This window comes from Vipera berus, assembly GCF_964194415.1.
Source record: "Vipera berus genome assembly, chromosome: 1".
Taxonomy (NCBI): domain Eukaryota; kingdom Metazoa; phylum Chordata; class Lepidosauria; order Squamata; family Viperidae; genus Vipera; species Vipera berus.
In genome coordinates this window covers 95,274,319-95,346,407 of record NC_138202.1, presented here as the reverse complement: position 1 = coordinate 95,346,407, position 72,089 = coordinate 95,274,319, and the positions used below count along the sequence as shown (strand labels likewise).

Here is a 72,089-nt window from a genome sequence, read left to right as displayed (position 1 = left end):
TAGAGCAGCAAGTTCCACAAAGCGGGTTTCCCCGTTGGCCTCCTTCCGCCCAACCAGAGGAGGAGGAGGAGGAGGAGGAGGAGGAGAATCGGCGGCGCGAGCACCGGGCCAGAAGGACGCTCTGCAGCGAGGACACGGGAGGAGAAAGAGGGAGGGGCGGAGGGGGTTGCTTGGGTTCAGTAGCCCACGGGAGGGGGGGAGGTAAACATTAGTAGTGGGTGAACGAGAAAGCCCTCTTTGGGGGCAGAGGGGGTTGTGAAAGGGACCGGAATCCATAAAACGCCAGGGCAGCAAGCCTGCGCCCAAATCAGATTAAGAAAGGTCGCGATTGTATTTAAATGGCCAGTTATTAATGCAAACTCCTTAGGAAACAGAAGCAAAAGATCAGCGTGGAGAAGGGGGTTCCTAAACTTTTTGCCTCCACACCTCCTGTTACAGTGGTGTAATCTTTTTTTTTAAATTCCATTTATATCCCGCCCTTCTCCGAAGACTCAGGGCGGCTTACAAGCTTAGCAGTAGCCTTCATTCTATGTATATGCCTGCTTATTAGGGCTTTCACACACACCCCCCAAGCGGCATTATTACAAAGTCAGCTTAATTGCCCCCAACAATCTGGGTCCTCATTTTACCTACCTCGGAAGGATGGAAGGCTGAGTCAACCTTGAGCCTGGTGGGATGCGAACCTGCACTAATTGCAGGCAGCTGGTGTTACTTAAGGAGGCATCAGCCCACTGCTCCACCAAGGCTCTTTTAAATCTTAAAGTCCACACTCCTCTAAAATCCAAACCTTCAAAATGAACATTGGACTAATGCGGTGGAACGTAGGTAAAGATGGATTTATCGGAATAATGTGATTATTATCTATTTTATATAATCGCAGAAGGGATATGATAATGTGGTAACAGAGGGATAGAATCAAGATCACGTGAAGTATTAGTACCCTTTATAAAGCCTGAGTAAGACCACACTTAGAATACTGCATCCCAGTATCGTACAAAAGAAGTAGAGACTCTGGAAAGAGTTGCAGCAATTGGGAATGTCTAGTCTAGTGAAAAGAAGGACTAGGGGAGACATGATAGCAGTGTGCCACGAAGAAGAGAGGGTCAACCTATTTTGAAAAAAAGCACCAGAAGGCAAGACAAGACACAATGGATAGAAACTAACCAAAGAGAGAAGCAACCTAGAACTAAGGAGAAATTTCCCAACAGTGAGAACAATTAATCAGTGGAACAGCTTGCCTTCAAAAGTTGTGGGTGCTCCATCACTGGAGGCTGGACAGCCACTTGTCTGGAATGGTATAGGCCAGGGTCTCCTGCTTGAGCAGAGAGTTGGACTAGAGGACCTCCAAGGTCCCTTTCAATTCTGTTATTCTGATTGAAAGGTTCTTCAGTCCTCTGCCTTCCCCTCACAGTTGGAAAACCCTGTTTTACTAAGAACCTCAAATGCAGCTCAAGGGGTACATTTGAGCTAGAGGACCATCACCCAAACATGATTGTCTAGTAATTTTTGACTATGCCTCATTTGGCAGAGCATTCTGGAAAGGACCAATGCAGGAGCACCATAAAATTTGGACACACGCAGAGGAAGAGAAATCAATATTCAAGGCTGCCGGACTTGGAATCGAGTCCTGCTGATCTTGTAGGAATGGATTTTGAATAACATTAAATCACAATTCCAGTCATTTACTTTTAGAAGTGTTTGGGGAAATAAATGGTGAGAGCTTTGTCTCCTAACAAGATATCTAAACATCCCACAAACATTCAGATTTCCCCATCTGATTCAACTGTAGGGGGCACCAGTTGACATGGAGACATTGAATGAGGATATCATTTCATTTTCAGGATGGCAGACATTGTTTTTTTTTAAAGAAAAGCAGCAAACATAGCACCTGAAAGAAAAGACTAACTTATTATGTACATCACAGTTCACTGAATCAAATGCATAGCACAGTGATCCAGAGATGTTCTGAGAGAAGGAAAGGGGGTGGATGTAAATAAGAGGGGGGAAAAAACCAAGGTTGCTTTAGAAATGACAAACATACGTCTGATAAAGAGAATGTGTTCATGTAACCCAGTTAACCAGGTCAAGTAAATGCCTAATGGCAGCCTATGCATAACCCATTAAACATGATTAACTTTACCCTTGAATATGCCTTTCTAATGAGTTAGTACATTGCACAAACCCAATCCCTTTATTTTGTGGTTCAGTGTATTGTGCAAACCAAATTATAGATTATTTGAATAACCTGCTCAATTTATTTATGTATTAACTCAATTTACATGACTATCCACCTGGGGCAGATAACAGAAAATAAAAACAAGATTCAAAACATCCAAGAAAAACAATAAATAACAAATTTGAGGACCCAACCCCCCATAATTAAGATATGGGCTGAACCACATGCCCGTATCCTTCTCCAAACAAAATAGCAGAGCTTGTCTTCTCTATTTTCTTTGAAATTGGGAGAAAAAAAATTGTATTGGAGATGAAGTGCTAATAGAAAGGACAAATTTGGGGAGGAAAAAAAACACCTAGTGATGGATGGCTAGTGATGGGGGAGGGGGAAGGACGGGGCATCTGGGCCTCCCAACATTCCCCACAGATCTCTGCTTATACTCACTAAGAGTCAGTTGAATTCACTTCGAAGCTCATCCGCAGACTGTCCAGGCTGATCTCACAAGGCTTTCCCCATCAGCACCTTATCAAGATCCAAATGTCCCTCCCCCACTCCCACAACATATGTCCTATCCCAATGATACTGTCTTCATCTTATGTATTTTTATTTACTGATTTTATATCTTGCCTTTATTATTTTTACAAATAACTCAATAGTTAACTCAAATATCTGTTTTTCCCCACAGCAACAACCTGGTGGGGTGGAGTGACTGGGCCAAAGTCACCCAGCTGGCTTTCATGGCTAATGTTGGACTTGAACCAACTTTATAGCCTAGTGTCTTAAATACTAGACCAAACTGGTTCTTGTCACTCTATGCTTGAAATGTATTTGAATCATTCTCAGCCATAACAGCATCCAAGAAATGTTTTCCCCTTGTTCTGACACAATCCGAAGACACCTATTACTTTGAAGGGGGCTAGGTGTCTGCAGAGGGAGGCTAAAAAAAGAATTGAAATGACAGAGCCCCAACATGTTTTTATGTAACCAGAGCCCCAACATGTTTTTATGTACATGGGCAAAGGTCCACTACCATGGTTGTGAGTTTTGACACACACTCTCACACACAGTGGGCACCTCTGAATTGCAGTGATATCCAAAGGAGGCAGGATAGAATTTCATACTACTTTTTTTTGTCCTGATTCAATAATGGGTGGAGAGCATTTCAATTCAGTAATAAGGTGGAACATACTACTTTTTTAAAGTGGAATAAGGTAGAATAACATGGAACACGCTATTTTTAAAGTGGAACCACTAATGATGACATAATAGGCTGCATCTGAGATCAATTGACTTCTATGGGGCCAGGAAAGGACATTCCTGTCATAAGTGCAGGATGGCACTCTGGTTAAACACATTGGGGTGGATATGTCCTGAATTTGCAGCCCTATACATCATTTCTCTCTCATTTTGGCACCCTCCAGATGGGTTAGTAGGAGGCTCATGGACTATCAGGTTCATTATCATGACTGTGACTGGCGGGAATAGATGGCACTAGTTAGTGAAAGTAGCCCTACACACAGGTTTAGGTGGGGGAAATCAGTCGGAGTTACTTATGAGTAGCTCCGCAAATAATTCTGGGTCTGGGTCTTTGGGCACCTCCGAGCTCTCCCAGCGCGATGGGCATGAATTCAGCTCCCTCCTATATTTAATTGGTCAACATCTAGGGGACTGGCAGAGTGGTGGAGTCCAATTGCATTCCTGCCCTGGGATCCCATAATACATACTTGGGCGCTGGCTGAGGCCAAAGGGAGGCCACTGGGGCTATTTATTACTTTGTTAAGTTCCAGCCCTAAGGAGTTCATGAATCTTGACAGATAACTCGCCTCTTGTCTGTTTTTACAGTTGCACATTGCCGCTGAGGTTACAGAGGAAGCGGGAAGCGACGGGCTCAAAGTTCTTTTAATTCCCTGGCGAGGATGAGCTAACAAGAGCCCCGGCTGTTCCCCACACACACACACCCCACCATCAAAAAAAACCCCACACTTTCTCCGCTTAGATGTTGATGACAACATGCCAAAGTTTAAAAAAAAAAGGAGTTGGAGGGCAGAGGGAACCCCCCTCTCCTTTCCAGCGCGTTCCTTTTGATCTCCCGATAATGTACACAGATCAGCTCGAGTGCTGATGTCAGTTTATCAAACTTTCCTTTTACGCGGCGGCTTCCTGCCTTCGCCAAACTCAGCCAGGGACGTTCGTTTCCACACACACACACACACACACCCCACTCTTCTGCCAGAGAGGATCGCTCTCCTTTTTCTGCCTCAGAGGTTTATGTTAGAGAGGGCACCGCGTGTCGCGTCTGGCCATGTTCATTCAGACGTACTACAGACCCTGGCGAGGAGCTTCGGTGCGTGGCTTCTGCGCGCTCGCTCGCTCGCTCGCTCGGGCGTTTTAGGCAAGACTCGTTTTCCACCGCGCTGGTAGGCAGCCAACTAGAAGTAGGTGCGAAGACTGTTCCCCCTAAAAATTCATTTTTAGAGCAATGAGGCAAAACATACCCAAACCCGAGTTTTTTGTGACTTGCGAAAGGATGGAAAGGCTATGTTGGGTCTTTTCTCTGTTCTCAGCAGGTGGTTTGGATTTCGGGTGAAACTAGCAAAGGTAGAAGATGGGTGGGGGTGGGGGTGGGGTGGGGGGAATTAGACACCTGGTTTGGGGTATCCCGGCGTAAGGAGTTCCAGAGATCTGGTGCTTTGTTGATTAGTATAGGACAGGGGTAGGCAACCTCGGCTCTTTTATGACTCATGGACTTCAACTCCCAGAATTCCTGAGCCAGCCAAGCTGGCTCAGGAATTCTGGGAGTTGAAGTCCATGAGTCATAAAAGAGCCGAGGTTGCCTACCCCTGGTATAGGATAATCCCAACAGTCTGCAATGTGCACCTCGGGCCTACACTTTCTTTTCTATCCTGCATTGCATTTGGAAGTTAAATCCTGTACCTGCACCCAGGTCGCGGTTCCACCGTATCTCTGCTTGACGAAGAGATCTGTGCCACCAGTAGGTCTGCACATATGTATTTATTTATGTATTTGGTAAGGATTAGGCGAGAATGGGGTGGCAAGATATAAAACAATGCTGGTAGGAAGAGCTTCTTTGTTTCTCTCTCTCTCTCTCTCTCTCTCTCTCTCTCTCTCTCTCTCTCTCTCTCTCTCTCTCTCTCTCTCTCTCTCTCTCTCTCTCTCTCTCCCCCCCTTCCTGGCCTTCGGGTCGAGGAAAAGGAAAAGGCCGAGCTGCTTAAACGTTGCTTTTCGCTGCAAAGCAGTTCTGGGAAATCGGGGGAGGGAAGGAGAGAGAGGCAATAATTTATTTAGGTTAGCTTGGCCTGGTCTGACCATTCTCTTCCCGGAAGTTTCTGCCGCCCGGCCTCATCCCGCCCACCACCGCTGGCCCCGTTGCTCCTGCCGCTGCCCAGGCGGGCCGTTTCGGAACTGTCCCCTAGTTCCCTCCAAGCTCGCTTGGGTGACAGTTCGCGTCTGGGAACTGGGGGAAGCGGGGCGGGGAGGGGGGGGGAAAGGTGAAGTGGGGGGAGAGAAAGGCTGGTTGCCGGTGATTGATTTCCTTTCGTTCAGCTCCTGCCTGTGGCTGGTTCGCAGCTTTGTTTCTCCTGCTGCTGGCACTTTAAATAATCAAACTCTGAACGGAGTGAGAGGAGACAGATCTTCCGCTTCCTTCAGAGATTCGGCAGTGAGGAATAAAGGATCTGAAGAGAAGGCTGAATCTCTTTCTTTCTGTATGCATATCTCTCTCTCTCTCTCTCTCTCTCTCTCTCTCCCCCTCCCCCTCCCTCCCTCCCTCCCTCCCTCCCTCCTCACTCCGTAGGATTAGATGGAAAGGGGATTTCGCGGCCTCAGACCAGCTGACCATCAGGGTCCTCAACTCGCCTAGCTAGAGAGTGCGGAGAAGAGTTCCAATCGGCCCAGCACCTTCTTGCTTCCGCTCCCATTGTAATGGGTGCTGCTCAGATTGGTGAGGTTCAAAGAACGGCCGATTTGCTCGTTGGCCTTTCAAGTGGCCTTCTCAAACAAAGGGCGAATTACACGCGCGAATAAGCCATAGGTTTATCCAGTGCTTTTTTTGTAAAGGAAAAAGGTGCCGGAACTCACACATGTCATACAACCCGCCTTGTCTACCCTACAAGGTACCATCCAAAAAAGGTGCCGGAACTCCGTTCTGAGCGTTCTATGAGAAAAAAAGCCCTGGGTTTATCATGATGTTAACACTTCCCTACCTTTTGGCGGGAACGGGCGACTGTTCCCGTGGCTATCGTTCCTAATGCGAAAGGTTTTTTCCCCCCCTTTCTTTTTTATTAACATTTCCTTGACACTGTGAAGGTGGGAGAAAAATTGAAGATCGCAAGCACTTGAACTGCTATTGGTGTTGGGATTTTAATTTACCCGCTCGTTTCTGGAATCTTATTTTCCTAACCCAACTGGTGATCAGTTTGGAGGAGCAGAAGCGGAGTCGTAATTTCACATTTCCGAGGAAACTACTCTGTTAGGCGTGACCCACGACGGAGCCCCACAAGTCATCCCAATTATTTCCTTCCACTGAGTTCTGGTCGACAGAACTACCGTGTACAGTTGGTTGTTTGTGTACCCTGCTGCTTCTTAGGGTCGAGGAAAGAATGATTCCCTTTTGAAAAAACAGAAAAGGAGAATTACTATTTTCAAAAATAATAAATTGTTGTCCCGTTTATAAGACAGAGGAGGGGGGCAACAGGAAACGTTAACACGGGGTTAAAAGCAACAAGGGCTACAGCTGAACCTTGTTATGATCAGGGCTTTTTTTTCTCAAAGACTGCTCAGAACGGAGATCTGGCACCTTTTTTGAATGGAACCTTGTAGGGTAGGCAAGGCGGGTTTGTATGACATGTGTGAGTTTTTATTTTATTTTATTTTATTTTAATTCCATTTATATCCCCGCCCTTCTCCGAAGACTCAGGGCGGCTTACAAGCTTAGCAGTAGCCTTCATTCTATGTATATGCCTGCTTATTAGGGCTTTCACACACCCCCCCCCAGCGGCATTATTACAAAGTCAGCTTAATTGCCCCCAACAATCTGGGTCCTCATTTTACCTACCTCGGAAGGATGGAAGGCTGAGTCAACCTTGAGCCTGATGGGACGCGAACCTGCACTAATTGCAGGCAGCTGGTGTTACTTAAGGAGGCATTAGCCCACTGCTTCACCAAGGCTCCTTTTTCTTTTACAAAAAAAGCCCTGGTTATGATCATGGGTAAATTTGAGATACAGACCATCTTGAAAATGTGGATGGACAAACTACATTACAGGAATTCTTAACCTTTCCAAATTATCTATATAAAAAAAAGTCTTTTAATGATGACAGTCGAACAAAATTTAAGACTTTTGAAAAATCTTTCCAACTGGAAAGTTAAAAGAAAGTTAAACGTTCTCTGAACATAAGTCAGTTGTTAGGGCCAGCACTCACAGTAGGCAGAGAGAAATACTGTAACTAATAAGGGGTCAATGCAGGCCATCTCCAGATGGGGTAACCGTGCTGACAGCTTGCCCTTCAGATGGAGTGAAGGGTGTTTTCCTAACACCAGCCTCGAAATAAACCACCGCTAAGTGACAGAGCAGTGGGGGTATTTTTCTTTATGGGAAAAAAGGGGTATGAGTCTTTTCCTTCTCCAAAAGTACAACAGTGTTTTGGGACACCCCTGTCAGCTGGAACACCTTACCCAAATTGCTCACTTCCCTAAATGTAAATGGATTGCCATAATCAACTGGATCGCCTGTTCAACGTGATCATGTTTGGAAATATTTCATTCTGGACTAGAATGGGCAGTGAAAGGATCTACACCTTTTTTTTTAAAAAAAAACCACATACCAGCTAAATAGATAAGAATTTTAAGCACATGGGTAAAGTAAGCTGTTGTTATTTTATTGTTCTGATCTGAATGAAATGTCTGAAACAAAATCTGCTCAAAAATCAACTGTCAGAAATTAGATGTCTCTTATTATTTCCAAACTACCCATACAGTTTTATAGGATCAGAGCCAGGTATGCATTTATCATTGTTATTACTATTAGATTTGCATATAGAATTGGCAATAGGAATATTCTCTACCATTGCTTTCGATTTATCTATTCAAATGTACCAATTCCTTTCAAAATTAATGTCGCTACTGGGATGAACATTATGTCCAAAGGAAATCTTAAGAAGGGCAAAATAGGGTTTTTAAAAATCCCATTTTGCAATACTAATAACTGCTTACTTCATTTTTCTGAATGACGTAGACTTCACTGGCTACTTTGTTTTATTTTAGCAATCTTTCTCAATACTGCTGAGATTGGAAATGAATTTACTACATTGCATCAACTAAAGGTGTCTCATTTACTCTTCATTTTAAAAAGAAAACATCAACGTCTACACTCAGACTGAAATTTTAGAGGTTGCCCTTTACATGTACCAAGTAACCCTGCTCCCCTTGGGAGCCCTGCGTTAACTAGGCTCTTTAATACTTGCTGAAAAAATTCCAAGTGACATTGGAAGAGTGATTTGCAACGTTTTGCTTCCTCTCCTGTAACATACACCAGCAAGTTTATTGCACTAAATTTCATCTGTTAAGAGCTGTCATCAGAGCCAGATGTCAAGAACATCCCAGGCTGCCATCTTGAGGCTGTGGGAGCATGTAACTCCATCGGCCTCGGATCAGACTTCACTGGTCCAACTTTTAGGACCAGGATGTAGTTTGACAATCTTGGATTCTGAACTGGCAGAGGGAGGAGGCTTTTTAAATATAAGCCCTCCAAGTAAGCCAAACTTGCTCTGTTGGGTGGTGATGCTTCAGTTCATTTGGCTGAGTGATGCTCAGGACTTGGGCCATAAAGTAGGATCCAGATGGACAAGTGCCATTGTGTATGCCCAGTCAAAACTAAAAGCTAAGAAAGTCAACAGATCTTACTCCCAGGTAAATTGGTGGTTGCAATCTAACTATTTAGAGTAAAATTTGCCCCCCCCCAGGGTTCACTGAGAAGAAAATCCAGAGTTGTCCCAAGGCATTAGCACTTTGGAGAGAAGGTGGGGGGACCCAGACGTTCATTGGTTACACAGGTCAGTTTAATGCAGATATATATATGAGCTTAGGGAAATAGAAAAAGCTCGCGGTGAGATTCAACTATGTGTTTATCTTATTTCCCAAGGCACTGATTAAAAACAATCCCCAGTGCAGTCTGATGCCTCTCTCTCTCTCTCTCTCTCTCTCTCTCTCTCTCTCTCTCTCTATATATATATATATATATATATATATATATATATATATATATATATATATATATATATATATATATATATATATATATATATATATATATATATATATATATATATATATATATATATATATATATATATATATATATATATATATATATATATATATATATATATATATATATATATATATATATATATATATATATATATATATATAAATTTGTTTGTTTGTCTATTTATTTATTTAAAGGAAGCGTCATAGAAGGGCCACCGTTAAACCCTTTTTTCGGCTTGCCCTGTTGCAGCTCCGCCGTCCGTTAAAAAGCGCAGAGCAACAGCTCACAAGCCATATATAAACGATCTTGTAAGGAAGACTGAACAGGCATCCGGTTCTGTGGCCCCTTCATCCTTTATTTCTCCCCCAGGTTCCAGGTATTCCTCGGGGTGTCTCCGAATCCCACTCTTCGGCAGAAGGGGCGGTGGGACTTCCTCCGCAGCCCCTTTTCCATACCCGCCTTTGAAAGCTCAGGCGAATCCAAACGGACGAAAGGCAGAGGAATCGCGCGCATTTCCCCTATCGCGGGCTTTAGAAGTAGGCTCACACGGTTCTTAAGATTGATAAGGCCATCGGATGGATGGGAAGGCGCTCTCTTTCTACCGAAGGGTTCGCCCAGAACTACACAATGGTTAAGATGGGCTGTAAAAAGAAGTCACGAAGGAGCGTCGTGCAAGGATTAAACTGCTGCGGGAAGTTAGGGTTCAGTCCAAAGCTCAGCCGCGGAAGGCTGGTGGGCAGCTCTGAGTCAGCCAGTCACTCTCTCTCATCCCAATCCCCCTTTAAAATCTGACGAAGAAGCGGGCAATTTAAGGGAGCAACAGGTTAATTCTCAAGAAAGCCTTCGTGGAATGGCGGCTGCTGCAAGGCTCACTTGCTTTTTGCTGCCACAGATCAACACGGCGGGTCGTCTGAAAATATATTTCTGCAACCTGAAGATCGTCCCGCAAGCACTTGCACCTGGGGTTAGTAAAGTTTAGGGATTCACCCGTCTGTGCCTGCTCGTTGGATTCCACTGAAACGCCCCTGGCAACAGGGAAGCCCGGTGAACAGTTGCCAGCTGCGCCTGCAGCATCTGCTGCGAGCTAGTCTCCCATTCGCCCAATCTCATTGGCTTCCTATCAAGTGGCAGGAAAGTCACTCTTTTTTTCAAACGCCCGGTGCTCGGGAAGGTGATTCCTGGGGAGTTAAATCGGGACCTTTTTACCGGAAAATGGCTGACGGAGGTTTTCGGAGGGATGCAGAAATAACAAAAAGTGCATTTCACAGGATGTGGAAGAACGCGTGAAATGTGTCCCGAGATAGCTGAGACTTTGAGGGAAAGTTGCGAAGTTTCAGGTGGACGTTTCAAGTTTAGGAATACCTGAGATTAGGGACCGTCTTTCCAGGATCTGCGCACAAGATTAACCCTTGAGCGGATCCGGGATGGTTATGGGCAGAATTGCCTGCGGTGGAAAGCAGTTCAAGGCTAAATGCTGGAAACGGAAGAGGACGGAATAAAGTTTCCCATCGCCTTCCATTCGTTCAGCCCAGCTGTTCGGGGCAGCGAGTTTACCGTGTGTTGGCAGGGAGTGTGGAGCGCCCACGAGGGAAAACTCCTGAACTGTATTAAACTCTGCTGGAAAGCCCCGATTATCCCTTTCTTTGGAATTTGACCTATTTTAGCAGAGTCGGGCGGCGAATTCAGCCTGAAGGAAGGAATTGGTTCCATAAAAAAAAAAGTTCCTTTAAAAAGTCTCTTTCCATCTTTCCTGTGAAAAAGGCTTCAGATCACCTCCCCCTCCCTCCCCGCCTCGGGTTGGCCAACTAACGGTTCTCCCCCTGTCCATTTACCTAGATGCTGACCACCAACCTGGGTAGCTTTAGACAATTCATGGCTGCTAAGGTAACTGACGGCTAAGAGGTAGTTTATGAGTTGCCTCCCTTACCGAAGAGTATGTTACCATACCATAAACAACAGCTGTCAACAATGCTGACTAGTAGCCAACTCTAAAAACTCTCTGCTTCTGTAGGCCTGCAGCAGAGGGCAGCATCGCCGTTCAAAGGCTAGGTAAGGTCGGACCTGGTTAGTCCGCGGATGGGAGACCACCAGGAGTTCTTATAGTTAAAAGACTAGACCGGAAAATAAATGAATAAATAATAAGCAACAAAAATCTAGAAAAGAAAAAAGGACAAATCGCTTTTCTGCTGTCGCCAAGCAAACCTTGTGAATGTTTTTCCCTATAGTCACCAGGAATCAAGCTTGATTCCAGACGGAATAGCACCCCGCTTTTTGCAGAAAAAGCCAAACCAGATTGGTTTTGCTGGTCCTATCACTCCTGATGTAGTCTAGGCAGTTTGTTAGAGCCTTTTGATTTGAAATGGTATAATAGGGTTTCCTGCCTGAGCAGGGGGTTGGGCTAGATGACCTCCAAGATCCCTTCCAACATAATAATAATAATAATAATAATAATAATAATAATAATAATAATAATAATAATAATAATAATAATAATAATAATAATAATAATAATAATAATAATAATCCTTAGTTCTAACTGGTTCCAGAACTAACCTGCCACGTCCCCGTTATTGGAGAGAGGGTCGCTGCGCTCAGGGGCGCGGGGCAAAAAGATTTCGGGGTCAGCTCAATCGCTTGGCAGAAGGTGAGCCAACTTAGCTCCTTTTTTTTAACCAGCAAAGCCTTCACCAACCAACTCGGAACTCGTCCAACCGGGCGGCTGAGTTGAAAGATTTCACGAGGACCCGGGTGCTTGTTTCGAGGTGGTGCAGCGAAGTTCGGGAAGCAGTCCTGCCGGCTGGCCGATGGGCACCTTGTGGCACACTTGAGAAAGTATTTGGAGGGAAGGTTAACCTTTGCCTCCTTGTTTAAATCGGGCGAAGACCCAACATTTCGAGTGGTCCCTGACCAAAGTTAGGCTACCCATCTCCATCTTCTGTAAGCGGAGGAGAGGGCTACCCATCTCCTCCACACAGAAGCCCCTTTTCAGAAGAATTCCTTCCCCGTTCCCTGTGGCGCAGTTTTCACCCCTCCCGCTTTAACAGACCCGGACTTCTGAAGACCAGGCAGCACCAGAAGGCAAGAGGAGAAAGAAGAGGATGGAAACGAATCAAGGAGAGAAGCAACCTGGAACGAAGGACAAACTTCCTAACAGTGGGGACAACCGACCAGCGGCACCGCTGGCTTTCGGCACTTGCGAGTGCTCCGCGGCTTGGAGGCTTTCAAAGAGAGACTGGCCAGCCCCTCCTTGTCTGATACGGGTGTATAAGGTCTCCTGCTTGAGCAAGAGGGCTGGACTAGAAGGCCTCCGGGGTCCCAATCAGCTCTATTCTGATTGATTGACACACACACACACACACACACACACACCCGAATGCAGAGGGCTGTGCCAGGCGAGGCGAGGCGAGGGGTGGGTGAGTGAGTGGGTGGGGGGGCGAGGCTTACCCTTCCCGGGTCTCTGCCACGCTCCTTGGCTTGTGGTGGGGGGGGGAGGGGGGAGAAGAAGAGCGCGGGTCCCTTGCCCCTCCCGCCCTCCCTCCGCCCCCCCGCCCCCCCCGCGTCGCCTGAGCGTTCTGCGCCCCCCCCCGGGAGGCCGCGTTGCAGCGGGAAGTGTGAATGGAGCGTCCGCGCGCGCGGCTGACTCCTCCTCCGTCTCGCGCCGCCAGTCGCTCTCAATTAGCCGAGCTTCGCGGGGCCGGAGGGCAAAGCCGCGGCTGAAGGGAGAAGCTCGAGGCGGCTTCTGCGAAGCGCTCCCGCGGGGCCCCGCTCCGGAGCCTCCGCCGCCGCCGCCTCCGCCGCCTTTGGGAGGCCCGCCCGCCCGTCCGTCCGTCCGTCCGTCGGGTCCCCTCGCTCTCCTCCTCCTCCTCCTCCTCCTTCTTCCTCCACTTCGGGGCTCCGAGCCTTCCTTCCGCGCCGTTCGGGCCAAAGGGCGGCGACCCTGGAGACCAACCTGGCCCTCTCGCTCTTGCCGGCGGCGGCGGGGCTGGAGCCCGCGCCTTGCCTCCCCGCCGCCGAGCCGGCCTCCCCGAAAGGGCTGAGCCCGGCCGCCTGGTGCCTCCAGCCGGACCCCAGCCGGGCTCAGAGCGCCTGGAACAAGTGCGGCGGCGGCGGCGGCGGCGGCGGGGGTGCCGGCGGCGGGGGGAGCCGCGAGTGGTTCCCGGCCCCGCGGCGGAAAGTCTGCGCGGGCGAGCAGATGGGCTCCGACGTCCGCGACCTCAACGCGCTGTTGCCGCCTTCGGTGCCTCCCCTGCCGGGCAACGGGACTTGCTCCATGCCGGTGAGCAGCGCCGCGCAGTGGGCTCCGGTGCTGGACTTCCCGCCGGCGGCCTCCTACGGCTCGCTGGCCCCGCCGCCCTCGGCCTTCATCAAGCAGGAGCCCAGCTGGAGCTCCGGCGAGCCTCACGAGGAGCAGTGCCTGAGCGCCTTCACCGTCCACTTCTCCGGCCAGTTCACCGGCACGGCCGGCGCCTGCCGCTACGGCCCCTTCGCGCCGCCCCCGCCGCCCAGCCAAGCGCCCGCCGCCCAGGCGCGGATGTTCCCCAACGGCCCTTACCTGCCCAACTGCCTCGAGAGCCAGCAAGCCATCCGCAACCAAGGTAAGCCGAGGGGAAGGGGGGGGGAGCCCGCGCTTTTTTTTGGGGGGAAGGACCCGCCGCTCTTACCTAGCCAGGGGGTCCCCCTCGCTTTCACGGCCCCGCCGGCAGAAGGGATAGGGAGGCGTTCAACGAGCCCTTCCTGGGACGGGGGGCGGGGGGAGTGCAAGCGATCCCTGGCTAGCTCCCGAGCCTGAATTGTGACAAGCCTCGGGGGTGGGGGGTGGGTGGGGGTGGTAAACCTGATCTTGAGCTTCTTTATAATATTTAATCCACAAAGTAACCAACGCTTATTAAAGGGGGACAACTTTCCAAGGCGGGCAAATTGGTTTAACACCGTGGTAATGAACAACTCGTAACCACGATAGCGTGGACATATGCTAGGATGGCTGTTAATAAAGGATGCAAAGGACTGCAACCCTCTTAGGCTAGGAATCAATCACTGGTCCTAAATATCCGTGTAGAAAATCTAGTTGGAGTTAAAAGTTTTTCAGTGCATGTGCATAGGGCTGTTAGGGTGTAAAATTAGCACATCTAATTAGCACAGAGTACTGGGTGGGTAAATCAACTTATCGGTTTGAATAGGCTGCAGCTAAATGCTTCAGTGTTGGTCTTGGACTCAGCGGGTGTAGTAGATGAACGTACTTCACGCGCCTGGAAAGGAAACCTGTGATTAAAATGTAAATTTGTCAGAATGCCCTATTAAACTTAATAAACTTAGGTTCCAAATAAATTTATTCGGAGATGTGCCATTAATTTACAATTTGTTATAGGTTCCGATTGAATAGATATATACATTTAACAAATTCTGTGCTGATTACTTTATACATACAGTATATCTGACACACACACACAAACACACACACACAAAACAAAACCAGATATTTATGGATTAAAGGGCTTGTGGGTTTGTTGCTTCTAATCATAACTCTGAAGTCTTCCCATGAAAGTCCTGATAAAGCTATTTGGAAAAAGAGGGTTAAGGACTGAAAGAGCTTTTGTGTTGATGCAAACCATATTTGTCCCAATGAGTGGAATTTGGGGGCATGGATTTACTTTATGCTCTCTTCTATATGGCTACACCCTTCTGTAATATTACGCTTACCGGGTTTTCAAGCACTGAATGAATCATACAATCGCTCCACCTTCTCCTTTTGTAGTGGTATATATTTACTTAGGAGTGAAATCCAGCCAAGCTTCAGGAAAAGAAACTCTTAACATTTGCAATTCTGAATTAAGTCGGACTTGTTTCGTTCCAGGATTAAGATCAGGAATGTGCACATGCAAAAGTACATTATCTTCCAACAAGGGTATCAACAAGTCTAAACCCAAATTAGCAATCTGGTTATTCTCACTTATCCAAGAAGAGAACCTATTGAGTTACATGCCCCAAATTTCTGCATAAAAGTGCATGGGACTGTAAACTCAGTGGGTTGTTATTACAACTTTAATGTGCTTGGCATTTACCTTTAATAATTGTTTCACATATGGCTTTCCTGTTAGTTTCTCTTTACTTCCTAATGTCTTTATGAATTGTACTTGGTATTTTCTTGCAGACATTATTGCTTTAAGCAAGCAGATACTGCAGTTTGTTTACACCTGGACTGAAGACACAAAAAAGCGTTCTTTATGAATCTAACACTTCATTTAGTTAATGTCACTGCAACCAACTTTGAAATGATTTCTTTCAACCAGGATTAAAGAATTGATTCCTGTGGAGATATTTTTTTTTAAAGTTATGGTGTATCGATATAGCAAATAGTGTTAAATGGATATTGATGGGGGTGGGGAAGATAAATTATGACCTAATATGGCTTTTAATGCAGCAAATGTACAGTGAAGGAATACAGTCAGGATTATTATGTTAGCTCATCTCTATATTTTAGGAAGCTAAAACTGCGCAGAGGGAATTATATGGACAGGAAGAAGGGGAAATTGTTCCCTGGATTATCATTTGTTTAACCCACAGAAATTGCAAAAATCACACACCAATTTAGTTTTCTGAAATACTGTAATTTGGCTCCCTAATCTTATTGAAATCAGTGAGAGCTATGGTGAAATCAGAGAATGGATGCCATTCATTCATCTCAGCAAACCTATGCTGGGTTTATACCTGAGACTACACTACTACACTTTCAGAATTCATTTATATTTTTCAATAAACCGAAATTCTACGGATTTGACACTTAGCATCACCATGCCTTAAGCAAGTATGTGTAGAAACATATATGTTTCTTAGGCTGTAAAGGAAAATTGCACCCAAAAAGTACACAGTACTCAAACTACATTCCTAGAGTAGAGTACCTTATTGAAGAAATGACCATTGCTGGATAAAGGTATGATGAAATATTTTGCTTATTCCTACAAAATGGAAACAACTTGATCAAGCAAGTCTTGTCCTAAAACATTAGTTTTTTTCCTAGATATTTTATGAAAGAAGAAAAGAATATTTTTGTGAAATTCATGGAACCACAAAATAACTGATCTCAACAAAAAATCTTAAAAATTAAAAACAAAGGACAAATTTTTTGATGGGCTTGTGCAATAGAATTACAATACCATTACATTGTAATTCTAGGCAATAGCTTACTTCTGCAGATGTATACACAGTATTATTAGGCAGAAAACAGTTAATGGTGAATTTCATAATTATTTGCATTTAGTTTTGTAGTTAAACCCGTTGCAGAAGTAGTGCTTTGGAAGGGTGTGTAATTGTGAACAGTTCAGAGTAATAGAGAGAATATTTTTAATAGCACATTTATTTTTATTATTCTTAATGCTGCACTTTAATATTCTTTATATGATTTTCAATTCTTTAAAAAGTTTTTATTAAACTTTAATGATTCTACTTTTATTGCATCTAAAATAGTAAAAAGGTCAGTGTTTTTCCAATACATTGACCTGTCTTACTCAGCAAGATGTTAAGTTGTGAAGGCAATTTCTTGTACTCTTTCAGAATTTCATTTCATTCCATTCCCTAAATTTCTGTTCTCTTCTTGATCCCATTGATCAAGTATATGCATGCATACCATTTGGTTAATGGTATTATTTTTTTAATCAACACCACATTGATTAAATTGGAATTCTGGAATGTAGGTACGGACCCAGCTTATATTTGAAACAATGAAACATCTTTATTCCAGGTGATAAGGATGCTGAATAAAATTGCATGTGTTTTTATAGGACAAGAGAAGAGATCCCACTTCAATGAAATCAGTAAAACTATTAAAAATCTAAATTGCAGTTGAAAGATTTTTGATATCATTAACTACCATCTAACTGAGTTTAATATAACGGAGCCTCAAGAATTTTTTCTTATAATATTCATAAGATTTTGTGTGTGTGTGTGTGTGTGTGTGTGTGTGTGTAAAACACTCCTCAGTTCTTTCAAAAGTATATGCATGCATGTATGTACACTTAGAAAGGACTGATTTTTTGAAAATCTCCCATTTGCATATACGAATGGCTACCTACATATGCAAAGTTTTCGAAACTTTTTTTGTGTAACTGCATTTCTTGATTGTTCTAGTGAGGGAGAAAGTAGCAAAAAACAAAAAACAAAAACCTCGGGAAAGAGGTTTCTCATCTGCAGCCTTTGGCAGTTATGCCCAAAGTAGAACTTTAATCAGAAGATTTAGAGATTTAGATATATTTGATGCTATGTATGCTGGTGTCATTTAAGAGCTGGGACTTAATTTGATTTTACATTTGAAAACGTAGTCTTCCATTCTTACTCCAAAAGTGTTCTTGATTTTAAAAGAATGGGCTGAGGAATCTGGACTGCTGATCTTTTCAGCTCCTGTTGTGTGACAGGTCTAGCCAAACACAATTGGTTTAGAGTTCCGAAAAAGCGAGGAAAGAATTGTTTTTTAATTGCCACTTCGGAAGTGTGAGAAGCAAGTATAATTTTAAAAGTCGTGAAAAATGCTCTGTTGCTGCAAAGCAAAAACGGGGAAAGAAGAGGGGGGGGAGGAGAGGGAAAATACCGGGCACCACATCCAGCACACAAACACAAAAATTTGTGATAAAAAGAAAAAAAAGAGATATAATTTGGGGACGTTGGTAAGTTTGAGTAATGAACGTAACGTTCTCTGCTCTGAGTCTACCAAGGCTGGACGGCGGGGGTTTCTTTTCACCGTGGGAAAGAAGTTGCCTCGGCGTTTTTGCCAAGTCTTCTCCGGGAGAAGGCATTCTTCTGCTTTGAACTTTTTGCCAGGCCGCCTGCCCCCTTCTCCGTCACCTCCCTCTCCCTCCCCGCCACGCAGCTGGGTCCCCCTAAACAATTGCACCCCTTCAGAAGAGTAACCTTCTTCGCCAGATGTCCACGTTGCAATTATTTTCAGCACATTTTAATCAGCTCGGCCTCTGATAAAGCCCTAATTAAAAGAGACCTCGCTATCAAGGGGGCTGGCTCAGAACTCCAACCTCCTTATCGCATTCTTGAAGTTTTGGGTCATGCAACGCCGGGAAATGTGGCCAAAACACCAGTCTGCTCCGGGCAGCGTTTTGAAGGCCACCGAACTGCTGGGCGAAGGGAATTCCGGATCTAGAGCTTTCAGGGCTTGGAGGAGCTTTGGAGAGCCAAGGGGAGGAGGGAAGCCCTCGGCTTTGTGTGTGATGCGCTAAGATAAGGCAGTTCGGGAGCAGCTGATGCCTGGAAGCGCAGGGGTTGGGCATCGGCCTGTCATCACTGTTCCTCGGCCGAATAGACAAGGGACGCTTAAGCACCAGAACACGCCAGGCGCATGCGGCAGCTTTGAAGGCTCAGGCCGCGCCAGCTCCTAGTTGCCTGCCAAATGCACGGCGCGACGGCGGGTGGGAGGAAAAGAGTGGGGGGCGGGGGGGGGGCGGGGGGAGAAACGACAATTTACTGGGCAAGGTGTTTCTACCACCCCTCACCCCCCTTTACCTTCAGGTCAATGCACTGGGATCTCCACTCTTGATCCCACGGATTTCTTGCATTTGGTTAATGGTATTATTTTTTAATCAACACCACATTGATTAAAAAGTACAGAGAAGAGCAACAAAGATGATTGGGGGACTGGAGGCTAAAACATATAGGGAACGGTTGCTGTAATTGGGTATGTGTAGTTTAATGAAGAGAAGGGTGAGGGGTGACATGATAGCAGTGTTCCAATATCTCAGGGGCTGCCACAAAGAAGAGGGAGCCAAGCTATTCTCCAAAGCACCTGAAAGCAGGACAAGAAGCAACGGATGGAAACTAGTCAAGGAGAGAAGCAACCTAGAACTAAGGAGAAACTTCCTGACAGTTAGAACAATTAACCAGTGGAACAACCTGCCTCCAGAAGTGGTGAATGCTCCAACACTGGAAGTTTTTAAGAAGAGACTGGACAGCCATCTGTCTGAAATGGTATAGGGTTTCCTGCCTTAGCAGGGGGTTGGACTAGATGACCTCCAAGGTCCCTTCCAACTTATTATTATTATTATTATAAATTGGACTGGGAAAGCAGAAAAGCCTGAATATTTCAAAAGCCGTTTAAGACTTTTTTTCTCCCCCCTGCGGCACGCCAAAATAAAGTAGTCCATTCGCCCACCCCCCTCTCTCTTTTTTTTTGAACGGACCTGTTATGACTTGAAGCCCGTTTCCTGCCAGGCTTTTGGAAAGTTTTGAGTTACAGCAGCCCCATGTGCACACGTTCAAGAATGAGTCCCCTTCGGCACAGTGGTTCGGGTTTTGTAGTAAAGGAGGTGATTTTAGAGAGGAGAAGGTTGATTGACCCCCACTTTCTTGACAGCAGGGTCCCCTGAACTCGACAGGACTTCAGAACAGACAGACTGAAATAAAACTGTTTTCCCCAAAAGAAGTCAGGATAAATAAACTTAAGATCAGGGGTGTTGACTTGAAAACTGAATGGTGAGGTATCTCTTTAAAAGAGTGAAAAGTGCTGATAAAAGCGGGATCCCTCAGAAGCGCCTTAAAACCGCTGGTATTCTAGGGAGCAATGAAGCTGCCGCAGTCGGACATACCATAGGTGTCATCCCAAAGTTTTGGACCAGGCTTGCATGACTCTGTAAACGCCATAAGCTCCAGAGTCCAGGAACCTTTGGAAGAATTAATAGTTATGATCCAAGCAACTTACCTGCGAAATAAATCCATTGAAACAGGCAGACTTCTATATTCAATTTCCTTCCTTTTAGAAATATCTATAGATTTGCTGTTAGATTCACTTCCCTGTGTTGAAATTCATCTGGAGAGGCCCAGACTTGGGGAAAGCTGATGTAGGCAAAAAAAATAAATGGTTTATAGATTTCAGACAATGGAATTGAGCAGGCTTTACTTTTCAAGAAGAGGCAGGAGGAGCACGTTAAATTTGAAACGTCGCCAGTACTTCTCAATAAATAAAGACCTTTAGGAAAAAGTGAGCTTCTGAATTGAGAAGGACCATAGCTTACTTCTCCGAGCCCACGTCTGGCAACTATCGTCCCATGCAAAAACTGAGAACTAGATTACAAAAACAGAATAAAACGAAGATCGAAACGTTTCTATTCCTGCTGTCTATCCCCGTTAAAAGACTGCGCGGGTTTTTCCCCCCCCCCCACACAAGTTTTGGTTCCTCGAGAAAAGTCAAAAGTAAAAAATTTGCGTCCCCAAGGTGACAATACTACGCGCAAGGCTGGTCCGCCTAACATATTAGCAAGAGTAAATGGGGGGACGGTTGAACCGAAACGGCCGCTTGATGAATGAGGGGCGCAAGTTTGCGTCGTCTTTTAGCAAAGTCTTTCTCAAGTTTTGAGTAGCTGGTGAACTATATGGCATCTCGTGGGCATTCAGTGACGCATTTTTATGCGAGTGATCCGCAATCCCTCTTCCCCTCCTCCTCCAATTTCTCCCCCGTTTCTTCAGTTTTGTCGCGACCCTTTTTCTAAGAACGTAAACGGCTTTTTCCGACAGCCGAGGGTTCGTCCGGAAAAGCAGGTTGTATGTAGGGTAACTGCAGAAAAGGCATTTGCCTTTTTTTTCCTCTCCAGCAAAGCCTACGATTTATTGCTCCTCTTATTATCGACTTGTATTCTGAATGTGCAAACCTCTTCTGCAAAGAGCAGCGAGTTTAAAAGAAATTGCGGGATTCTAACTCAACGTTCCGGAAGCGAAGTTCCCAAAAAGTGATTGTTTACTTTAAATAAGCGTTTGCTGCGGTATTGGGAAAGCAAGGGAAGAAAGATTTCATAGCGACGCTACGCCAAACATTTCACGGTCTTAGGGCAAATGCTGATGCGCGGAGAAGTCTTAAAGATAATATTACTTTGTAATTACTTTTTAGCCGAAGTTGTTTAACTGGCTCCACGTAATTAATGAAAGTTGGTGTCTAAACGCCTGATTTACGATTCGGTCTCACCCTGAGGTCACAATAGGCGATTTTTTTCCCATCTGAATTCGCTCCTTTCTTTTTCTTTTTAAAATAAGCTGTTTATTATTTGAGCGAGTAATTTTCGGCTAAAGTAGGAGGTTATTTTTCATTTAATGGGCTGCCATTTTTATTGCAGGCTCTTCAGAAAGTTAACCTTACAAAACAAGTGAGAAGCCAGCGAGAACGAGATTAAAGGGCAACTTGTAACATGTGGAATGGGCAGACAAGTTTATTCAGCAGATCAGGACTTTTTCTTATACTGTATACCGGGGACTATTAATGAAAACTTTGCTTACTGCGGGAAACGGCCGACACGGGCTTTTAGAAGATAGCCAAACCCCCGTGTGGATTTCAAAACAGGGAATATCCTTTGAGACTTGTTGCCATAACTGTTGCTGGAGCCAAAAGTTTTAAACACTGGAATCAACATCTAATAGGCACCGGATCCAGTAGTTTTCTGCAGCTTTTATCACTCTATCAAAAGAATGCAGGGACACAAAACCCAATCCCATGCTTGAGTAAAACTTTTATTGGGACCAATCAGAAAGTCAGAAAATGGTGTAGACGTTTCCGACTTCCCCAGAATTTTTCACTGTTGGATGAAGAGTTTTGAAGAACTGGAAAACTTGCATACCTTTTCCCTACCCTTCTGGGCTGGTGTAATTTATTTATTACACTTTAGATTTATTTATTTAGGCTTACATGCCTTTTGACTTCACCGCTGATTTGTTTGAAGACACGTGGCCTTGTTCTCTGCTTTGAATGGGCATCTAAAATCAACTTTTTATCTTTTTAATGGGCAGCAGCCCTTTTTTGCTGAGTTCAGAGGTAAAATTAGGAGGCACTGTGGGAAAACAAGCCCGCGCCCTCGATTCAATGAGAACCCTGCCATCCACATTGGGTGATTCTGAGTTGATGGATTTGGCCCTCTCTTTGGCAGAAAGAAGCCATCTGCTGCTGTGCAGAGTAGAGGCTTCCTATTTCTGACAACTTCTCGCCTCCTGCCTGTCTAGAGGGAGGTTCTTGCGGGAAGAAAGTTCAAGGACAGGCAATTCAGCCCCTGATTCCAACCAACCCTGTTGTTCTCTTGGCAGGTTACGGCACAGTGGCGTTTGATGGAGCTCCAAGTTACGGCCATACTCCCTCTCACCCTGGGGCACAGTTTACAAACCACTCCTTCAAGCATGAGGACCCCATGGGCCAGCAGACGCCTTTAGGTAACGGTAGCGGAAAACATCTGGGCGAGGAACCGAGGAACTGATCGCGGTGGGAGAGGGGGAAGTTGTTTGCTACACACACAGACACACAGACACACAGACACACACACACACACACAGAGAGAGAGAGAGAGAGAGAGAGAGAGAGAGAGAGAGAGAGAGAGAGAGAGAGAGAGAGAGAGACAGAGAGAGAGAGAGAGACAGAGAGAGAGAGAGAGAGAGAGTGTTTAATATAGGGGCCTTGCCTGTACTAACAATTGAGAGGATTTGTCGTCCGGTTCATCCTAACGGCAAAGAGCAGTTGGATAATTGGGAAGCTGGGGACTGACTGGACCGGATGTCAACAAAAGTGTAAGAATTACAAGAGGCTTTGAAACCTCTGTGGGAATGTCCACGGAGATTCTCAGTCATCCAGGTCATAATTATCCCAAAGGTGCTTTTTCCACGAGGCAACTGGACTTTCTTGTTTTTCTTTGAAGACGTTTTGCTTTTTACCCAAGAAGAAGCTTCTTGGATGAAAAGCTTCTTGGATGAGATGTAAAAAAAAAAAGTCCAGTTGCTTTGTGAAAAAGCACCTTTGGGATAACTCTGTGGGAATATTGTAACACTGTTTTACTCCTCCGTGAGCCAGTAGTAACTTCACTGGCACAGAAGAGACCTTCCACCAGCATAAACCAAATTGTCAATCTTTGGAATTATGTCAGTAATTCTTCATCAGCAGATTAATCCTATTTTCCTCAATATGATTCCCTCCAAGGTTTCTATTTGGCCTTTTAGCTTCCAGAATTTCTAGTCAGTATTGACAAAGATTGGCTGAAAATAGCAAGAGTAGTTGTTCAATATATTTGGAGGACATCAGAATGGGGAAGGAAGACTGGATTAAATTAAGCCAGTTGCAACCTAGCTCTTGTCTATCCAGAATCCATTGTATTCCAAACTTGATAACACATTTACCTGATAGTAATCTTTTATGTCCCTCTGGTTACCACTGTGTGAATCTACTTAAGATTGAGCTCAGCAAGTAGTACATTTCAATGAAGTCAATGACTATCTGCAAAAAGTCTTTTGGGTTTCTAAATTCTAGATCTAGAAAACTCAAAATTATGTTGGAATCTTGTTGGTTCTGACATTGCTACTTTATTGTTATAATTATATTTATTATTCAGCCTTTCTACTGTAAGGCACAAAAATAATCTTATTTTCATGTTACTGCTAAATTATTTGGGCACAGATCTCAAGATTAAGCACCAGTTTTCAGTATTAACAAAAGCAAATGGGACTTCAAAGGTAGCACACACACTCATTTAAATGGGTTTTCTGGTTTGCAGGGTGCTTTGAACCCTGGGCTAACTATACTGGGCATGGCAGTGTTCACATAGCATACCAGGTAAAACATGGTAATTTTTTATTCAGTGTGTTGTGGAAACCCAGCCATGGGGAATGATGCATTTGCTATGCTTGGTGCTCAGGATTTCTTCCAAAGGAAAAACTGCATTGAGGCAGCTTTATAAAATTGGTTACCAATATCACTGCGCCCATATTAAAAACAGGAAAAATATAAATTTATTTTAGAGAAAATAAAAAATAAATGAATTACAATCTGAAACAAGGCTGACTCATCAGACAGCTCTTGGATCACTTTTACATTTTGTTAAACTTTTTATTATCCCCACAAATGAATGCTACGACTGAAATAAAGATTGGATAATCTGGCGAGTGGTCCTTGCTCCAGTTGATGACTATTGCAGTTTGAGAGTGACTAAGACGGGTAGGCAACCTTGGCTCTTTTATGACTCATGGACTTCAACTCCCAGAATTCTTGAGCCAGCATGGCTGGCTCAGGAATTCTGGGAGTTGAAGTCCACGAGTCATAAAAGAGCCAAGGTTGCCTACCCTTGGACTAAGAGAACACTGCCTTTCCAACCCAACATGTGACATTAATGAGTCATGTTGCGAGATTGTGAATTTCTTATGGTTTTATCTGCAGGTGACCAACAATATTCCATGCCTCCCCCAGTGTACGGCTGCCACACTCCCACAGACAGTTGCTCCAGCAGCCAGGCTCTTCTGCTGAGGAACCCTTACAACAGGTGCGAATCTTTACTCTACCCTCCACCCTCTTTTGCCTCCTGAAGCTTGGCAAATCAGCTTTTGAGATGGGCTGTAATGTTTCACTGAAGCAAAGAGCTCCTCCTCTTCTAATACGACAAAGAGGACCCAGATTGTTGGGGGCAATTAAGGTGACTTTGTAATAATGCCGCTTGGGGGGTGTGTGAAAGCCCTAATAAGCAGGCATATACATAGAATGAAGGCTACTGCTAAGCTTGTAAGCTGCCCTGAGTCTTCGGAGAAGGGCGGGATATAAATGGAATTTTTTAAAAAAAGAGCTTACCATGTCACCACCCCTAGTTTTCTCTGGAAGGAAAGATAATTAACACTGGGGAGGGAGAATTATGATATAACTGGCTTATTAAAGATGAAAACGTGTGGACAAAAATTGACAGACAACAGTGGAGTCTTTTTTGTGCCTCCAGGTTGTCCTGACTTATAGCCAAAGATTATTTTTGAAGGGATGATCCCATCGGACTAGTAGAGGAAAACAAAACAACAACAACAAAAAAAGACATGTAGCAACTAAACAAAAATAGGACTTGGATTTTTTTTCTCTGAGTAATTACCAGTTGCAATGTAGGCAAGGAATGATGGGCTTTAGAGTCTCAATCCTTGCAGGGCACCAGGCTGGAAAAGTTCAGTGCAAACTTTACTCTCATCATGAACTTTACTCTCTTCCGTGTCAACTTTTATCATTAACACAGGCTGAAAATCTGCACGATATTTCTTTAAAACTTTCCCAGTAGGATGACTGCCAAAAATTGATGAGGTTGGGGTGGTTTTTTTTTTGCCATTCTGCTTGATCCTTCTTTTCAGACCTGCTCTTGTCCTCTGGTAGAAACATGTGACTTTTCAAAAGAGAGAATGACTTTTTTTCCAGGGCATTCACTCTGAAGTGTTTGCAATATATCATTCTGGTACGCATTGAAATGAATGAGACTAATCTGGTTTAAGGGAAAAAGTACTGGTGATGGAAGTGTGATAGAAAGTTACAGAACACATTCAACTGCTAATTAGCAAGCTGTAGGACTGACAATTTAGTTCCCTAATTTTTCTTCATTCTAGCCAGTGACAAAAGCCCATCTCCTGAAACATGGGAGGAAGGATATGGGTATTGGGTATGATCCTTTCCATTAATACAGAAGGACAGAAAGAAACAGAGGTACTTAAAAGTGTTTAAAGGCATCTCTGAGGAGAAAAGTGCCCCAGAATTCTTGAGTTTTAAAATTAATCAAGATAAATGGCCTCTTGCTGCAGTTCTCACCAACTGTGAGAAAAGAGAACATTACTATTTTAAGTTTGTAGGTTGTTGCTACTTCAGAATGCACCATTCATTCTTCTTTCCTCTCTTGGATTTTGCTTAGCACATTCTTGAAACCTTCCTTTCAGAGTTTATATCTGAGAGATGTGGGGTGCATCTACTCTCACATAGCATTCTGGGTCTTTAAGGTGAATCTTAAAGAGAGCGATGGCAACTGTGGCTAAGAATATGATTGAGATGACAAATAGAAGAATTACTTGTCTGCCTACCAAATCGGAGCTATCAAGCAGTTAGCTTCTATCCATCCTTAATGAGCTTTAAGGTTTGATCGTCATACATTTTTAAAAATCAGCACATCCTTGGTGCCAGCAGCCCTTGCTGTTTTGTTGGATAAGACCATGGAGCCGGACCTGTGGGGAGGAAGGGGGAGAGCACCTTTTCATTTATTTTGAGCTTGCTTACCAGCCAGAACTAAAGTCTCCTCTTTCCCTTCCCTTTCCCCCTCCTATTCTTCAACTTTTGGTGAACTTGGAACAATCTTACATCTCAGAAACTGCTGAGAAATATTATGCACGTAACAAAAGGGAGCTCTGCAAAGAGGAACTATAAAACATTCTCCCTCACTTCAGGCAGACCCTCCATAGGAACGGGGACTGTACTTCCCAGAATTCTTAGTCAGTACAGAAGTTATAGCTGTAGCACATTGGTGCATCCTAGGCTGGAGAGCTGCAATAGAGCTTAATTGTACTGTAGAGCAGGGGTCTGTGGACTAGTACTGGGCCACGGCGTGCTAGCCACCGGTCTGCACAAAAAAGCAAAGCCCCATCCACGGGACGCAGGCAGCACACAAAACCACACTCCCTCTGGTCCATGGAAAAACCTCTCTCCACTGAACCAGTCCCTGGTGCCCAAAAGGTTGAGGATCTCTGCTGTAGTGGAATATGCCTGGCTGTGTAGTTGGATTGATTAATGGATAGAAAAATGTCAGCATCTCTCCTCCTGTTCTCAAAACCTACTCTTGCTGTATTAGAGAACTGCAATGATGTCAAGTGTCAGAAATTAGTTAATCAATTAGTCTTATTCATATGGAGAAATCGGGGAATAACAGAACAGTGCAAGACAATTTTTTTCAGGCAAAAAGAGTGAGGTGTGTGTAAATCCAGACTTAACAATGTATCTGTTAGATTTATAATGGGTATTTTAATGACCCGTATCAAAATTCTTACTACCTTTAGACCAAACATGATCAGTTTCAAAAGCACTGCAAGCTTTTAAGTTCTTTAAAACCTTTAGTCAGGAAAGTTGTTACAAATCAGAGATGATGGGGAAAGAGGATGAGAGTCCAAAAAATTAGATCCAGAACTTTCTATCTTATCAGAAGTAAGTTTAAATTTCATGACCCGAAATGCTGAGTGCACAAAGCTGAATCTTAAAATCAGGTCAAAGGGAGGCAATTCCCTGTTCTGTTATAATCAAGGCCAAGCAGGCACGAGCACAGAGCACCTGAGATGTAAATGACTGTTTAGGAATTTGCAGGCAGATCCAAGGCCACACTGAGCTTTGCTTCATTAAGCTCAATGAACAACAGCTGAGCTGTGGAGTATCAGTGGTCAGCTGTGGAACAGAATAGTATCCCTAACATCTACAGCCTGGTGCTAAAAAGCAACAAATAGACTGGAAAAAGATGTTGTTTAGGCAAAGATCTGGCCTTGTCAGATTCCACCTTTCCCAAAATGGCATCCTTCAGATGCATTTCAATTGTTACGATTCCTAATCACCATGGCCATGTGAACTGAGAATTATGGGAGCTGTGTCTCCTAGAGCAGGAAGCCTCTGCTCTGGTGCCTGGCTGAGGAATTCTGGGAGTTGAAGTCCACAAGTCATAAAAAGGCCACGTTTGAAGACCCCTGGTTTAAAATAACCTTTTACTTACATGAACCTCATTTGTCCAAGCAATTGCTAACGATTTCTCTTATTTTAATAAATGTTGGCTCATTTGTAGATATATCTACACAAAAATTACTTTTTCTTAGCAGCTAATTTTGCAAACTTTCTTCTCCAATCATAACTGAAAACTTTTTATGTATTCACTCATTCTAAAGCAGGGGTGTCAAACTGACGGCCCATGGGCCGGATGCGTCACGTGGAAGCCATGCCCATCCCATTGCCGGCAATGGCAAAACAGTCCCGATACGTTGTGCGATGTCACATGACGTTACAAGTTTGACATGTCTGCTCTAAAGTATTTATATCCTCACTTTCACTATAAAGTTTTAGGTGGTCACTGCAGTTACATATTTACTTTTTTATTCTATATATTGTTGCAGTCTGTATTAGTTTTTATTTCTATTTGTAATCTTTAAAACATCATTTAAAACAGCCAACAGTTACAAATTACAGATAGCATATCTGAAGAGAGAGAAAGAGAAAGTCCCAATCTGAGATTTCTGATAAATCTGAATTATATATCTTGTATAAATTTTGCAGTCTGGTCTCTGATTGGAACTCTTCAAATCTGTAGCTTTTAATCAGAACTCCAAAAAGCATTGATGTCTCAGAATCCTGATTGAATGAATGAGGAAAATTGTTATTTTTTCAATGTACAGACCTGAAATAACTGATTTTCCAGTAACTGCTGAAGCTCTGTAGTGCCTATGGACGTAATTTCATAATGTAGATTTTTAAAGATAATAATGGTATACTGAGATATAATAAAATTTGGCTTTATTTTTCTGAATGCTTATTGATTTAGATTCAAATAAAAAAACAGGATAATTTTTCAGTTTATACATATTACTACAAAGAACTCAATAAAATTGAATGTGCAAATAAAACTATATAGAACAGGGTGGTGAATTATATTGTAAAAATGCTCAAAATGCCATCAGTCATGGCAACTGGGCCAAAGTTCATTAAACTGTGATGTCTCTTTACTCATCCAAGTAACGTCCAAATGAAAAATTTAAGTTGGGCAGAGAGTCAGAGAGTCGTTGGAATGCACCAACTCTTGCCATAACCATTGCTGGGTTTTCTTCCCAAAATGTATTTATTGCAAATGTAAATGAAGGCTCAATCATCCAGGCCAAAAGCATCTGGTACTGTATCCCAGAGAAACCCCTGCAGTTGTTATGGCAAGAGTTGGTGCAATCCAGCAACCCTCTGATTCTCTGCCTAACTTAATTTTTTTCATTTTGACTGAAGAAATGACTTGAATGAATAACGAAAGAGCTCAGTTTAATGAACTTTGGTCTAGTTGCCATGGTTTAACCTTTTTGGGTGCTTTTGGCTTGAATGATTGAGTCTTCATTTACATTTATGCTCAAAATGCCTGTTTCTTCTCTTAATCTGTTCTAGCTCTGCCTAGAGATTCTGAACAAACAAAGTGGCAAAAGACAAAATTGCCATTCTAACCATCAGTTCCATATTTCTCAAAGCTATTAATATGTCTTTCACCTTGCCTTTCAGGAAGCAATATTGATCCATGCCTGACTACAAACTTTTCTATGAATTTTGTTATTCTCATTTATCCCTTTTATGGCATTCAGTTGCCAAATGCATTTATCTCTCTCTGATCACGCCACAACCTTCCTTAAATATCTACTCTTTCTAACGTATCTCTTCAAAAGGTATTTTGCTTCCTCACCGTTTTCTTGCAGTTATATCCCAATGTAGCTATATACTTATGATTCTCCTTGCTCATTTTTACCACTGGCAGAAGATAATGGGAACTTTGAAGATTCCACCTTCCTTTCTTGCTACTTTACATTTTTCAATATGAGAAACTCTTATAATATAAATTATTCCTTTATAGCTAATGTTAAAGGAACAAAAAATGATCTGTCAACGGTGAACAATTTTTTTAAAAAAACTACAACACAAAAGTAAAATCAAATGCAAAGTCTTGATTTTGGTGTCCATGAGCATGCAGAAAATATTGGAATTCAGCCAATAGTGTTGGATTTTCTAGATTCCATAAGATTGTATTGATAAAGACTATGCCAGCTGTAATTATTATTGAGCAGATGGGATTTGGTAGAAGTTATCTATGCCTTAGCTTGATTACATCATTATAATTGATTATTATTGTTCACTGAAAATCTGCGTTGATTGCTGACTGTTTATCAACCTTTAGGTTTATTTTTTTTATGGGATTACTCCATCACATAAATCTACATCCAAACCTTTCAGAAGAGGTCCTGTTTTTAGAACATGCTTTTAGATACATTAGAAAGGGCATTAAATGCTACTGGATTTTTTAAAAGTGGCAGTTCCCCTCTCCCTGCTGAAGCAGCACTTTTCCTTTTTATGCAATGCTATTATTGGATATTATACAAATTGGACAACGTATTTATTCTGTTGCACCTAAGTGTCTAACTAAGCATAAGCAATACAAAATAAACCACCTCAGATTGCTACCCTGCTTACTTCTGCTTCCATTTATCTATTGTTTTCTCCACATCAGTTTTCAGTTTGTATGATTTTTTGGAGATTAGGAATCTGTCGTCTCGTCAAACTCTGCATGTATTGGAATGAACTGAGGGATCATTCTTGCTTTTAGAATTTATTACATCAACAGAATGAAGAGGGGCTTTGTGGTATGGGGCAGGGGAATCAGACAGTATCAACTCAGAACTAAGGAGAAACTTCCTGACAGTTAGAACAATTAATCAGCGAGAAGGGCTTGCCTCCAGAAGTTGTGGGTTCTCCAACACTGGAGGTTTTTAAGAAGAGACTGGACAACTATTTGTTGAAATGGTATAGGGTGTCCTACTTGAGCAGGGGGTTGGACTAGAAGACTTCCAAGGTCCCTTTCAACTTTGTTATTCTATTATCTCTCATATCTACCTCAATTTCTCTTGTTAGGACTTTGTTTATAAGTTTTGATCATTCTTATTGTCCATGTCTGCATTTGTTTCTGTTTGTTTGAATCTTTCTTTAAAGTATGATGGCCAGAACAAGACACACAACATACTGTTGTAGAATTATTGCTGGACACAATAAAATTGTTACTTTCTGTAATTTGAAAAAGAGGCTTTAGTCAGCACAGCCTTTCTTGCAGGGACAAGAAGGCTTTATTTAAGTCTTTAAATTTCCCCCCCCGAATATCTTTAACTTTCCATGTATTATGTTCCTTAACCTCACTTGAAAAGCTTGTTTATTAAACTCATTAGAATCCAATTTTAAATAAAAATATCTAGGAATGAGATATATAAAACTGAAGCAACATTGGATAATTTCCTCTCTTTTTCCTCTGATCTTTGTCCCTGAAGACATCTGTTTGTTTTTTGTCTTTGAGTGTGGAATGAAAGTGTAGTAGAAGTACTATGGATAAATTGTTGGGATTGCCAAATATTATTATGAAATGAGACAGACCTTTTCCTGCTTGTTCTTTAAGAGTGGTGAACTCTGTTGTAAGTTCATTAATAATTCAAAACTTTTTTGCCTTGCTCAATGACCAAACATTTATATGCTTAAGATTGCTCTTTTAGACAAACATACTATCACTCATTAAAGTGATTAGAACTGAACCAGATGTAGCATCTCTTGTTACAGTGAGACTGCAGGAAAAAAAATTGAGCATGGTAACATATTTCTTATAAATATATATGTAAAAGAAAGAACAACACTGTTAATTAGTTGAATTGGTAAGATGGCTTGTGAAACCATAATTGAATTTGCACAATACAATATGCTTGACAGATTAATAAAAGTTTAGCGTGCTTAGTTGATTTATTAACCCAGGTAGATATGGGAGAAAGTCATCCATGTTGTGATATTTCAAAAATCTAGTCAGCTAAATACAGTCAATCTTCAAGAAAGTTAAACAAAGGTGCAGACCCAATACCCAGAAACTAAAATATATCTCTCAAACACTGATTGGTCACAACCCTTGAGTAATGCCTACTGTTGCTTCCTTGCCTAACGAGGAAGGGGTCCAATGAAACCCTGTCATTATTCTAGGCAACCATGGTTCTTTTATGTGGACTTCAACTCCCAGAATTCCTGAGCCAGCCATACTGGCTCAGGAATTCTGGGAGTTGAAGTCCACAAGTCACAAAAAAGCCAAGGTTGCCTACCCCTGTTCTAGCTCATACTGTATCAGACAGGATTGGAGGAAGTAGCTGGGGACTCTGCTTTTTTTAAAAATGGTAAATCTTTGCCTAACCTTCCAGATCCATGAAAATGGAAGTATGGCCTAGGTCAGGGGTAGGCAACCTCAGCTCTTTTATGACTCATGGACTTCAACTCCCAGAATTCCTGAGTTAGCATAGCTGACTCAGGAATTCTGGGAGTTGAAGTCCATGAGTCATAAAAGAGCCGAGTTGCCTATACCTGGCCTAGGTAGTGGCTCACTGAATTAAATGTAAAAACATAAGTCTTCATCTGTTGGGAATATGGCATTAGTGTACAATGGCCAGGCAGATGAAAGCAAAGCAACACTGGCTTTAAATATTCACTGGGCATACTCTATTCAAGTTACACTATGAACTTTTCTATATTATGCATTTTGATACAGTAAACATGTTTGAAAATGAAAATTTACTATGAGTCACACTTGCAAAGCCTTTAACAGTGGAGGAGTTGCAGCTCAGATTATAGCTCTTTCTGCACCAAGGTCAAAAACTCCTAGGCTGCAATACAGGCCAAAACAAACTTCTTTGTGATCTACTACTGGCTTCCTTTTAAGATATTTTCCCCCCTCAGTATTAATTTCCTTTTATTTCATTCCAGCTAACATTAATTCTGCCTGCACAAATGTTTTCCTCTTCCTTATTTTATTTCTAAAAAAAAATTAAGTAGTTAATCTCCAGTGATTTGGAAAATTCATTTCAAACCATTGCAATGATTTTGTTTTGAATTTAATTCTTTTGAATTTTGCTTTAAAGCAAATATTTGAAAAAAGGGTCATCGGTTCCAAGAATGTATTTTTCTGTACGGAGAGTTGTAAGACAATTTAAATTATATGTGAATAAATTACATAATACAGTTTTTAATCCCTCTGAGATCCTATCATAAATAACCTCATGCAGCTATTTTCTACTCCCTCATAAATTAAAAGGCATAGTAATCTGGATTTTTCAGATTTGTATTCCAGTTAATTTTTATTAATTGCAGTTGAAATATATATGGACTTCTATGCATGTTTATTCAAAAGTAAATCTACTGCTTTAGATTTATAATGGAAACTCATACTTATTTGAATTGAAGCTACCCCCAATGACTGTAATGGGATTTAGTCCCAGGAAATGTTATTTTTTTTTCTGTGTAGCAAAATACAGCAAATATTTTTTGCTGTTCTTCTAGACATGATGATTAGGAGATTAGTTGAGCAGATAAGATTCTGTCAATTTATCTTTAGAAGGTTTTCTTGATTTCCATTTTCATTACACATTATTACTTTTAGAATGGGAAGCAATCTCATTTTTCAAATGCAGAATTTGAACACTTATGTACTATTTGTGCCCCCAATTTACTGTGTAGCCATACTTCCTTGTTATGTGGATTAATTGGATAAATGAGAATTAATTTTGGTAATCATTTTGTGTTTAGCCTGATACTGAGAGAGGAGGATACAGTACTTTATGCTTTAAAAAGGAAGCAAAATCAATGGGTTTAAATGCCTATTTTAGTATTTTTCATTCAGTTAAATGGATTCAGAGATTGTAGCTTATAAGGTCTTGAGACCAATTTTTATGCTGGATTTATGATCTGTTTCGGATACTGTTCAAAAGGAGATTTGACCATGTAATGGCCTTGGAGTGTAGTCTGGCCATCTTGTCTAACTCAGTGAATGTACTATCCAGAGCTGAAAAGGCACAAATAAAATTACAGGGCTTCTGATAACAATTATGGGTTAAAAATTCTTAAACTGTACACTTATATTTAAAGTGGCTTTATATCCATCTCCAGAACAGGGTACTGTTTATTTAGACAGTTGAACCACCACAACCAGTGTCCCCCTTTTGCTAGATCAGGGGTGTCAAACTGCTGGCCCACAGGCCGGATGTGTCATGCTGAAACCACTCCCACCCCATTGTTGGCAATGGAAAAAAAGTCACAATATGTCACGACACGTCACGTGACAAGTTTGACACCCCTGTGCTAGAGGGAATTTATTGAACCTCAGTCAGTCTATTATATCACTTAAGCATTTAAATAATATTCATAATGATCATTCAAATATAAAGGTAAAGGTAAAGGTTCCCCCGCACATGCGTGCTAGTCGTTTCCGACTCTAGGGGCTGGTGCTCATCTTCGTTTCAAAGCCGAAGAGCCAGCGCTTGTCCGAGGACATCTCCGTGGTCATGTGGCCAGCATGACTAGACGCCAAAAGCGCACGGAACGCTGTTACCTTCCCACCGTAGTGGTCCCTATTTTTCTACTTGCATTTTTACGTGCTTTCGAACTGCTAGGTTGGCAGAAGCTGGGACAAGTAACAGGCGCTCACTCTGTTACGCGGCACTTGGGATTCGACCCGCCAAACTGCCAACCTTCTGATCGACAAGCTCAGCGTTCTAACCCACTGAGCCACCGCGTCCCTTGATTCAAATATAGCACATCTTAATTTAAGATAAATTTTGAGTAAGCAGATGTTTGGAATTCTATTACTCTTTTGAAAAAAGGACAAGCATTATCTGCATCTTTCAAAACTGCAATTGTTCCTGTTTTTTTTAAAAAAAAGATATTATTTTTTAAATCAAGTCTGCCCTTATAACAACAATAGCAACATTTTCTGTTCCTGAGAAAAAAAATAACACCACAGTCCTAATGAGGCAATGTATCAACAGTTGCACTATGGGCTATTTGCAGTAAATATATGGAATGTCTCCCTAAAAGTGGGATATAGATATAGAGACACGGAGTCTATACAATTTTTGTTTTGGTGAACTGGACATGCTTGGAGATTATTAAAATGCAGAAAATTTTGGTAGTACCATCAGTCATGATAGCTATACATTATCTCAAAAAATGGATTATGCCTCTGAACCCAGTGATCTCCAACCTTTGGGAGCTGGTGGGCCTATGTGGAATCTTGAAAATATATGTTGGCTTATCTCATTAGATGGCTGCTATGATACACCATTCACAAAAAACATCCATTTATTTTAAGACAGTTTGATGAGATTGTTCCCCAACAGCCTTTCCAACCTTTCAATGACACTTTCTGCCTTCTCGAAAACATAAAATGAGTTAATGAAAATATGGAAGTAGGCTGTACAGGGTTAAAAGCAAATTCTGAAAGTAGTAATGTATCAAAAAGGATGTTATAAATTCAGGTGCAAAATGTCACAAGCAGAAACACTCGCCTGCAACAGCATATACATAGAATCAGTGCTTTTTTTGTAAAAAAAAAAGGTGTTGGAACTCACACACGTCATACAACCCGCCTTGCTTACCCTACAAGGTTCCATCCAAAAAAGGTGCCGGAACTCCGTTCTGGGCATTCTATGACAAAAAAAAGCCCTGCATAGAATCATTGTTTCACATGCAAGTCTGCACGTTAGCATGTTTCATGACCACACTAAAGGAAACTTCCTTGAAAATTTTCTGAAATGCAGACAGATTCACACATTCATGCCATATTTCACATACAAACAAATGAATCAAGATTTCTGCCAGGTATGCACAATGGTGCATGAAACACAAATGTATGCAGCACTCCATATGCAGCACCTAAAGCACTTAGCTTCGAGGAGAGGACGCCAAGCAGCGATTCATAAATGTGACAGATGAATCACCTTCCTTTCTCCCTCTCTCTCTGTTGGCTTGCCTGATGTAACCTGAACATTCCAACAACTGTTTTTCTTTTAAGAGGTAAGTACTGATCTGATTTTGGCATCTTTCATAATATTTGGCCTTAGGTAAAGGTTACTAATTAAAATACAAACAATGAAGCCTCCTAACATAATACACAGTGGATTTTCATGAGAATGACAAGAGGCACGTTTGCAGAACTTCCAACAGGATACACTTAAGAAATATTTCGGACAAGACCCAAAATATTTGCGAACAATGTGAAGTCTGCAGTGTAAAGGAAAAGTTAAAATTAGTATACAACCTTTTGTTTTTCTAATGGCTTAGATTACATCTGTCACCAAATAGTTTCTCTGTGCTGAAATTCATACTGACAGATAATTTGCATTGATTGCATGGTGAACTGCATTTCTCAGCTTTTGAATGATTGAATGCTGGGAAACTTTATAGGTGTTGCCATTAATTCATAATATTAGAGAGCAGGAAGGTCTGAAGGAAACATCATCCAGAATGATGACAGAGGTAGCAATTCCCTCATGAGAAAAAGCTAAAACTGAATGTATGGTCATGGAGAATATTTAGGGCATTCCTTTCATAGAATACTAGAATCATATGTAAAACCTGGCTTAGCTCAATGTCTGAACCTGGCTATGGTCTTGGGTACTTTTCAGTTACTTTTGTGACTCAAGGAGCATCTAGCTAGGTGGTCTGAAAATGAACACTAGATGGGTATTGACTTTGATCCTACAGATATCTATGGTTTCTTTTTATACAGGCAGTCCTCAAGTTATAACATTAATTGAGCCTTGGCAATTACAGTTGTAAGTCATAATGTTGTAAGGTGGGTCACCAATGATCAGATCTGATTTTACAACCTTTTTTGTGGCAATCATTAAGTTAACTTGCTTGCTATGGAACATTTTTCGCCAAAAGCTGGAAGTAAATGCCAGTTAATGGCAAAATAGTTGTAAATCATGGTCACATGACTGTGGAGGCCCTGAAAATGGCTGTAAGTGTGGGTTGGTTGCCGAATGCCCAAGACACGATCATGTGACCATGGAACTTTGAAACTGGGTTGCCATTTCCTTTTGGGTACTCTCGTAACTTCGAATAGTCACTAATTGACTGCTTTTAAGTCAAAGACTATCTGCAGTGCAATTTATTACTGAATTGAAGTTTATTCGATTTTCTAATTTATTTGTTCCACTTCTCCATGCCCAATCTATATAAATACATAACAGTGTGCTTTAAGAAGATTACATCAAATTTGGTTTTCTATTACTATAAGTAAAAAGTTATCCCCCAGTAATGTTCAAGTTCTAGCTCTCTTCTCAGGCCCGGCAATTTTTGTGTCTTTTTGTTGATGACAAGATGAGTAAGTGTATGACTTGATGAAATAGCAAATTAAAAAAAAGAGATTTTGTGGAGGAGGCTCTAATAAATGAACTGTCAAATGAAATAAAATTAAAGGAAAATCTCCTGCTGTAAATGCAAGGTCTGGCATTTCTAATAAAAATCAAGACCCTTGAGGAATTAATTACATCAGCATTACAAGAAGAATGCATGGAATTGTAAAATGTGATGGCACAGACCAGCACGAGCTTCTGTTGCAAAAAGAAAACTGCAGGAGTATCTTAACAATTTCTGAGCTGATATGCAGGTCATTGTAGTCACATAATAGTAATTTGGACACTGTAATGAATAATAGTATGCTGAGGAAATGATAAATAGTATTACACATACCTTGCAATTTAAATCATCTAACTTTATTTTCTTCAGGTGTGTGTGTGTGTGTGTGTGTGTGTGTGTGTGTGTGTGTAAAAATATTTTGGCAAAATTTACACTCCAGATCGCTGTAGAGAAAATGATTTAAAACATATTTTGCTATCTTTTGCTTCTAATTCAGAAAACAAGGTAGATGAATTTACAATAAATGGATGATTCATATAAGTACGGTATGTTTTTTTAGGAAATATTGAACACATTAAAGTTTTTACAGAAAGATTTTGTCTCATAATTAAGAGCGTGATACAAACTAGTAGAGAGTATACATGCACACATACAGAAATGATATTCTTTTTTATCTAGACAGAGTATTTATTTAGAAGTTTGTAAATATGTTTAATTCACTTCTTAGCCAGCAAAACATTTTTTCTGGAAAAGGTCATGATATAAAGGGAGATTTTTCAAATGATAATTTGTCTTCTCCAATGTTTGTAAAGATGTGCTATGAGTATCTATCTGGGTAATTTGAGCATCTGCCTAAAATGTATTTGTGATTGAGGGACATATTCAGCTAGAGTTGTAGAAGAAGTCAGCCTTTTGAGAAAAAATGAAAAAGACAGAAAAAGAGAAGAATCTTAACTATTGTAATATGGAAAAAGTATTCAAGAAAAAGAAATCTAAATTCTTCTTGCTCCTCTTTGACTAGTACTAATAATTTTCTGATGATATTATATTATATTGTGTCAGATTAGCTAAATCAGATAATTACTTATGTAACACAGTTTTTGATGAATATTTTAACAATTTGTTCTTCCAAAACAAGGAATAATATTACATATTGAGAAACAATGAAACCAGTTATAGTTCTTACTTCTTGGGAGTAAAATTACAGAAATAATTTTACAGTTGTATTCAATTTAATAAAAGTAGAAAATATTAGAATATTTTATTTGGCCAAGTATGATTAGACATACAAGGAATTTGTCTCCAGTGCAGAAGCTCTGTCTACATGCAGAGCAACAGAGTAATCATCATCATAATAGGAGGAGATAGTAAAGATGATAAGAAGATGGTATTCTACCACCAACTGGGCTGCCCACGTGATAATGAAACACTTAATACAAATTCACAATCTTTCAGTAATGTAACTTACAAAGAGTTGTAAAAAGGTAGAATAATCTGTATATGGTCATAAACAAAATACTGGATTTAAACAGGGCTTCCACAAGTTACAGATATTTTAAACCAGGGTAGTATCTTTGGGTCTATCTATCATCTCTCTATCAATCATTTTGTGGGCCTTTTGAAAACTCCAAATCTCCATAGTAGATCTTCTCGTGATATTTTCTCCTTTTTCACTCTTATCTTGTTTCTCTAAAATTTATGAACTATAAATTATTTTTATAAATTTGTGTACAAATTTACAAAGTATATCTACTTTATTGCTTTAGATTGCTTTTTGATTTTTGTTTCGAAAAAGGAAATAATGTTACTTCTCTGTGAACTATTTGAAGTAGATTATATAATTTTAGTACTAACTGGAAATATTTTCATAACAGTGACAATATATACCAAATGACTTCTCAACTTGAATGCATGACATGGAACCAAATGAACTTGGGATCCACACTTAAGGGGTAAGATTGCTATTTTTTTAAATCTTACACCATAGATTTATGAAGAATTATAAATTACTTTTTATTACAAGTAAAACACGGAAATAATAAATCCTCAAAGAGATTTGTCACTGATTATATTGGGCATTTTTAATTTTATAAAATATTTTTATGCTCAATATTACTAAATTTATTCAATTTTCTTAAGACGATGAAAGGACACAAAAACAATATTTTCTATCAGATACCAATATCTTCTTTGAAGCTCACATTTTTGAGACTATACTAGAGCATTATATTCCATTTGTTTTTTAGTATCTTACTTATCTTAATTATGTTGCTATAAATAATGTAATCATTTTATTGGAGAATAACAAGATGATGCAATTGATTTTAAGTGGCTATTGACCTACCATGCAATTTTATATAAACTATGTTCAGAAATAAATTCCATAATTTTTATATTTCCAAGGCTTCCTGGGGGTGATATAGATTAATAATCTGACTATTTTGTTTTTTTGTAGTTTTCCAGCTGTATGTACTCATGGCAAATCATGATGATGGAAAAATTATTATTTGCAGTCTGTGATATTATTATACAAACCCATCCTTAAGTATATGCATCTTGACCTTTGAGCTTTGCATCAAATACACAGACAAAACAAACAGCTCAGAATAAAAACAGCCATTAAAACACAGCATGAGATGGCCTTCTCTTTAGTTCCCCTAAAATAGTGTTTTTTAAACTTTTTCTCCTCGGGATCCCTTCCTACTTTTAAAAATTATGGAGGATCCCAAAGAATTTTTTGTTTGTATTGGTTGTATTTATCAATATACCGGTATACCATATTAATAATTAAAACTGAAATATTTGCTCTCACTACCACTTTTCATGATTTTGGGGTGAGATTTTAATATTGCATTATATTTCAATATGAAAAGTCGACTACCTATTCACATCTCTTTCATTGATCTCTTACACCACTTTGTATGAAAAGATTCTTTGTAGCATGATTTAGCGTGGTAGCTTTAAAAACTAGATATTTTTCTGGGCATGTGAATCAGGAGGTTAATTCGACTTCATGAAGAGTTGTTAATTTATTGTTGATTGGGTTTTACCTATCTGCACTACATGTTTTTGCGTTATTGTTGTTCATTTTGTATTCAGTTTTTATCTGTGGTTAGCCATCTAAAGTTGCTCTAATGAACTGGGTGACCATATAAATTGAATGAATGAATGAACGAATTCCTGCCACTTCCTCATAGTAGGATGAGTCACATATCTGTAACAATGTTTGTATCCTTGCCATACTGGTACCTTAACTGGTCCCAAATAATTCACCAGTGGCTAGTGACAGGGACCTAACTTTGCTAGGAGATTTCCTGCCAAAGAAACACACTGATTTTAACCCCTTTTGATTCAGAACATCATTACCAACATTTCACTTCCAATAACAGCGTTGTGTAGATCTATATTCCTCAAAACTTGTTACCTATCCCAGTTCTAAAACATAATTAACTTTCTATCCTGTAGTAACTCATCTCTTTATTTACTCCCCAAATTTACAGTCTACCAGTATCTGTTTCTTTTTATGCCACAGCTTCTCCATGTTGCCTAATGATATATGATCCACTAGCCCTTATTGGCCTATGCTGCTCAAAGCATGAACTGAGATTGAAAAATAGAAAGAAATGCAAGACATGGCCAAGTGGGCAATTAATAAAAGCATGATCAAGAAATAGGTGAATAGGAACATTCAAAAGATTTTTAAGAGAAAGATAAAGTTTTCTCCGCAATTGTTTTTATTGGGTATTGTTGTAGATTATGATGTTAAAGAAACTAACTTGATGTTGAACATGATAACAGCACGGTTACTGGTGGGACTTTATTGGAAGAAGGATAGTTTGCCCACTATAGAAGAATGGGTGTTTAAAGTTTCGAATCTTGCAGAAATGTCTAAGATTTCTGCTTATTTGAAAGATCATTCACAGGAAAGATATATTTCAGTTTGGAGGAGATGGATAAATTATATTCAGAACAAATATGGGACTAAAAAGTTCCATTTAGCTTATGAGTAGATTTTAGTGGGATATTGTTATTGGTACGTTGTTTGTAGTTATGTTAAAGGGGAGTTAAAGCACATTATGAATTGTATATTATGCATAATTTTTATTTAGAATATGATTATTGTAACTATAATCCTGTATTTAGCTCTGGGAAGTGGGGGGGGGAAGTGGGCGGGTTTGGGGTGGGAGGGATCTGGGGATATATTGTAAAATTTTGTTTTTGTAAAACTCTTTAATAATAATAATAAAAAAGAAATAGGTGAATAAAGGAGAACATTCCCATATCTCTGTTCTAGCAGATAAGAGAAGCACATAATAATAACAGTTTACTTAAATGAAAGACTGATGTCCATTTTAGATCATGCTAAATGATGACTTTTCTGCAATATATTTGTGAGATGATACTCAGATATTTTCCTTGAAAACAGCTGTTCTGGTATCACCTTATCAGCACATTTAAAACGCTGGTTTCTATTTATTTAATCTACATGCTGCTCCAGTCTTTTATGACTCTAGGTGGCTCAGGAATGAAACAGTAAAGCAAAAAACTGAAATCAATAATGGCATTATTAAAAAGGAAGGTCCAGAAAAAAAAATCAAAAGACAAGAACATTACCCATAAGGCCTTGGGCAGAGAGTCATTTGCCTGCATTATGTTTATTCACTTGCTTTCTTTCCTTCCAATTTTTTTGCATTGGGACTTGGGAAACTATAATGCAAAGATAATATCCTGACTGAAGCACATATTCACTGACTGGTCATGTTCTGGACTATACCTAGCTCAAAGCTTGATCCACCTTAAAACATTTTCCTTAGCTGTTTTAAGAGTCAGCACATCCCTAATCCAGGAACTATTTTTTTTTAGAAATGAAGGGAAAACAGATGTGTTATCCTAAGTATAGTTGTAATGGCAGCATCCTAGAGAGCTAACAAGCAGGGAAAGTAAAACCAGGGATTTCATGTGAAAAGTCCAAATGATAGAACCTTAGCTTAGCTTAGACTAACTCTAGTTTAGGTTGAAAATTGAGGATTCAAGGCTGTCCAGGTCCAGCAGTTTAGATTACATTTGGAGACAAAGTTCTCATTTTTCCAAAGCTTGGGAAAATTCTTCCCACTTCATTTTTTTTTCCTGGCAACTGATACAGAAATACTGTAGGGGAGGTGGGAAATGGAAGGTGAAGGGTTTATCTAATCTTGAAAGGTTTATCTAATCTTGAAAGGTGCAGGGTAGATGAGATAGTTTACAGTACAATAGGACACATCAAAGCCTCTTTTTGGAACAGTGATGATGCTGTACCCTCAACTTCCTTCCCAATTTTATGTTAATCTTCCTCTAAGTTCTTTATTTTCTTTACACCATTTATCCTTTTAATACCTTGAATTCTCACCATTCTCACTGTTTTGGCATATACTTTCCTATTCCCTCCCATTTTCCTCAGCTTCCTCCCTAAAGAGCTTTGATCCCTCAAATGTCGCTTCTATAGGGAGTGGACTTCAGACAAATCACTTCTTGTCCAGAAATGTTTCCTGTTACCCTGGAAGCAGGAAGTTCTTTTTGAGGAAGCTGCATGATAGGTGAAATATTTGAGGACAGTATGTGGGAGCTGTTCTGGATCGTATTCTTTGTTTTTTATGAAGCTTGAACCAAATGGGAAAATAAAGGTCATTGCAAATATAATTGTCAGCAGAAAGATAATACAATTTTATTCTGGGCAGTGTACTGATATGGAGCAGATTTTTTGTTTTGAAATATTTTATTTTTATTATTTAAAAAAAGTTAAAATACAAAACTACAAAATATTTCAAAATGATATGGAGCAGATTTTTATAAAGAAATGTCCAATTCTGAAAGCAAGTTTAATCATAATAAATGCATACTGGCAAACATACTGTAGAAATGATCACTTTTTTAAAAACAACAACAACCCAGGGCCATATTATTAATGTGTTTATGGCAATGTTTGTTTCACATTTTTTAGTATTTATTTCCAGTAAGATAAATCCTCCCAGTTATAAAGATGTTTAGCAACTTACATGCCTCAACATCACAGAAGAGCTTTTTCTAAAGCTCGTTTCAAACAACTGGACTCCATGGAAAGATAGGGGAGGTTTCATGAAGTTCCATTTGAAGAAAGACTGTGCATTTTTTGTGGAGCACCAGTCACAGAAGACACTGGATATATCCTTGTTGACTATGAACTGTACTCTATAGAAAGGCCTGCTTACTTCAATTTTTATGTAAAAACAAAAAAAAAAAATGGGGCACCCATTACTTTCTGCAGGAAAGGAACCTGCATATCACTAGTAAGGCTGCAGTTCTTTATTTCAAAGGCCATTTCGAACAGGGCAGAATATTTAGATTAGATCGGGGTTATCTGAAGGGTGGTGTTCAGACACAGTTTCATGTAGTGCATATTATAATACTGTAACCACATAATGATAAAGATATGAATAACACTTGTGATGAACATAATTGTAATAAATAATGAGCGCCACTTGTTCCCAATTTAACTTAAAGGGTTTTATGAAGTCATCCAGTTGCAGCTTATTTGGGAAATCATTGTTAAGCCAACTATGGTTTTGGATAATGTACCTGTCCGGTTATCTATTGTTCATATAATTAAATTTTGATGGAGAAAAAAGAGAAGACCAAGTGTTGACTGTTTCACGGTGAATGGTTTGCTGGGAACTGTGCAAGTCAAATTGTCTTTGTGCTAGATGTTGGCAAGGCTTCTGATACCCTTCCTTCAGGGTTTTTTGAGTTGTGACAGTGCCACTGGCATTTTCAGGGGGTCAAAATCTGCAAAATGGTAAGTGGAACATCTGAAACTGTGCCACTTTCGGTCATGGTTTTGATAACAACATTGCATTGCACTTTCCTTCCTCCCCCCTCTGTGCACATCCATGGACAATATAATGCTGCTGTTCATATATTCTTGCTATCTTTTACAGAGCACATGCACTATGAGGTTTTGATTTATTATCTTTTTAGAACAACCAAATAGGAAGAAAGTATTGATAGTTCTGCTACTCTTACATATAATCCCTGTATTAGTTCTGCAAGGTACTTAACATTTTTAAATGAAAGGAAGATAATTGTTTTTCAAAGATCTGTGCCTCTTGTATTAAATAAAAGAATTTAAAAATAATGGAGAAATAAAATGGTATTCCAGCTTCTGTAAATGCTGACACTTAATGCTGATGATACCTAGGATGCCTGGGAGGAAAAAGGCAGAGAGAAGATTAAATTAAGATTAACTATCTATGGAGAAGCAAATTTAAATATTTTGGCATATGCCAAGATTATAGAATCTGTGAAAAATCACTACTAAATATAATCTCAATGCTTGTAATATATGCCAAAACAGTTATCTATCTTCTCTGGTGAAGAGTGTTATAATACACAATGCCTTCAATTTCAGCTGTCATGGTCATAAGCTAGTTTGCAAAGATAAACATCTTTTAAAAGACATTGATAGACTGCTTATCAAGGATTCCCAGGATTTTAGTATTTCAGGTATTTTCCTTTATTTTTGAAGTAGTTTTTGAACATTGGCATCTTCCTTTATACTGAAATATGCAGTTTATTTTTCCCCCTCCAGAACTGATATCTTTTATATACTTGCTCACTTTTGTAATATACGGTTCAGTAAAAACCTTCTCATACATAAATCATGTTTTAAAAGTCTTTCCCTACTTGGTGGCCATCTGTGTCTGCAAATGGGTTACAAAAAAAAGTGGACAGCCATCAGTTGTAAGCAGAAAATATAGTTTTCACTATCTTTTTGCTGCCATTATTTCTGCACACTATATATCAAATGCCTCATGACCCTCTCATAGACCCAAAGGCATCTTTTCTCAAACATTTATTTTCAAAATGAATAGCAGTACAATTTTTATCAATTGTTGGGAAGGTAGACGGCCATTTGAACAGTCCAATTTACAATGAAGAAATACACATTTGTGGTGCATGATGGAGAACTGAGTAAACACTAAGCAGACACTAGTTCTGTAAAATGCTAAGTATTCTTGATACTAAGTAATGTTCGCAGTTCTTATTTAAATCAATTGCATCAAAAATTATTGACAAAAATATATGTATGAATCCTTATTATCCTTATCTGTTATTGACAAAATATATAATAATAATAATAATAATAATAATAATAATAATAATAATAATAATAATAATAATAATAATAATAATAATAATAATAATAATAATAATAATAATTTAATTTGTATACCGCCCTTCTCCCGAAGGACTCAGGGCGGTGAACAGGGCAATACATAATAAAAAACAGAATACAAAAATTAAAAAGTAATTAAACCATTATGCCCGTAATAATTAATACATATTAAAATTAAAACTATTTATAAAAACCCAACCCCATCCTGTCAGACCAGGCCAGCTTGTTCAAAAAGGAAGGTTTTGAGATCGCGCCGGAAGGAGCAAAGGTCGGGGGCCATCCAGAGCTTGACCGGTAAGTGGTTCCAAAGGTCTGGCGCGCCCACAGAGAACGCTCTCCCCCTGGGGGCCACCAATCGGCATTCTTTGATCGGCGGCACCCTGAGGAGGCCCTCTCTGTGGGAGCGCACTGGACGGAGGGAAGTTGACGCCGTCAACTTCGCCATTCATACATTCATATGTATGAATCCTTATTATTTATAATTTATAGTACATATTCTAGTAACCATTACATTAAAAACAAAGCAAAAATTCTTTCAAAAGAAAAGATTTTTGACTGGTGACTTAAAAATCTAATGGTAACTAAGCAACTGTCTCAAACAACTGAAAGCAATCTGTTATTCTCAGAGAAATTTCCCACCCATCAATTGTTATTCATTATATTTCTCACCATATTAATCAACTTCTCCTCTGTGCTGCACATCAAAAGAAACTAGGAATCATAAAAATCCATCTGCAAATACATTTATATATTTTTATTGATGGAATTTCTATTCTTTATAAATGCCTTTCTTAATTTTAAAAATTTGAAAATAATTTGACCCCCTCTTCTTTGTGGCAGCCTCTCAAATACTGGAATACTGCTATCATGTCATCCCTATTTCCTGCAGCCGTTCTTAATGTATTTTAGTCTCCAGGCCTTTGATCATCTTAGTTGCTTTTCTCTGAACTTTTTCCAAGGTCTCAACCTCTTTTTTGTAGTATGGTGACCAAAATTGGTTGCAGTATTCCAGGTATGGTCTAACCAGGGTTTTATAAAGCGGTACTAATACTTTGAACTATGGTGCTGGAGAAGACTCCTGCGAGTCCCTTGGACTGCAAGGCGATCAAACCGGTCAGTCCTAGAGGAGATCAACCCTGACTGCTCTTTAGAAGGCCAGATCCTGAAGCTAAAACTCAAATACTTTGGCCACCTAATTAGAAGGAAGGACTCACTGGAGAAGAGCCTAATGCTGGGAAAGATTGAGGGCAAGAGAAGAAGGGAACGACAGAGAATGAGGTGGCTGGATGGAGTCACTGAAGCAGTAGGCGTGAACCTAAATGGACTCCAGAAGATGGTAGAGGACAGGAAGGCCTGGAGGAACATTGTCCATGGGGTTGCGATGGGTCGGACACGACTTTGCAACTAACAACAATGATCTTGATTCTATGCCTCTGTTTATGCAACCCAGGATTGTATTAGCTTTTTTGGCTGCTGCTGCAAATCAATACACTTGATGAGTATTGTGATGAGCATTGTGTGAGAACACAGGATCACCAAAACTATCAGTAGGCAGTACAATGAAGCATTCAATTTTATTGGAAGTCTGAATATAATTCAAGATGAATCAGGGCACAGCTGCAGAGCCAATAAGCCTAAAAGTAACAAGTGCTGCAATAACCATGGTTTGCACCCTTAGATGCATGAAAAGAACTCTCATACAATAACCGCCTTCGCCACTACCTTGTCACTGGGGCCCTTAGTATCCAGAACTGTCTATGGGGGTTAATGTGAAGGAATGGAATGAGAATGGAATGGTGATGTGGGTCTTCAACAGGAGAGGACAACCTGTATCAGTAGAAAAGGCCATTTATTTATTTATTTATTTATTTATTTATTTATTTATTTATTTATTTATTTATTTATTTTAATCTCACTTTTAATATTTTTGTAAATAACTCAAGGCAACAAATTTACCTACCCCACTATCTGAATGAAAACAAAAACATATTGGATTAATTTAATGTAATCCCCTCTCACATGCTTAAAGCTACTAAAAATGAATGGATATACTGTAAGAGCATCCTAACCCTGACTCTGTAGGCAAAGGCAAGGGGTACAACGCTGATCTTAACCAATGAGGATACTTCAGCAAATACGTTTTTTAAAAATCCTAACCCATTTTGATATAGCAATAGCAATAGTGCTTTACAGAACTCTCTAAGCAGTTTAGAGTCAGCATATTGCCTGCCCCAGAATCTAATTGAGCTGCTTTAATAGTTATATATTTTTTTAAAAAAGATGATGGATATTTTCACGTATTCCAATAAGAAATATCTTAAGTAAACTGGTGAAAAGAAACTCCTCTTCATTTGTTTCTAAACCAAAATGGCATTTTTCCTGTGCCTCATATTTTTGGCTATTTCTATATGCAAGCATGCCAATTTCTTCTTTAAAATGTTATAGCTTAATGTAGGGTCTGTTCTATGTAAACTCTTCCCACCCCCACCCACCCCCCAACTATTTTTAAAATATTCAAGTCTGATTATGATGAATTGTTCTGTATTCATGTTTCATGCTGATGTTTGCTAACTTGTCACTGTGTTCTTCAGAAATGCTTAGTGTAGCTTTATTAACTTGGGAATGTAGGCTATGAATCATACAAATTTTGCCAGTGTAACAAAAATAACAGTGGTGTAATGAAGTAATTGAAAGTTTCATACTTTTCAGATTAGAAATTAATCTTTCAAGATTTTTTTTAAAAACCACACTAAAGTGAGTCTTCAGAGCTGCTCTGTTTTTCATCACACATTATATTCTGTTTTACCACTTATATACAAACTATATAACATTATGATTAATTAATTTAATACATTCTGCCTTGACTAGAAAGGTTTTTAAGGGATTTTCAGATAGCTAAATAGCCTTTATTTGACATTTTTCAGGTATTGTTTTTTGTTTCCTTGTTGTATATTCATTGATTGCTAGGACATGTGTACGTATTGATATTCTTTCTTTCTTTCTTTCTTTCTTTCTTTCTTCCTTCCTTTCTTTCTTTCTTTCTTTCTTTCTTTCTTTCTTTCGTCTTTCTTTCTTTCTTTCTTTCTTTCTTTTGTCTTTCTTTCTTTCTTTCTTTCTTTCTTTCTTTCTTTCTTTCTTTCTTTCTTTCTTTCTTTCTTTCTTTCGTCTTTCTTTCTTTCTTTCTTTCTTTCTTTCTTTCTTTCTTTCTTTCTTTCTTTCTTTCTTTCTTTTGTCTTTCTTTCTTTCTTTCTTTCTTTCTTTCTTTTGTCTTTCTTTCTTTCTTTCTTTCTTTCTTTTGTCTTTCTTTCTTTCTTTCTTTCTTTCTTTCTTTCTTTCTTTCTTTCTTTCGTCTTTCTCTCCTCTTCCTTCCTTCCTTCCTTCCTTCCTTCCTTCCTTCCTTCCTTCCTTCCTTCCTTTCTTTCTTTCTTTCTGTCTTTCTGTCTTTCTTTCTCCTTTTCACTTGGCGCTAAATATCAGAACTGGGAGCATGTTATATTAGCATTATAAAAATAATTTGTTCTGGCACTTAATCAGTTTCTTTTTTATGAGACTTTAACCATGACTCACGCATATTTGAATGTACTAGCTGTTTTAAATTGGTGATGCCTCTAAAAAGTTTATTTAAGATGGAACACTTAGGCTGATTTAGTGCAAATTGTTAACTGTTACTTTCACATAGTGGTATTGTTCAATTATTACTTTTCTATGGAGAGTTTGGCTCTGGAAATTATTAAATCAACTGATATGTCTAAGACAAATTCAACTCCATAAATCTTATCCAGTTCTGTTTATTTGGAACAGACATCAGTGGTGGATTCTTCCTACCTTGTGAAGGATTATAAGGTCCACATGTCATTGCCCTGCCCCTCATCCGTGAGAGATTTAGACAGTTGTCTGGCTAATATTAAAGATAAAGTTAATGGATAAAAATGTCCATTCTATTCCATTCCATTCCCTGTAATAGAACTGATTTTAAACAAGCTGTAGATAAAAAAATAAAAATAAAATGATTCTACTTTGTCATTCGTGACCGTAAACAATAGAATTTGGGGTATAACAGAGTTTAATGCTTTGACATAATTTAAGATTTCTCTGTTAGGATTTTGGAATAGTCACATAGTTCCTAGTTAAAGAGGAGCTCTGTGTGACTTAAAACCATACGCTGAACCAACTTAACAAAGTTGGCTGAATAAAAGTTTAACTCTTCACCCAGTTCAGTAATTTCAACAGTATGCCTGCCATCTTATGAGGCTGCAACTCAAATGGAGCCAAATCCCATTTGAACCCAAAGTCCTGATCTCATTTCAGGGTAAATAATTCTTACACTGTACACATGCATGTATAAGCCCATCTGCAGATAAGCTGAACCCAATATTTAAAGTATATTTTGGCACTTAAAATTCTTGGCTTATCAGTGATTATACAAGGTAAATCATATGTAATTGAAAAAAGGCAATTGAAATAGCACTTTTCCCCTATTCTAAGAGACTTTGACTTTTAGTTGAAGAAAAAAATCTACCTCAACTATTTGAAATTCAATGTCACAGAAGAAAAACAAAAGACATGGAGGTTAGCAAGGCGATCCCTGAGGGTATGATCATGCCAAAGGTATACTTCTGCAGAGGCTAAATGGTATTCAGATGGAAGTCCCAAAGGTGCTTTTCAAAAGGCAACTGGACTTTCTTGATTTTTTTTTCTAGAGAGTGTTTCGCTTCTCATTCAAAAAGCTTCTTCAGTTCTATGCGCTTCTTCAGCGTTTTCAATTCACTTCTCACCCACAAAGCTTGAAAAGCATTTTTCTTCAAACGTTCTCAGAAACAAACAAACAAACAAACAAACAAACAAACAAACAAACCCCAAGAAATCCCAGTTACTTTTTGAAAAGCACCTTTAGGACAATCAAGACCTGGATGGTCAAGATGGAAGGTAAATAGCTTAGCATAAAAGGAAGTTAAGGTATAATGTTTTTCCTTGGGTACTATTACAAGAAAACTATTCTAGGATCTCATACAAAAACCATGTTTGCCCATGGGACTTCAATATTTCTATATTCCGATAGGATTTCAATATCTTGTTCAATTTCAATATCCATGGATATTGAAACAGTTCTACATGTGTTATTTTACTATGGCAGACATGTCAAACACAAGGCCCGGGGGCCGGATCCGGCCCGCAACGCGGTTTCATGTGGCCAGCGAAGCCATCCTGGAAACAGTGCGGGAACGGCCCCCACTGCCTTGGCCCTGGCCCAGAGACCCTCCTTCTGCCAGAGACCCTCAGATCTGTCCCACTCCTGCCCAGGCCCCCATAGGCACCCTTGATGCGAACGATGTAGAGCTGGCCACGCCCACCCAGTAGGCCATACGCACTCTAGCCACGCCCACCCAGTAGGCCACGCCCACCCTGGCCATAACCACCCGGCCCCTTGAGGGCAACCGCAATGCTGATGTGGCCCTCAATGAAATTGAGTTTGACACCCCTGTACTATGGCATCCACAGGGACATCCACAACATTTACATTTTATCCTAGTTTCCTCCACAAGGAAAACAGATGACTTTCATATGAATATACTTTTTTCAGACTTCAAATCCCTTCTAACCCAAATCGTAGCAAAATACTATGCAGCAGGAGGAATGAAAATGAAGCACTAATGCGAAGTGATCCATAATTACAACTCTTGTTTATCGGTTGATCATCTTGATGTCATCCAAAGTTTTGTTTTATTTTACTAACTTCATTGATGTTTAATATTTCTGGATCTAGGCCACCATAAATTCTTATAATGATCATGATTATTTGAAATTTGGGGAGAATTGCAGAACACATATTAATAATGTGAACAGATTTCTACCCTTGAATTTAAAATCTCAAAAGTAAAATAAAATAGTTTTATGTAGTTGCCTCGCTGGAAATAAAAGAGATCATTGATTTCTATCAGGAATAGTTCCTTCTGGTTGTTGATTTGGCTAAAGGTTAAACCACAATTCATCTTCTAAGCTGATGTATGAATAAAATAGTTAGGACGCTGATTTGTAACCCTATCCTGTGCCTACAGTTCTGCTCTTCTTGTAAATGTCATCACTTTCTCTGTCCTATCTGCTTATATCTGAGTCATGAGGTGCTGACAAAAGCCCACTGCACTTAATGTGAAACCTGAGGCATTTTGCTAATTCCAAAGATATTAGTAATTACCAACTTGGCATTTAACTGATAAGTAACCTGCACATATGGAACATTACTTTTTGTGGCTCTGTTTTTTGCTATTGTTTTAAAAAATTGTTTCAGTATTCAGTTGTTAAAATATAAGTTACCATGACCATATTTTCTTGGAAAAAATAAAGGACAAACCTGAAAAGGGGGCAAGGCTGAAAGAGTTTCATAAGGATAAAAAATATTAATTGTTTATATCTATAACTTTGCTTAATGAAGGAAAATTAAAGAACAAAAACAAGAAAAACTTGACTATTCTAAATATTCTAAAAAAAATATCTAAACTATTTAAAAGACAATTCAGTTTCCACATTTTTCAATTTCCACTTAATGGTGCATTAAGTGGTACCATTTATACAAGACAAGTAAAATGACCAAAATAAAAGACAAAAGTTGAGTTTTTCAAAAAAATAAATAAAACTAAAGGACAGCTTTCTGAAATAAAGGACTGGGTCAAGTGTGAGAAATCAGGAAACCCAGCAGTTCAAATGAACACAAAGTTTTATTACAAGGTTAAGCACTCTACAAGAATCTGAACTACTAATGGTCAAAGCCAATTGGCAGCGGTAGATAAGAACCAATGATATTCAAGGTAGGCTGGACCTAGGTTTCTTTGGGCACGAAGGGACTCAAGACTGATGACGCATTGACCCCTCCCTTGGGCTCAGCCTGGTCATCTCCTACAGACTGTCCTTTATAACAAAGAACATATGGTCATTGTAAGTATAGGTGAACCAAACTTACATTCTTTCTTTGCAGCCCAAGTTTTTAGCAAAATCAGGGTATTTTTCTGCATAGGATGTTTGAACTTTAAAACTGTTGAAATGGTTTGAAATGGTTTTAGCATAAATGAAGAAATATTGCAAACATTTTTCTAATAAGGTTTAGGAATTAAGTTTAATTTCCAACCTTTGACCTCTTTTTATTTTCAGCCATGCAACTGGATATGAAAGTGATAATCACACAGCCCCTATGTTATACAGCTGTGGGGCCCAGTACAGAATACATACCCATGGAGTTTTTAGAGGAATTCAAGTGAGTATATTAAGCAAAGTATATACTGTAATTTGGGACTGATTACCTGGTTGCTTTGATAATAGCAAGGAAACACTATATTTTCTTTTTATTAGAATATAGTGTTCGCTATATACTAACTAAATGGAAAATGTCTATTTCTGACAAATTCTAATTTGCCCCCTTTTGCTGAGAAATCTTCCATCCATATCGAGTTACAATTCCCATGAATCCCAAGCAACATTGGATAAAAATCACGGTGGGGATTTATGGGTGTTGTTGTAGTCCAATACCTGGAGGGCCTTCTGCCAAGCAGAAAATGAATGTGAGGAAAAATAAAGGACCAAGCATTTTCTCTTGTGAAAACCTACTACAGCCTTTGGGATTATGGAAAACTGTATTATAATTTCCTTTGTGACATGGAACAAATAACAATGTCACGATTTGCTATTACCTATAGTTTGGGGAAACTTAAATGACTGTAAGAAGTCTTGTTGCACTATAGCAGTGTGTGTGTGTGTGTGTGTGTGTGAGTGTGTGCCCAACCTCGGCAACTTTACGACTTGTGGACTTCAACTCCCAGAATTCCCCAGCTAGCCATCCTGGCTAGGGAAGTCTTAAAAGTTGCTGAAGTTGGACACCCCTGCCCTATAGTTTCTACAGTTCTCTAATGAGCCCAGAATATATTGTATGTAAAACCCTCTTCTTTATGCCGTCATAGGATGTGCGGCGGATGTCTGGAGTGGCTCCAACAATTGTTAGATCAGCAAGTGACACAAATGAAAAGCGACCTTTTATGTGCGTGTATCCTGGCTGTAACAAGCGATATTTTAAACTGTCCCATTTGCAGATGCATGGTAGAAAACACACTGGTAAGTATCTACATGGAGTGCATAGTTTCTCTGAAATAGTTGCCACATCCAGTGTCTCATAGCCCTTCCTGTGGTAATGGAAGCTTTTCGTGGCCTTTCTAGGACTGAGCATTCTGGGAGCCTCTGGCAGTAGAATTGCTAACCTGTTACTTCAGTGGTGTCATGTACTAATGAAAATGTGGTGCGTGGAGCTCCTTTCACAAAAAGACTCAGAGGGATAATTATATATAGGTAGTCCTCGACTTACAACCATTTATTTAGTGTCTGTGCAAAGTTAAAATGGCATTGAAAAAAGTGATTTGTGACCATTACTGTTGCAGCACACACACACACACACACACACACACACACACCATGGTCACTTGATCGAAATTTGAATGCTTGGCAACTGGCATGTCTTTATGACAGTTGCAGTGTTCCCAGTCATGTGATTACCTTTTGTGACCTTACAACTTGCGAAGTCAATGGGGAAGCTGGATTCACTTAAGGACCATGTTACCATGATAACGTAACAACTGCAGTGATTCAGTTTAACAACTGTGGGAAGAAAGGTTGTAATATGGGGCAAAACTCACTTAACAACCATTTTGCTTAGCATTGGAAATTTGAAGTTCAATAGGGATTGCAATTTGAGGACTACCGGTAATTTCACATTTGAATGTTATAAAAAGATGTGGCCCTAAAATCAGGACAGAACTACATGAATATATAAAACTTTACAGATCGCAGTGAAGCGAGGTATAATTTACAGAAGTATGCATCATAATATATCCTCTAATCTTTTGGGTACCTCAGGATATTTTTTTTAAAAAAGGGATTAATCCATCATTCTAAATTGAGTGGATAATATTAGCTATAATTATAATATTCTCATAGTGTATGGTTCTTAAGTATGTAGCTTCAAATTTTATAGGGTGGAGAAATGGAACAGCTGAATAGCAATTAATGTTTTGGTTTGTTTTTTTTTTAAAAGAAGAAAATGGAGTGGGTCATAAGATTTCCCCTTATAAAACAACTGATTCATTGCACTTCCTGCAAATTGTTATTTTACATAGTGTTACTATCTATGGAACTCTGATGCACAAAGCTGGAATTTGTATCAGTGCTTATCACTGCTTCAGCACAAATTTTGCTGACATCTCAGTTATGGTTGTTTACTAAGTGCCCTCCAAAGTATTAATACTGTCGACCCAGATATAAAAAGATACTCTTTTCTTGGAACAGTCAAAATAATGTATTTTAAAAAATCTTTATCAATAATATTGCACCCACTTTCACCCATCATTAATGAAGTAACAACAATGATTTATTAGTCTGCAAGTGATATATGACTGGACGATATTTTTTTAAACACATAAAGTGATACTTAGTTGCAATGAGCTTTTTCTTCCCAGCAAAACTCAGTTGTAAACAAACTGAATACAGTAACTCATCATTTGAAGATAAAATTTTTGTAAGAGATTATCTATGGTGAAAATAATAATTTCATTAACTAACAAGATTTATATTAATGGAAGGGTTTTTTAAAAAGTCATAACAACTATTCAAGGAAATAGAAAAATGTATGCAAGTTAAACAATCATAACTCTCTGATTTCCTTTATACAAAACTAAAATTTGAACCCATTCAACTCATTTTTTACGATTGGAATTTCTTTGTTGACTTTACTACAGAGCTGATTTGTTGCTAAGAGGTCAGATTCTCCCACTTGGTTTTCTCCAGATATATTGTAACTACAATTTTAATTAAAACTTGGTTCATACAATGGATTGTCTCTCAGTATGACCCACAACAAAGATGATGGGATTATAATACAATTGTTTCTGGTTATCAAAGATGGGGAAATAGGTTAAAAGTATAAATGCCTAAGTTAGCCCTAACTACATTAATATAGTTTTCTTGGCAGTATTATGGAAAGTGTTTGCCATTGCTTTCTTCCAGGGTGTTCTCAACTGTCCAGTCTATCCAGCAGTCCTGGAATTCACAGGCATTTTCCTCATCTAAGTCTAACTAAGGCTGACCCTGCTTAGCTTTTAAGATTAGCCAAGGTTGGCTGGTTGACTAGGTTCACCATCTGCTGAGACCACAGACTACTAACTACTGATGAGCAAAAATACCAAAACATGTAACCAGTGGTGGGATTCAGCCAGTTTGCACCACTTCGGCAGAACTGGTAGCTAATCTTTTGTTGCCCAGGCCCAGAATGGACTTCCAGAAGTGGCATCCACACAGAGAACTGGTTGTTCACAAATTTGAATCCCACCCCTGCCTGTAACTCTTGAAAACATGCTAAACCATGAACCTAATGCTCATCACCCTGCTTGGGTTCTATATTGAGATAATTTGCTAGGGATGTCAAATTTTCAGATGTTGCTAGCACTTCCAGAATTAGATCCTGAATGCAAAAAAACACATTTTATAAAAACTTTTGTCGCTGGGACTTAATGCTGCTTCAGATTTGGATGAGCTAAGCTAATGGAGGAATTCACTGTGAAGCTCAATTTTCCATGTGTTGATACGTGCTAAGGATTAAAAGATCAGGTGATCAGGCTGGGGACGCCTCATAACTTTCATAACGTAGTTGTTAGCTGGGCGCTTATTATGTGACTTTACTCAATTAGTGTTTAGAATGTATATCCTCAGAAGAAGTCATAAATAGGGCTGAACAATCTGTTGTTTCCTCAGAAATTTACATTAAAATGCAGTCCTTTGGCTTAACTAATAAGTGTCTGTAAAAAGGTGTTTCTTTATTACAGTATAACCACAAAGCAATGAAACAAGATTTTCATGGTTTCTTTTTGTAAACAATGTTCAACTCACTTGCTGAACATTTCCCTATTTTTTTAGGACTGGTTCTTTGTGACAAGTGTTCATTGCTCTAATATAAGTATTCAAGTGCTGGAATTATTTAGTTGCAAATTCACAGATTTTAAGTGCTGCTTGCATAAGCTATTCTGCCTCTTATAAATATTTTATTTATTTTTTAATCACTCATCTTTAATCACTCATTTTAATCACTCAGTGGCTTTGGATAGTGAACAATAAGAAGTTAAAAAAGTTAACATAATTCATGCATTTATTTAGCATATTTCTATAGCCCACCATCTCACAAAAATGTGACTCATGGCACCACACAATGTAACAGAAAAGCTCCATAGCAATTGAAAATCAGTAAAAACTAAATAAAATAAACATAAAACATATAAAAAGGACACATAAAATAAACCTGTAAAAACCAAGAACGTGGGAGAACTTGGTAGGGATGCTAAATTTTCAGAGTCTGCTAGCACTTCCAGAATTATAGCTTGAATGTGAAAAACACATTTGGTAAAATCTTTCTGTTGCTACTTCAGATTTTTGGATCAGCTAAGCTAAGCTCAATTTTCTATGTAGTTTCATACAGCCACCTTGTAGGCTGCTTCTGGGATCCCCAGGGCTGGAAAAAAAATGTTTCAATGGTCTTCTGGAAAGCTAACAGAGATGGGACTAATAACATAATGCGGTTCTAGAGGGCAGGGGCTATAGCAGAAAAGGCATGCCAAATTCCTTTGGAGATGAGATGTAGCAAGTCCCCACTGCCTGCCTCGTGAAAAAGATAAATACAATTGGCAAGCTGTTATGTAAGAAGTTGTAAGATATCACAACTGCATAAAATTACAATAAATAGCAGCCAAAAAACCCTCTCCACAGTTGCTAACACCATCTTCTCTTCACACATTTACAGACCCAGGCCTTGGCACAATAAATTGTTTACACAATTCCAACCATTTATTTTTAAGTTAGAAAGTGGAGATTGATTTTTTTTTAAAAAAATTAAACATTTATATTATCTTTTCTCTAAAGATAATCATTTGTACTATCTCTGTATTATACAGTATGTGAGTTTTGTTCTAGTTATGTTGACTGGAGTTTTATTTAATGTCGACAACGTTATTTACTTCCTTCAAATAAACATGTTTTTTCTAAGGAGAAAAACCGTATCAGTGTGACTTTAAGGACTGTGAACGAAGATTCTCTCGTTCAGATCAACTCAAAAGGCATCAAAGGCGACATACAGGTTTGTTGTATATCTGAGCTTTTGACATTTGTTGCAATTTGCAGTTTCCCTTATCAAGAGTCTGTGAAATGAAGTTGTAATTTTTTGCTTTTAAGAGCACTAAAGGCTGGGACTATGACCTTTTATGTGTTTGTATAAGTTCAGAAATATACTACAAAGAAGCAGTATTGAACTTAGGTGGTGATTATTTATATGCCCCTTGAAAATATAGCAATGTTAGTACAGATCAGTTAGACTGTATTTTGGGAAGGGATTTGTGCCTTAGATGTAGTTAGATGTTGTATAATTTGATTATTTCTAACCATATCTGCTGAGCATAGGTGATCCTATAAACCAGGGGTGTCAAACTCAATTTCATTGAGGGCGGCATCAGCATTGCAGTTGCCCTCAGGGGGCCGGGTGGGTATGGCCTGGGTGGGTGTGGCCTACTGGGTGGGCGTGGTTAGAGTGCGTATGGCCTACTGGGTGGGCATGGCCAGCTCTACATTGTTCACATCAAGGGGGCCTATGGGGGCCTGGGCAGGAGTGGGGCAGATCTGAGGGTCTCTGGCAGAAGGAGGGTCTCTGGGCCAGGGCCAAGGCAGTGGGGGCCGTTCCCTCACTGTTTCCAGGATGGCTTCGCAGGCCACATGAAACCACTTTGCAGGCTGGATCCGGCCCCCGGGCCTTGTGTTTGACATGTCTGCTATAAACTAACCCTTTGGCCTGAGACACTGGAAAGTAATTTTTTCCCTATGCTTGATAAATAATGTGTGGAGGTATACTGAATATACTCCTTGATAGTTGAAATAGCAGCTACTTAACAAACCTTAAGAGATTTAATACATTTTTTTTATAAATGATACTGATGATCCTCGACTTACGACTATTGCTTTAGCAACCATTCAAAGTTATGGCAGTGCTGAACGAAGGGACTTACAACCAGTCCTGGATATTACAATTGTTACAATGTCCCATGGTCATGTGAATAAAATTTGGATGTTTGGCAGTCTACACTCAACTTTTACCCAGCCACTTATCTTTTCCTTATTTTTGCCCTTTTGGCCCTCTGCTCTCTATGGCCCCTGCCACCCTAGCTGTCTTTTGTAGCCTTCTTGCTGCAGCTGCTACTGCTCAAAGCATACCCAGCCTGGTCCTTTGCAAGGCAACCACTGGCCACCTGAAGTTTTCTTCACCAGGCCTCACACAGTGGTTGCCTCTTCAGACAGCCTCATATGGCTAGCAGTTGCCTCATGAAGGACCAGCCCTGGCATAACTCATCATTAGTGGGAGCAAGAAGACGGTCAACTCGGATGGCAGAGTTCAGGATAAGAGGGGTCTCAGAGTGAGTGCAGGGCAGTGAAAGTGGCTGGGGTTGGGGCAGCTAGGGCTTCCTGAGGTGGCATTGCAGTTTTACATTGAATCACTGGGCTTCCTGAGGTGGCAGCAAAAGCAACAACAGAGTGAAAGCAAAAGCATAATAAAAGCCAGCCAATCTTCATTTCTGATATTATTCCTTAAAAGAATTCTTTAGTGCATGCATGTCAAACTCGTGATGCCACGTTACGTATCGCAAATTTTCCCCCATTGCCAGCATGTCAAGTCAAAGCACTTAGGGCTAAGAAGGCTCCCAGAGTTCCTAAAGCATGCAAGCACATTTGTATCTCAATTTCAATAAATTTCTCTTTCCAAAAGAAAATAGTGCTGAGCACATCCCAGTCCTGTCACTCTACACAAGGGGTCTCCAATCTTGGCAACTTTAGGACATGTGGACTTCAACTCCCAGAATTCTGGGAGTTGAAGTCCACACGTCCTAAAGTTGCCAAGGTTGGAGACCCCTGCTCTACACCATACACCATAATCCCTCCAATTTCCTATAAGTTTGGAATCTGCAGAGAAGCCGTCAAACTTCACTGAGCCCTTGCAAAAAGTCCTATTCTGGTGCCACCATCTTACAGGAGAAATACAAATGTTCCATCAGTTCCTTGCAGTCCCACCACAGCTTACTTTGCACTGCAGTGTAATAATAATAATAATAAAAGCTCTTGTGCGTGTGTAGAGGGTATAGAGAGTGACCTTGAGGGAGAGAGGGAAGATCCATTATCAAAGCAACAAACAGATAAATGTAGCTTAAGCCCATGCAAAGAAGAATGTATGAATAAGGACCATCACTTCTCTAATTCTCAAGAAGATAAAAAGGAAGGAGAGGAAGCATATTTAGAATTAACCTGATTCTGATACTATAGTCACTCTAATAAAAATAGGATAAATAGTATCAGATTCTTGGTCTGGTCTACCTTACAGGACTGAGAGCATGTTTCAAATAAATATTTTGAAAGTTGTAGATATTTTCAACAAAAATCACAGCACTGGATAAATATCTAATTGTACAAACAGAAATAAAATTCATTAAGTTCAGGTTTAGGCAAGTAAATATAAGACTTCAGCCTTAGTACTTTAAAAAAAACACAACTGGTATCTTAAGAATTAATGAGAAAATAATTCTATGCAATGACATGCTTGTATAGACATCTACAGATTAGTAATACTGTATGATGTATTTATTAATTTCATCGTAGTTATATGGCTGCTCATATTTTAAAATATCTTAATTCAAATAACTAAATAAAATAGCATACTAGCAGAGACTTGGAGCTCCTTTATGGGCAATCGTAAGTAAGCTTACAAGAGAGGTAAGTGGAATATTGTGATTGATATTGTGTTCACAGTTAATTTTTTAAAGAATCTTCTAAGTACAGAAAATAAACTCAGATTTCTTTTTTTTTAAAAAAATCACATCATGAATAACGTTTTTAAAAAGTACTTGGATATGTGAAGAATGATGTACTGAACTGAAATGGAAAAAAGCACACATTATTAAAGGACAGTATTGCTTGTAGAAACAACAACCATAATCACATGATGTTTCTTATTTCTAATTTTTCAAGTTTTCACTCCAAAGTGAATTAATGCTTCCTTTTTTGCCAGAAACAAAGGCATGGTAAAAGCACTAAATGAAGTTAAGGACAAGGAGGCTGAATAAGGTCAGATAGTTGAGTTGCTTGATTAATGAGACTGAGCCGTGAAGGTTTGTACTTAGGGGAGGAAATGGCAATTGTCAAATAAAAGTAAAAGTCTATGTTTCTGAAATTCAGAAGAATGGATACTCTTATACTCCTGTAAAGGTACTACAATACAAGAATAGATTTATTTTATGTATTTAGGTGTGAAACCTTTCCAGTGTAAAACCTGTCAGAGAAAGTTCTCCAGATCTGATCATCTGAAGACTCACACCAGGACTCATACAGGTAAAACAAGTGCGTATACTTTTTTCCCATTTATATATTCTTATTTATTTTATTGAAAGTTAAATTATGATATTTCTTGGAAATTATTCTGGGTGTATGTGATATTGATATATCTTAGCTATTACAGAGAAAATAATGCTTAGGGCTGGGGTACTTAACTTTGGCAACTTTAAGTCTTGTGGACTTCAACTCCTAGAATTCCACAGCCATTCATGGGAATTCTGGGAGTTGACGTCCACAAGTCTTTAATTTGCCAAGGTTGGACACATCTGGCTTAGAGAAAAATCAAGAGTCATGACTATCATCCTTTGGCAGAAGAATTAAGTTCAGGTGACAAGAGTTTAAGTTGGGTTAATCTGTCTTTTTAACTCAACTTAATTTGAGGCTGCAACTTCTAGCCAACATTCTAAATAGGACAAACTGACTCAAATCTTAGGTTCGGTCCCAGAGGAGAACAACCTGACCACAGGGGCCCTGAACACCACTTGTGCAGCCCTGAAATCACTCAGAACACAGAAGCTAAAAATATAAATTTATTTCATAATCATCATCTTCCCTGCTCTCAGCAAAGTTGAGAAGAAGAAACTATTATTTAATCTGAGGAAGAAGGGACATATGTGTGTTTAATCTGCTATCTGAATCTCCACCTCCTTGAAATAAGAGAGGCAGTTCTCTAGGACCTAGTCAATTTCACTCATTGTGCTCTATCTGTCTATATGTTGTTATAACAAGGTCAGCCCTCCTTTTTGAGGTTTATTTCTGCTTTTGTGTCTTTCACCTTTTCACATTATTGTATTCTGGAGATGCCCAAAGAAATGTTAGAGGAGAGGCAAGCTAGCCTAGAGAAGGCACAGTTCTGAAATCGTGCACACACATACATGTCATTCCTGTTGCTGGCCCTATTTAGTGGATCTCTCTATGCCCTATTTGGGACATACTGCAAAGAAATATCAATAAAGCCAATGAAAGACATTGCCTGTATTTATTGAACAGTCACAAATTAGAACATGCAGCAGTGACTTCAAGCAGATACTAAAGAGGCAGAATGGGGTTAGCTAAGGGGACAACTATTTTTATGGTAGGATTCCTTTGTGCCCTCTCTAGAATGGGCAGGCAACATTTTGAAATGGTCAGGAGAAAGACTCTAAATGATTAATATCCCAACAGCAAGACTTTTTAGAACTTATACACACCAACTCTAGTTCACCATTTATAGTCCAATGTAGCAAGGTAAACTAGTGGAAAACTAGTAATGCATGTATTGTATTCTTCACAATTATCATTAATCTTAAGGTTCTAAAATAAAGATAACTGAAGTTGGAGAATATATTAATCGGAATTTACTCACCTGATATTTTTTTCAGTGGACCATTTACAAAAATATTTAACAATTTAGATTGAAGTTTCCATTTCATAATATTTCCTAAATTGTCTCCTTGAGAACAAATAAAAAGTGTTAAATTCCATTTCAATACTTTAAAAAAAAACCCAAACAAAACCCAAACCCTTTTTTCCTCAATAAAACAGATACAGGAAATGGTGAGATAGTGGTGATCTAGACTGAGAACATAGCTACTTTTTCTCTGGACTGCTTTGCCATTAAAAATAACATCTGACAGTCTTTTTTGGGGGGTGGGGAAGAATGCTATGAAGGCAGTATTGACTCCTGGTGACTGTCTGGACAAGTCCTTGCAATTTTCTTGGCAAGATTTCAGAAGTGGTTTGTCCTTGTCTCTTTCCCAGTGTGAGAGAAAGTGACTAGCTCAAGGTCACCCGGCTGGCTTCATGCCTAAAATGGGATTAGAACTCCTAGTCTCCTGGTTTTTACCTGATGCTTTAACCACTACACCAGGGGTAGGCAACCTCGGCTCTCTTATGACTCATGGACTTCAACTCCCAGAATTCCTGAGTGACTCAGGAATTCTGGGAGTTGAAGTCCATGAGTCATAAAAGAGCCGAGGTTGCCTACCCTTGCACTACACCAACCTGACTCTCTGTACTTAGCTGCTATTTATTCTGAGAGCAGTCATTTGGAAAAATAACACCTGAGTGGCAATTTCTTCAGGACATGCATGCTGTTCCATGATGCAAACTTGGTACAAACTGAACTCTTTGGGGTAGGTTTAAAGCTAAATAAGGAGAAGAAAAGAGAAGCCTATGGATATCACAATGAAGGACAGCTTTTACAGGGCCCAATCAGCAAAGTTACTTTCTGGCAGTATTGTCCTCCAGAGTTTTCATTCTCTTTTGTTGTTTCTCTATCTGATTTATGGAATAGAAATGCTGCCTTCCAATGTGAAAGACAGAGGGCTTCTGGCTTTGACTGTCTCCACCTCCTAGGAGGAAGCAATGTCCAGGGTTGCATTTTATGGCTTTAGCTAATTTCCCCCTTACCCTGCCAAAACTCATTGAGGTCAGAGGGGGAAGGTTATCTACACAGATGCTGTGCTTGTTTGGTACAAATTTAGGACTGAGACTTTTTTTTAACCACCTGGAACTCTGGACCATGATTCAATTGAGGGATTAAACAGGGAATTGAATCCCTGTTATTAAATGTACATTTAAGACACACGTGCATAAATATGCATTTAAGACACAGGCATTAATTTAAATTAATGATGGTTTAAAATATTTTAATTGTACTTTTAATATTTTTATTATGAATGTTGTTTTTATATTATTATTGCAAACTTTCAAGAGGCTATGGTAGTTAGTACCATAAAATGTAATGTAAAGCTGGCCATTTTTCCTTTAAGCAACTATTCTCTGTCAAACAGGGAGAATATAATATAAATATAATACTTATAATATAGTATGAGCCTTGGTGGTACAGCCTTGGTTAGAATGCAGTATTACAGGCTAATTCTGCCCACAGCCAGAAGTTTGATCCTGACCAGCTCAAGGTTGACTCAGCTTTCCATCCTTGCAAAATGAGGGCCCAGGTTACTGGGGACAATATGCTGATATTTGTAAACCACTTAGACTGAGAGTGCTCTAAAGCTCTATGCAGCATTATATAAGTCTAAGTGCAATTGCAGTTTAACCAGAGTTCTAGGAGGGGATAAGGCAATAGTATATATTAGGATTATGATGATAATGTATAACTGTACATTTTGTTAACAGGTGAAAAACCTTTCAGCTGTCGGTGGCCCAGCTGTCAAAAGAAATTTGCTCGTTCTGATGAATTGGTCCGTCATCATAATATGCACAACAGGAACATGACTAAACTTCAACTTACCCTTTAGGTGTTTCATGCTTTTTGCACAACCCAGATGGAATTCTATGAACTGTTGCAAACATTTTCAGCTATCATCTCTTTGCTCGTAAGGAAATCTTAAGATGCCTTCAGCTTGGACTTTGGAATTTTCCATTCCAAACCTCAAATGGTTTAAATTTGTAACATTATTATGTAACTTTGTTGACTAGGTTACACTTCAAATTTTGCTATAGACTCTAGCTTATGTATATTTGTTCTTTCCTTCAGAAGATTTTTGTACTTATTTTTACTTGAAATTTGTCACAGTGCTCAGTCATACTCATACATAATGAATGGTATATGTAAATGTCAATTCATGTACATTATATCCTTATTGTGAATAACAAGGTTTCCAAAATGCTGCAGTCTTGTACAATACATAGTCAGATTAATAACCTTTGCATTACCCAAGGCAGGACAATTTTATTCTCTTTGGAGAATTTTTGCCATGAACTAATCCAAATCCTCACTGGCACCTCTCAGAACCATGGATGTAATATTTTTTATATAGATATAAGCAACACATTTGAGAGGTGAGGGAAAATGCATCTCCCACTGTGCATTGAAATGTTGCATTTCACAATTATTTTGTGATGTTCCCACATATCTCTACATTGAAGGTAGGGAATATATAGGGAGAATTGCCTATCATGCAAGGCCTTTCAAACTCCATTGAATATTTTTGTGTGTATGCTTCTGTGTGTGCATGTGTGCATGTGGTTTGTGTGTGTATAAGTCAGATTGTGCATGCTGTTAACATTTTTGATCTATACACAGTTATTTATCTGCATAGAGATGATAAGCTTATACTATATATGTGTATTCTTTCTCTGTGTAATTGGGGATTTTGCCTTTGAAGGGTTCCCTATCATACAGGGACAGCCTAGTACACATAGTCATACATTTATATATGGTGTGCAAATCCTGATTATGCATTACTCCTGACCAATTGCCACTATGATCCTATGTATATTCAGTAAACATGATCTGTCATCTATATGCTGTAAAGACTGATAATGAAACAATGATGAATTTCTAGTTTATTTTATTTTTGGAAAACCTAGGAGCTGAAAGAGATTTTTCTACAACCTGCTTATGGAAGAGCAACAGATAATACTGACATCATTAGTATCAGTTAAGTAGGGAATCATCCCCAAGTCTGTTTTTTAATCTTATCCCATCCCATTTGCATTTAGATATCCAATCTATCATTCCTTTTTTTGCCCTGATAAGAAAAGAAGAAAGTGACATTGTATGTGAAATCCTTTCAGTAAGTTGACAATGCAGTCCTAGCCTGAAAATAAGCACCACTGAACTCAATTGGACAGACAACTGAGTTAATCTACTCGAAAGTGCTGTGAAACATTCTGTAGCCTAGTACTCTCATTCTGTGACCGTAACAGGATGTCCTTTCCAAATTTGGTAATACAAAATGATTCAATATTTTTTTGTACTAAAAATGAGATTCTTGCGCCGAAGGTAACTGATTTTTTATCAATAGCTGTCATGTAGAAAAATTGTATATTTTTTTTATATTGTGAAGCTGGTCTAAATTTATTTCACATTGAGAATAGGTCCTTGCACAACATACGGTCATATGTAATTCTAGAAATTTAGGATTTCTTTACCATGCAGCCATGCTGGTTATATGGCTAGCGCGTTGTACAAAATTAAAATTGAACTTAAGAGACTGGTCCAGATTTTCCATTAACACATGGCTCTTAAGCTTAAACAGATAGCTCTTAAGTGACTTGAACCTCATTTACAATTATACATGCAAGAAACCCAAAAATAAAATTTAAAAATGCCCAATGTAAGGAAATATTTTATTTCAGGATTTGAGGTTTATTATTGACTATTAATTGAATGAAATGGTGTATATATCTCTATCTATAAATATATATATATATCAAGTAATGTATTTGCTTTTAAATAATTTAAAAAGCAAATAAACGTGAGATTTGGAATCAGAAATTCCTGATAACTATGGATACCACAAAGACTGTACCTGTGTTGTTCACTGAGCTTTCAAATAAAGCCCATTTAAAGAGAAACAAATAATAGTCCAACAGATGTCTTATTTCATGGCATATTAGGTTTCAAATTTCTTCAATAGTGTTGACTTTTTTGTATATAAAGAACAATCAGAGTGACCACTAGTTAACCTGTTTAGGTCTTGACCACAATCTATCCTTCTCCCTGGGGAATTGTACTGACAACAGTATCACATTTCATATTATGTTGTAGAACTTCACTTTTTCCTCTCCAGGCACTGGTAGGACTGCTTTAAGAAAAAAGACCCAAAAGCCACACTTGTACTGGTTTCATTTGCCTTCGATGAATTATTTCTGCTATTTTGGAACAGATTTCACCACTTTCAGTACAAACGTAATGTAGGAATGCCAGGGTAAGCATTTCAGTTTATTCCCTTTAAAATCATAGCCTCATTCCACAATCCTCACAAAACTGGGTGTGTGCTCTATATTGTTAATCAGAAATATATTTTCATTACAAAATTCTTCTAGTGAAGCCATGCTATCACATGAAAAATGAACATAACTGTGTGTTTATCCTAGTAACATTTCTTAATTATAGTTTGATTTAGAAAGAATGCATATATCAAGATCTCCTAGTCATTTTTATGGAGAACATGCAATGCAAACCTGCCTATTAGATGTTTATTCAATAGCTGGGAAGCTATAACTTCCATTATCCCAAACAACTTTGGCCAATATTCTAACCTACTTATTTATTTTGATACATATATGATAAATGTTTTACATAGTAATTTTATGACATGAATATTCTTGTTACAGGTAGTAAAGTATAAAAATGAGGAGAAAATATATTTGCAGCCAAACCATTGGATTTTACCAAGCAGCTATGATATGCTTGGGCATATGGCTTTAATTTTTTTTATCTTAAATTTAACCTGTATATTTTTTTTCTTAAAGATATGATGACAACATTCAATTTTTCTGTATTCAGATATAAGACAAAAAGCACTAAAGTGAAGTGGCTTAATTTCCTTCATTGAGTACAGCTGCATCTTCTAGGATAACACAACAGTTAATTCTTCAACTCGTCTTTCTTGCTTGGGAATTTAATCACTATTTCAAGGGAACTGTGACTCATTTGTATCGGTCAGTTTTATCTTTTGCTGTCAAAAGACAGCGTGCCTCTGGAGAAACTCATAGCAAGAATGGCAAAAAAAAAAAAAGATTTGGCCTATGTATGCACATATATTCATTTTTACCATACACCTTTTTTAATTTAAAGCTATTTCCCCCTACTTTTCAGCCAGCATTATCAGCCCTATTAAAAATGAATAATCAGATGCTCGCAGCCTTCATGGTCCCAATCTAAAAACAAAAAAAACCCCTAAAACTAAAACAAAAAATAAGATGTAAGGAAAGAAATATTGGGAGGAGAAGATGCTCACACACCAGTGGTAGTGGTAGATTCTGTTGCCCCGATAGATAGAAAGCCCTTGTGATAGTATTTACATACCTGTATACAAATATACAACCTAATTACATTCTCCAGATTAACTACCTATTGTTTCAACATTAAACATCTTGATGAAAAGTTCTAACTTCAAAGGAATACAGAAGTGTTCAAAGGAATATAGAAAGGGCTGCCACAAAGAAGAGTGGGCCAACTTATTTTCCAAAGCCCCAGAGGGCAGGACAAGAAACAATGGGTGGAAACTAATCAAGGAGAGAAGCAACCTGGATCTAAGAGAAACTTCCTAACAGTCAGGACAATTAAGCAGTGGAACAGCTTGCCTTCAGAAGTTGCTTCTTCACTGGAGGTTTTTAAGGAGAGACTGGACACCCAGTTGTCTGAAATGGTATAGGGTCTCCTGCTTGAACAGGGGGTTAGATTAGAAGACTTCCAAGGTCCCTTCCAGCTGTATTCTGACTGAAACATGTCATTTTAAGTATAATGCAGACCTTTAAAATTCGTATTCCATAGGGATATTTGAATACTGAGCCGAACACAGATAAAACCCGTTTTTCCAATTTAATTTGATTTCTCATCTACTGGACTTAAAAAAAAATCTTAAGCCCATTTTCATATGAAGTATGAATGCATCACTTTCTCAAGATACTCAAGACACTTTCAAAGCAAGATTCTTGAGAAGGAGGAGCAAAAAAGATCTGTCTTTTCAAAAACGGATGTATGCAGGCATTCACTTCTTCAATCCTAACACAACATAATTAATATTAAAATTTATTGCTTCATTATCGTTTGGTACATATTAAATCAGGTTTTTCTGTGAAATAAATCATCCCAATTGGTATTTTCAGAGTGGCTATGTGCCCTATTTTACAGAAGAGGTTTTCTATTTGAAGACTGCAGAGTATCTACAGGGAAGGCAGATTGCTAACAGTGATTGTGCCAAGTCCCTCCCTCCCTCTAATGTCTAAAAAGGGATAGGACAGACATGTCAAACACAAGGCCAGGGGGCCGGATCCAGCCCGCAAAGTGGTTTCATGCGGCCCGCGAAGCCATCCTGGAAACAGTGAGGGAACGGCCCCCTCTGCCTTGGCCCTGGCCCAGAGACCCTCCTTCTGCCAGAGACCCTCAGATCTGTCCCACTCCTGCCCAGGCCCCCATAGGCACCCTTGATGCGAACGATGTAGAGTTGGCCACGCCCACCCAGTAGGCCATACGCACTCTAGCCACGCCCACCCAGTAGGCCATGCCCACCCAGGCCACACCCACCCGGACCCCTGAGGGCAACCGTAATGCTGATGCGGCCCTCAATGAAATTGAGTTTGACACCCCTGGGATAGGACCATACCAAGTCCCTCACATTTTACATTAGTGAAAAGAGACTTGGCTTTAATTACATAATTGGAAGTGCCATCTTGACTTATTTGAGTATAAGATTGAAGCGCAGAGTCTCTGAAATGGCCTAACAACAGTTAGTTCATGATTGGTTGAGACAGTAGAGACAAAAGTCACACAGTGGTAAGAATTACATCGTATTGATATTGTAATTTCTATAACTGCACTGCAAATACAAAATGGGGTGTGCATATTGTATGTATGCTCCCTTGTTCTCTTTTTTCATTATGCACTTCTTTTCTTTGTGGTGATCCTTAAGTAGTTCCTTCTTATGGGGTGGTGTCCTGCAGACAACAGTTTTCCTTGCAATATCCTAAGGAAGTGAAAGGTGGACATTGAGGCAACAGGACAGAAAGAATATTGATGCTTTTGAACTTTGGTCTTTGGAGAAGACTCTGAAAATTCCATGGATAGCCATGAAAACAAACAAAGGGATCACTGAATGAATCAACCCAGAGTTCTCACTCAAGGCATACACGATCAGGCTTAGATTATCATATTTGAACATATTGTATTGGGATCAAGTTCTCTTGTGAAATCTATAATGCTGGTAAAAGTAGAAGGAAAGAGAATCCCCAGCAGCAAGACAGATGAACTCAATTAGAACAGTGAAAGAAGCAACGTTGGAAGACCCAAAGAGCCAGGTTGAGGACACAGCTTGTTAGAAAACTGCCTAGCTAGGTAATCACTAAGAGCTGAGATTGATTTGATAGCAATAGCAATGGCTATAGCACACAGACTTATATATCCTTCCACAGTGCTTTAGAGCAGGGGTCCCCAGCCTGTGGACCACGGCCTGGTAGTTGTCTGTGGCCTGCTGGCTACCAGGTCATGGGACAGCTGGCCAGTGTGCCCGCATGTGAACACAGACCTCCTCACTTGTGCTAGCACATGGCTACGGGATGCAAAAACAGGATGCCGTGCCACGGGGCGCAAAAATAGGCCACCACTGTGCCTCAGGCGTGAAAACGGGAAGTTGCTGCTGTGCCTTGGGGTGTAAAAATAGACCACCACCACACTGCAGGGTGTGAAAATGGGTGCCGCTGCACTGTGGGGCACAAAAACGAGTTGCCGCCAAGGTGCAGGGCATGGAAACGGGCAACTGCCGCATTGCGGAGGTGCAAAAACAGGCCGCTGCCACGCCACGGGGCACAAAAACAGGCCACTACTGTGCTGCAAGGCACAAAAACGGCTGCAAGAATGGAGCAGGGCTAGTGAGTATCACGCTGGTGCTAGCCCTGCCCCATTTGCAGCATGCACCTGCTCGTGGCCCCGCATGCACGCACACGCACACATGCATGTAAAATGCTTCCTCCTCCCTTTTCAGGTTGAGACTCTAACATGGATGTGCATTGGGGAAAGGGGATTAGATTCATAATTCTATAGGAGCAATCTACACCATTGTATGTTTTTTAGAGTACAGGTATCTTGGTTGTTTTTTTTTAAACAAGGGACTGTTTTTACAAGCTACGTTCGTTTTTGAAAGTTTTGGTTATGATCTTCAAGTCCTTACATGGCATGGGTCCGGGGTACCTCGAGGACCACCTGCTGCCGGCATCAACTTCCCTCCGCCCTGTGCGTTCCCACAGAGAGGGCCTCCTCAGGGTGCCTCCGGTCAGGGAATGTCGACTGGTGGCCCCCAGGGGGAGGGCCTTCTCTGTGGGCGCTCCGGCTCTATGGAACCAACTGCCGGTTGAGCTCCGGATGGCATCGGACCTTCGCTCCTTCCGGCGCGGGTTGAAGACCCACTTATTTGAACTAGCTGGTCTGGCCTGATGGGGGACGTCAGGGTTTTTTAATGGGTTTCTTATATTGTTATTGTATTTTTTAACTGGGCACTTGTTTAATTCCCTTTTAATTTTTGTATTTGCTATTTATATATGCCCTGTTCACCGCCCTGAGTCCTTCGGGAGAAGGGCGGTATATAAATTTAATAAAAGTAAAGTAAAGTAAAGTAAGTAAGTCTGCTTCCATCTTTCCTTCACTTATTAACAGACTCCATAGTTTGAATTTACATTATTTTCTGATTCCAGCAGTCAGCTTCAATCTAGTCCCTTCAAATCTGCATCTCACATGATTCGTCACACATTTCTTGGGTGAAAGTACATCATAGTTGTGTAGTAGAAACTATTCTATTTGGCTAATAATTTGTAACCACTAGATGGCTCACTCCCAGAGTATTTTATTTAGTTGCATATTGCCAAAATTGAACAAAAAGGATTTCTTAATTAGTAATATGAGCAAAAGAGACTTGATGTTTTCACAAACATGAAAGCATTGGGGAAAAAATGCAAGCATCCAACTTCACTGAATGCAAAAATAAGCAAAGTTTAGAGATAAAGTAACTGATTATTTGCAAGTATAGAAATAGCAATTATGACTTGTATTGGATTTTATGCCTGTGATTTCTTGAATGTGAGATAATTAAAAAAAGAATGAAAGAGCAATGAATCTAGTATCTTTCTACAAAATATCTTAAGTAATGATCTTAAGTAAAGCCATCTTGCTTTGTATAAATTTTAAGAAAAAGTTCATTTAATTTTGAGGATTTTAAAAGAAAGAACCAGCAAAATTTGGCCAAAAACTATCTTATCATAACTAATCATTCAATCTAACTTTTTCATAATTCACTCAAAGTACTGATGTTAATAACAATGGAGGGGGGAACCAGCATTTCTGTACAGCAGGGGTGTCAAACTCACAACATCACGTGACGTGTCGCGATGTATGACGACTATTTTGCCATTGCTGGCAATGGGGTGGGCACAGTTTCGCTATGATGCATCCCGGGCCAGCAGTTTGACACCCCTGCTGTACAGGATCAGACTCCTGTAAGATGTTTTAGTCTGGTTTTCACCTTCCCATCCTTCATTACGATTTAGAGTTGAGCTGTGAAAGGTGACTCCTTTGAAAAAGATGTCAGTTAAAATAGGACTAATTAATTTGTATATATAAGTTATTGATAGGAAGAACATAAGCATAAACAAGATCGAAAGTCTAGATGTAAATAGTCATTCTAATTCTCTTCAAAACTGCATACGATGGCAAGGGAATGAATTATAAAATAAATATCAGGGAGTTTTGTTGGCATTTGAAAATAAGAATTATCCTGATTTAAATAGCCAGGGATATGTCTTAAATCATTCAGAATGTGCTATATCATAT

At 39.5% G+C, this 72,089-nt stretch overlaps 1 protein-coding gene across 3 annotated transcripts; it reads left to right on the top strand.

The window, feature by feature from the left end:
• Window positions 1-13,656: 13,656 nt before the first annotated feature.
• Window positions 13,657-64,056, top strand: WT1 (WT1 transcription factor; the record flags this gene model as incomplete). Of its 3 annotated transcripts, none has more annotated exons than XM_081312571.1 (9): window positions 13,657-14,059; window positions 22,521-22,643; window positions 24,631-24,733; window positions 39,057-39,134; window positions 52,514-52,616; window positions 53,317-53,467; window positions 57,435-57,524; window positions 60,728-60,811; window positions 63,935-64,056. In XM_081312571.1, the coding sequence occupies 9 exons, from the start codon at window positions 13,657-13,659 to the stop codon at window positions 64,054-64,056; spliced, it is 1,257 nt and encodes a 418-aa protein (XP_081168697.1). The 3 variants fall into 3 exon arrangements, with proteins under 3 accessions (XP_081168697.1, XP_081168696.1, XP_081168698.1); XM_081312570.1 differs by having other exon boundaries at window positions 60,728-60,820; XM_081312572.1 differs by lacking the exon at window positions 39,057-39,134 and having other exon boundaries at window positions 60,728-60,820.
• Window positions 64,057-72,089: the final 8,033 nt, after the last annotated feature.